At 39.5% G+C, this 72089-nt stretch overlaps 3 protein-coding genes across 3 annotated transcripts in view; 2 read left to right on the top strand and 1 right to left on the bottom strand.

Moving 5' to 3' along the window:
• The window catches only part of gpr142 (G protein-coupled receptor 142), a 10431-nt gene extending 5012 nt beyond the window's left edge, over positions 1-5419 (bottom strand). Inside the window, exon 1 of the mRNA XM_034120000.1 lies at positions 5366-5419. The gene's annotated coding sequence lies outside the window, so the exon portion shown is untranslated. The remainder of the gene's footprint in view (positions 1-5365) is intronic.
• Positions 5420-13237: 7818 nt separating this feature from the next.
• On the top strand, positions 13238-18042 carry LOC117474006 (BTB/POZ domain-containing protein 17). The gene is made up of 3 exons (XM_034119998.1): positions 13238-13325; positions 15436-15730; positions 16898-18042. The coding sequence occupies exons 1-3, from the start codon at positions 13247-13249 to the stop codon at positions 17970-17972; spliced, it is 1449 nt and encodes a 482-aa protein (XP_033975889.1). The 5' UTR covers positions 13238-13246; the 3' UTR covers positions 17973-18042.
• Positions 18043-20407: 2365 nt separating this feature from the next.
• Positions 20408-51960, top strand: map2k6 (mitogen-activated protein kinase kinase 6). Its single transcript, XM_034119786.1, has 12 exons — positions 20408-20776; positions 37947-38010; positions 39247-39295; positions 41615-41728; positions 42446-42565; positions 43662-43778; positions 43907-43958; positions 45779-45906; positions 46963-47040; positions 50015-50154; positions 50842-50887; positions 51289-51960. The coding sequence occupies exons 1-12, from the start codon at positions 20686-20688 to the stop codon at positions 51364-51366; spliced, it is 1077 nt and encodes a 358-aa protein (XP_033975677.1). The 5' UTR covers positions 20408-20685; the 3' UTR covers positions 51367-51960.
• Positions 51961-72089: the final 20129 nt, after the last annotated feature.

The following is a 72089-nucleotide window of genomic DNA, read 5'->3' as shown; positions in this document are numbered from 1 at the left end:
TTCATTAGGAAAGCAGGAAACAAGGGAAAGCTGACGAATAATTGTGATCTTCTGTAGTTTTCCTATTCTCAATAAATCCCATGATAGCCTAAACTACCTATGAAATGTTTATACGTTTTGTGTCACATCAATGAGACACACTGGATGACGTTGTTATATGAATACCATGAACACACACTGTTTATTTTTATTTCAATCCCATATACACCTGCTGCTTTCACCAATACTAACTAAAGCACTAATTGTGGAAAATTCCGCTGCTGAAAATAGTCCCCAGCAAATAAATGATAAAAACACAACTGTTTTAGTAAATTACTGAGCCTTTATCAAAAGTGAAACAATATACTGTATGTGACATTTGTGTTTTACATTTTTTTTCATCTGAAGTTAGCACAAATGGGTTTGTCAGAAGGAAAAGAAAGACACAATTGCTTTGTAATACTAAAATGGATTTAAATTAGGATTTGGGTAGAGCAAATACAGATTTTGAAGCTTGAAAATAGAATATTTTGAGTTCAAAGGAAATATATTTTTATTTAAAATGCTTTCATGCCTTAGAAATCAAGTCTCAACAAAAGACAGAATAGGATATTTTCATCTGAAATATTTCTAATGATCTTATGACTAAACGGTTAATATTTGTGTACAAATCAGAAAAATAAGAAGAAACTTCAGTTTCACAGAGCCTCTTGTTGTCCTCACTTTTTGTTTTTTTCTCTAAACCCCAAATAATATGTTTTGTGTATAACATTAAGATAATCATCATTCTCATTTGAGAAGCTGCAACCAAGAAATGGTTTAACATTTGTGCTTGAGAAATTATCCAAACAATTAATTGATTATCAAAATAATTGATGATGAATTATTTGTTGAGGGATTAATTGACTTATTGTTGCAGCTCTAATTTGCAGTCCCATAAATCAAGTGAAATAAAGTGGCTAAAAATACACTACAATACTCTCTAAAATACACCTTGTCTTTAGATAAAGTTTCATTTACGTAAATACAATTCAATATCAATTCATCATTGACAATAGGTCAGACTTGTATAAGAAAACTATCAATATATAGACAACCTTGTATATACTGTGTGAAATATGTAATTCAATGTAATGAATGTAGGGCCTAATCATAACAGAAGCTGGTTTTTAATCTTCATAATACTATTTACAGAAACCCAACAATATCAAGTGTCAAACCTTTGCAGATGATGACCTGCTTTTTATTTCTGCATCTTGCATTTTACTATAAGTGGCGTGATTCATGTTTGCTTTACGGAGCTGTTGCTGTTTTTCTGACACAAACTGTGGAAAACAAAAAGTGGGTACATTTGGACTCAGTCAATTAAACTGCAGGTGCACAACAGCAGATGGGCTGACAGCGATGACCCTGTCCCCCTCCATCCTTACAGGAGTCATTATCGTCCCGTCTCCCTGTCTAACCTTTTCACCCGCTAGCCATCCATCCTGTTTTTCTCTGTCTGTCTCTCCTCTGCCTACTCTCCTAATTTACTTCACTCATCCATGAAGCTGTATTTGGACTGTGTTATCTCTTAAGCTTTCACTGGCAAACCATTTGTGGATGCTTAACCAACGTCAACATCATCGTGGAGCCATGAAACACCCAATAGGTGAAGCTGAGCTCATTATGTGAGCGGGGCAATCACTACTTCTAACAGTTGGTCATATTTAATCACCGTGATAGTAAAGGCTATTTGTGCAAAATCCCTGCATGTGATTATATGACCTGAGCATTTTCCGACTTTTAGCTGGAATGTGATCATAAAATTGAAAAAATATCCTAGTGTTTGGCTGATTTCATTTCACAATAAAATAGCAGGAAGTCATGTAGTGAAAGCAATCAGTTCAACAGAAACGGCTAAATTAAGTAGCCTATATGCTGTTTTGTTGAAATGAAAAAGGTCTGTAAAGTATACTCAGGCCATTAGTTAGCGAACAGCCACCTGAAAATGGTTAAAGTTATATTTTTGAATGATGGGGAAGTGAGATCAGGAAGAATGATGCATTGTTGTCTTCACATGTCAGAGTTGGCCTACAGGAGTGGGAGATTTGTCACAGGAGACATCACATCTCATCTAACAACTGATAAATCTGGCTCCTTGATTGACGTCACCAGACAAAGGCACATGAAGGTCTTAGCTGTTCTATCTGAAATGTGTGAAATTCAGTCTTGTTTGTTCAATTTTTTTAAATAATGCTAATGTTAACCGTGGAATTGAATTGTTTTATCTGATATGCGTGTTATTGTAAAACCATGTGTAAAGAAACTGGATAAAAATGGGAATGTTATGGAAATTATTTGACTGGATGTTTGACTTTAGACATATGTCATGGAATTGCAGGTGTACAAACATTTAGGAACTTCTTTTACTTGTTGGATGAAAAGGTCAGTTTGACAGATCATTCTTAACCTCTTTTTTTTTTTTTTTAACCCCAGTCACAGTTATCTACATTAAAAGTCAGAGCGTTTCCTTCAGCACAAAGTATTACAATAAGTCCATCAAAAGTATACTTCTTCAGAATTTGCAAAAAGATGTAAGCCTAGATTTCGCAGCATCTGTTTCCAAATTGTTATTATTGTGCTTTTTGCTGCCTTGTTTACCTGTAAGACGTTCTCCTATTTCACTCTTGGTTACGTAACAACATCACATGTGCTGAGATACGATATCCTATTCAGTATTAATAGGAGTACTATTCCCATAGGAGGTTTAGAGCAGACATACAGTACATACAATGTTTGACCTTAGAGACGTACTTATGTGGCAGCTTGATAAAAGTAGTAAAACAAGTGAAAGTAGTCAAAGTGTCAGTGGTTTAAAGTGTCAGAAAAGAGTAAAAGAAAATAATTCAGTTTCATTTTCAACAGTAAAATGTTCTTTTTTTATGTTCTAGCATGTTAGCATTATTAGCTGCTAAATCGCTACTCCATGGAGTAAATAAGCAGTTGTGTAAGGATTAAATAGGAAATAATTCTAAAAGCCTAGTCTGAATAAACTAAAATGACCTTCTAACACAAATGCCGCTTAGATTTACTTTAAAAAATGGGGAAAATGGCTAGCAGACCAGAAAGGGAGTATAGCGCGGCCTCTTTCAGAAACAGGACATGCTTCTTCACAGGCCTCATCTCTGGTCCAGGGGTAAGAAAGATGATCATTATAAATGAGAAGGTTGTGAAGTTGCCAGCGAAAACACAGCAGAAGGGAGCACTAATTACACTGAACAATCAATATTCCTGCAGCCACTTCTATAATACCGGCAGAGATCCTCCTTAATCCTGAAAGTGCAAATGAAATCTTGAAGCTGGGAGAGTTATCTCTCTCCTCTATTTACTCTTCATCACACTTTATTCTCGGGGAAGTTTCCTGCGTCTAATCGCCATTTTCAGTCCCCTGGGTGCTATAGATTTTAAGTGGGAAAGGAGCATTAGAGGTGTTTGATTAAGTCCACTAAAGTCTTCTTTCTCAAGGGAAGTTAGGGGTCTTGACATGGCAATCGTATCGCACTGCTCCAGTCAAGTGTCAACAGGCGGAATCCTCTGGAGACTCCCTCCTAAAAGAACATACAGTAAGTCGACTCTAAAAGGATAGGAAATGATCCATATTCAGTTTATTACCAACAGTACTTGCAGAATACAGGAGTTGCTGTTCTACTGTTGACTCAACTGTTTGCAGTTTTTATGTGTTATGCGTGACTTTGGTAATCCTGCTAACCAAATTTGAATAAAAACATACACCTACTTAGCGATGTAATCGACACTGATATTGATTTATTTGAGGTTGCTCACATATGTTTTGCCACTGCCCATTTGCTCAGCAGCATTGCTTGGCTGATTGAATTTTATTATGGATTATCCCAAGGAAAACTAGCAAAAACGACAAATTCTTTGTTAAGTGACAACACTTAACAAAGAATGTTCCCAATTGTTACAGTACCAAGAAAACACAACCAAGCACTAGACATCCAACATGAAAACAACTAAAAACAATCTATAAATTCCAAGAAAAATACAATTTACTCCTATAAAAAAATAAGGCAGCTAAAATAATAAAAATATCATTGGACATTTTACTATAAAACTGTTACCCTGGTCCAAAAATAAACCCTAACCTAATTTCTTTAGACAATCTTTTTTGATGAAAGACTAAAAACTACATAAAATACTTCTGACTAAAATGTTTACTGGAGGCAGTTAAGAAAACACACACTGGTCCTTGTCCTGGTATACTTAGGTTTTACCATTGTTATGTGAGAAGCTAAAAAGTACTGAGGAGCATAGTGATAATATCTTTCATATGATGCCACTTCTGTTGTTGTAGTCTGAGCTGTCCTGGCAGCAGTCCTACCTTCTTCAACACGTCAAAATGAGTTTGAATGGGTTGCTCAAATATCAAATAATATTATTTTGCTTATCTTCAATGGGGTAACTCCTGCCTGTTTCTCCAAACGTAGGCTGTTCCAACCTCCATCTACTGTAGGCAATACACTGACAATGGATAAGTCCTCATACAAAACATGAGAACTGTCCCTTTAACCAGGACAGCTGATCCACCGCTCTGCAGATCAGAGGCCGAGGCATGTTTCTGATTAAGATTCTTCCCAGGGTTTAGACGCAGCCGGAGGCTATGGGACGGGGCTCTGCAGGGGTTCAGTGCCCAGGAAGCTGGACTGAACTTTATCTATGCTCCACTGTGTCCTCTTAATAATTCATCAAGGGACCGTGCACCTGAAACAACAGCGCTGGGGAGATAAAGGGTGCTGCAAGCGTGGCCATACAGCAAACATATCAGTGTTTCACATGGGAACAAGGAGGGATGCATTCTTGTTGTTTACCAAGAAAGTAGGAGTTACTTTTGTTTTTATTTTGGAAGCTGGACTACAGGTTTTTGATGTATCTTAATGTAGCAACTTCAAATAAATGTCTTCATCATGATGCTGTTAAAAGATCATCCATAAGGCCAAGATCCTCGTTAGGAAGACATAATCCAGAAGTGCATTTGGCAGAAATGACAGGCTAATATGATGACAAATGTGACTTTCACTGGGTGTCATATAACAAGAAAACACTTGAGATAAATAAATGTTCTCAATATAAAAGACAGAGTTCAAGGCAATGCCCATTATTAAACAATTGGAAGTGAGTATGTCCAGACACCCTGCTTCCCTGAATAACTTTATAACAAGACTGTACCTTGTACCATTCTTGAAGTAAATGATGTGTAACAGCGCTGATTGCACAAGAAACAGAAACATGTCATCTTTTACAACAGAGTAGATCAGACATTTGTGCATAAACAATGAATGGAAATAGTTTATTTGGCTTTGTATGGTCACTCTCACAGTCTTACCTTCACATCCAGTTCTCTCTGCGACTTTCCACCTGGTTTACAGCCCGAGCGGTCCTCTGCTCTGTCCTTCCCCCCAATGCTGCTACAGAGTCCCCGACATCGCTGCTGGACACCCGCTGAGGAGACGTGGAGGAGGACGGAGAAGGGGAGGAGGAGGAGGAGGAGAAGTGGAGTCCAAGCAGCTGGTTCATCACTGCAACGAGTGAGCGGAGGGAGAGGGGAGAAAGGAGGTAGAGGGGAGTGACACTGTGGAGAGGGCGAGGAGCGGGAGAGAGGGAGGGGCTGATCTGTGGAGGTGATGACTTGAGGAAGAATATGAAAAAGAGGAGAGTACCAAGAGGAGACAGGAAATACTGATGGAAAACAATATAAAGTCAGATAAGGGTTACAAAATGTCGGGCTGTGTTCCAATACATATTCTGGAAAAGAGTCAAAATACATAAACACAAAGCTGTCAGAATGCAGATCAATGTTTCCAAATTCCATACTATGTATTCACTTTAACTATATGTACTAAGTACTAAATGTCAAATTGTAGCATTTGTATTCCACTTAGAATACAATGTATCCATGCACCTTACTGAATTGTAAGAAGTATTAATATAACTTCACCCAAACTCACTGTAAGTAACAGTTGACCTCAGTAACAGATATACACATTTTTCTTCTACTTTTTTGGTGATATACTTCTCTTTTTATATGCGTGGGCCAAAACTCTATAGAGAGCCGAAGTCCCTCCCTTTCCGGTGGAACTCCATGGGACCTTATTTCGGAAAGATTATGTATTGAAGTCAATGGCGAGAGAAAAGTTATCTTTCGATCCCGTTTGAATTGTGCCATGAATTACACATATGATGTTTGTCAATTTGAAAGATAATTTTGCAAGTCAAGAAAAAAAAAGTTTGTCGTAAAACTGTGAAGTAACACTTATTTTTGTGTGAAACCGCTCAATGAACTACATCTCTGGTCTCGCACAATACACGTCACCTTGGCACAGTTCACCTCTTTCTTTCAGAATGAGGCGAAAAGTATTAAACGTCTGGGCATGTTGAGAGCTGCAAATACACAAAAGGGGAGTTAGTCGGTTCCGTAAGAGCCAGCATGCGGGACCGGCTGTACAAGGTTTCGGTGAGTGTTAAACGAGTGCAATGTGTAACGTTAATGTCAGCTAGCTAACATTAGCTAACAAGGTACACTCCCGTGTTTTCTTTTAGCAACTAGTTTTCTCGTTAAGAACTGCGTGATCGCTGTGTATGCTGTGGATAACATTGATATTGGCAAGGACAAGGTACACAGAAAACTAGTTGCTAAAACAAAACGCGGGAGTGTAACTTGTTAGCTAATGTTAGCTAGCTGACATTAACGTTACACATTACACTCGTTTAACACTCACCGAAACATTGTACAGCCGTTCCCGCATGCTGGCTCTTACGGAACCGACTAACTCCCCTTTTGTGTAATAGCAGCTCTCAACATGCCCAGACGTGTAATGATTTTCACCTGGTTCAATGCTTTTCACCTCATTCTGGTGTTGGTGACGTGTATTGTGTGAGACCAGAGATGTATTTTGTGTTGTGCAGGGGCGGACTGGGACTAAAAAGCCCGGCCCAACTCGGTACCGCTAGTCAATTGTCAACATACTATGCATCCACTAGGAGGACCATACATTTGTCTGTACTACATTACATTATGTTTCATTTAGCTGACGCTTTTATCCAAAGCGACTTACAATTACCAATTATAGGGACATTCTCCCTGGAGTAACTGAGGGCTAAGTGCCTTACTCAAGGGCACACTAGTGGTGATGTTCCAGGCGGGATTTGAACTCACAACCTTCCAATCTTCAGCCTACCTCACTATCCATTAGACCACCACTACCCTAAATTAAGAGGTAATATTTTATTCCAGACAACAGTGGTGGACAGACTGACAGACCCACACTGTCGTCCCAAGAGTCAATATAATGTAAGTTAGTGCCATAAACAGTCAACATGCAAATTAAAAATAAATTGCTTGATTGTATTAGCCCAGTGATTGTCACATAATATTGTCCCACAAAGCAATGCACAAAGAAATGGAGAAAATACATTCCATAAGAAACACTGTTAAAGTCTAGGAACCTATCAAACGAAATGAAGTTTGCATCTGCTTGTCACTGTTGCTGTTTGATACACATTTGATTTCACACAACTTGTACTGTACAGTATCAATTTTGAACATATGGTACGTACATAACATGGAATTGAGACACAGTGTTGGTGTGCACTGAGGTCGGCATGAGCCTCATTAAGGTCTCACTGGGATTATACTAACACACACACACACACACACACACACACACACACACACACACACCACACACACACACACACACACACACACACACACACCACACACACACACACACACACACACACACACACACACACACACACACACACACACACACACACACACACATACACATCCCATTAGGATCATTAACAAAAACAGTTACCTGACCACTTTTTGTCCCCAAATCGTAGGTGGGCCCCAGGATGTGACCAAAACAAACTCAGAAACACACCAAACACAAGCAGGGAACTAATAATAAGGGCACCCAGCAGCAGCAACTTTCCAATGTCCTGCCTGTTTTCTAAACAGCAGTTTAACATAACACTATCACAAGCAGGAGAAATGCTGAGATCAGTTGATCTTGTACAGGTACACTGTAGCACAAGACAAATGTGTCCTAAATGTAGCTAAACCCTTCGAGAGACCACATTACATGATTTCAAATTGTTGAGATAGCCGAGTTGCAAAGCAAACAGTGCATTAAAGGAGCAGATTTGAAGAACTAATTCATCCATCTGTTGACAAACCGAACATGGGGCCAGCGTGCGCTCGCTACGATCCAATTGGCTTCCTGCGGCTGCATACCATTTTAAGTGTTTATTTGACATGCAGCATAAATCCTCTGACTTTACACTGCAGCAGGGGTCAGGCAAATACAAATCCTTGGTGCAACGATCATGCAAAGACATGACTCGCGATCAATCAGAGCTGTTAGATTAGAGGTGGATGACGCAGGGGGAATGAATCAGGCTGGATATGAGGGGATAAACTTAATTGATCCTGCATCAAGAATTTAATGCCGGAGTTAATATTCATCACCATGATCAACACCAATCAAACGTCCTTTGACAGACGGAAGTCACCTTATAAACCCGAGCGTGTCACTGAGACGGTAGCTTGTACAGATAGAATACAATTTAAATAACTGATAGCATTTAAATATAATGATTATTAATGTAGAGAAGCAAGCTTTTTTGCAGGTTAATTAAAATGTCTAAAACTCCTGGGATTTTCCCTGAAGTCCGGGTTCATCTTCCCTTAAAACATTATTGCTTACACAAAATACTCTCATCTCAAAATATTCACTTGTGCAACAAACCACTGTTCCTTTTATTGCAGGTTAAGACAAAATGTTTAAATCTCCTGCGGTAGGTTGCACAAAACACATTAATTAAAAAATATCCCCTAAAGTTCAGTTGTTTTTATAATATCTGCAATACTTAAAGGGGACCTATCATGCAAAATGCACTTTTGTACGTCTTTTATACATGAATATGTGTCCCCGGTGTTCCAGGGAACTCACCAAGTGTCAGAAAACACAACCCTCTCTATTTTCCTCCATACCCAAATTTCTAAAAAAGGGGCTGCTGATAAAAACTGATCCAGATTTGAACACTTTACTGACGTCAGGAAAGTGGCGCTACGGCTATTGGGCCAACTCTCCACCTATCAGGGGAATGTGGGGTTGGGCCACGGCCGGCCATTGCCGCTCGAAAGCGCTGGAGACGCTGTAGTACATATGCCAGGCCTGTTCGTTCCGGGTACGGCATGATGTCAAGCGGTACCCGGAACGAAATGGACCAATCCCGAAGAGCCGTTACGTTACGTCCGCGGAGCCGTTACGTTAAGCCCCCGCTGATTGGTCCAAATTGACCGATCCACGGACTTCCTCACACACACATCTGTGTGCAGGGAGCAGGCAGCTCAGCTGATTTCTCCTCCCTGGCTGCAGGCTGATAACAGACAGTTGGGATCGCGGCAAAATTCTCTCTGCAGACCCATTCTCACAGCGTTTATCAACCTTTTTCTTACTCAATATCAAGCCACACTTATTGTTTTTACTTCGGATGTGAGTTTGTGTGTGCTCAGGATGAGTTTGGCTGTGTTTCGCTATGTATCCTAAACAAGGAAACAACACCTCCACGGAGCTCAGCGCGATTCACAACGTCCCGACCAATCAGAGCACACTGTGGTCACAGGGAGGGTGGGGGCTGGAGCTATTGGAGCTACAACGAGCCGTTAAAGGCAGATAGTGAAATTCAGTGAATACAAGTAGTTTACAGAGATGCTGTATGAGAAACCAATGTGAGTTTGGAAAAATGCACAATATAAATCTATTTTAGTAGACCTCAACAATGGAATTATGATCAGTGGAAATGGCCATGACACCTCTCCTTTAATTAAAAATCATTCATGCAAATCTATTTAATTAAAGGGTCTATTCCATTGTTTTTAAGGGGCCCTATTGTGCTTTTTGGGGGTTTTCACTTTCTGTATTGTGTGATAGAGGTTTTTAAGCATGTAAATGGTCTGCAAAGGCTAAGTTTCTCTCTAAGGGACGGGACATTTTCGAAACATGCTAGCTAACCAATCAGAGCAGACTGGGCTCTGGTTTCAGACAGAGGGTGAAAAGAGGTGCTGCAGCACAGGCAGTATGAGATTTATAAAGAGTTTTTGAACATTAAAGCATGGTCACAGATGCACAAAATACAAATATGAACCTGAACATTTGCAATTGATGTCCTCTTTAATTGTTAACTTGGCACCTAGAAAGAAGGATTTTGAATGTTTATGAAAGTTAACATTTACATTTTCTTTCTCTTAGTACCATAAATGTTTTTAATTGTGTATTTTCTTCAATCTTCTCCCAGAGTTCACTGAATGTATACTGTGACTGACTGAGTCCTGCCATCATCTTCTGGTTGTCTTGTTGTCTTGATTGTTCTACAATTTGTTCAAATCTTACCAAAGCAGTGCCTGACTTATTTGAGTAAAACAAACAAGCGCTAATGTCTACATAATCACCTCAGTGGGTCAGCTCCGCCGCTGCTAAGTTAAAGAATGAACTCTCAGTATTCAATCCACCGTAACGACACAATCACACATTATGACTGCGGCTTAAGCTCATCACAGATACAGATAATAAAGTGTCAGGATGTGGGTGTGTCTGCAGATAACTTGCTTTGGGAAGAATGTGCTGGATTAAATGAATCACATAATGGGTAAAAGTGTCATTTTTAATACTAAACTCTGCAATGTAATGTTTTTTTTTAGATATTCATGGATATAAGAAATTAAATATATTTACTACATTGTTCTAGCAAAATGATGAGCTTGTTCATGGCAAACACTGAGGTATTCTCTTGCATATTATTTCTCATTACTGTTTGAAAAAATCACATCAAATAGGTCAAACTTGGCACAGTTTTCTGAAATGTGTAATGAGCACTTGCTTGAGGATAGCCAACAACTCTTTGACTGCTTCATGTGTGTTTTCATGTTTTTCATTTGCACATCCCAACCATTTTAACATGTTGATGTATATCAATATAACACCTGATTTAACCCAACAAAAACCCAACTTTAACGGTCATTTTCACATCCTTTAGTTGTCTTGTGGCGTCACCATTTCATGTAATGTCACTTTTGTAACTTTTGCAATTCAAAACATAAAATGACGATATTACTTGAAAAAGTTCAAAAGTATCATGTGACACATGTTCAGTGCTTGGTTCCTGACTGCTGCTGAGATGCAGCTTGTCTGCCCTTTAGTGGACATGACGTGTTAATACAACTAGTATCTCAGGCGGTAGATGAGTATTATTCTCTGTACATTATGCTGTCGTCATAAAAAACAAAGTTACACTGGTTCTTAGTGTCATTTTGGAATCCTGTTACAAACAATCCTGTTAGAAAAGTCAGTTTACCAAATCTCATAGGAAACATGGACACAAAAGACTACAACTATAATGACTTAATGAACACATAAAGAAAGTAGATGTCAAAGGTTCAAATAACCGATTATTTAATCCATAAATTAACTTTTACATTGTTTGTTTTTTTTCAAGCTAAATTTATAGTGTTGACTGCCTACAGAAATATAAAAAGGGGCATGTATGTTAAAAGTACACAGTGAACAGCCACTGCTGACCTGTTGGCTAGCATCCAGACACACACAGATCCTTTATGTCAGACGGGGATAGGAGAACTCATGCTGTGGGATCAACATCGACACATATACTGTATGATCCATACTCACAGGCGGGGGTCAACAACACTCACATGGCCCCACTGAAGCAGATCATGAACTTAAACAGCACAGATATCAACTTGAGGGTCATTATCGATGACACTTCTTCTAGAACAGGGCTTAATTCTGTGTTTGTGAGGCATATTTCCCTTAACACTCAGGAGGATTTAAGCCCAAATAAATTAGTGAGGAATATTGATCATATAACTAAGCCCCCCCTTAATGAAGCACGCTGTAGCCTGAAGCTGTGAATAAATTGCTTGTGTTGCTGTGTCACGCACATGTTCTGAACTGGGTGAACACACTGACACACATAACTGTCTGTAACTACAGCCTGGATTCTGAACAGTGGTAGTCCATAGAGGGGGAATAATTACTCATAATCTTTACTTAATCTGACTGGGTAGAAATACTCAAATGTTACAAGTCCAGCATTCAAAATTTGACTTCGAAAAGTACACAATAATTAGCATCAAAGTATATTTGAAGTACCAAAAGTAAGTACTCACACTGCATAATGGCCCAATTCAGGATTATATAAAGTATTATATTAACCTTTCTGTTGTCTTTAACTGAAATGTGACCCATTTCCAAATGTTTTTATGTCGGAATAAGGGTTCATTGTATCTAATTACCACACAAATATATCAGTACCTGATACCGTCAAGATATTTTCCTTTAATCTTAACCATATATAGTCAAAATATGACTTGCCTTTCTCCAAAATTGGTTGAATTTTTTGTAAATAAGTTAAAAACAATAAAAGTTAAACGTGAATATGAGTTGGAAATAAGTTTGCTAAACGGCGTTACACAGTTTTGGGTGATGATTTTTGGTATATGCTTTATAGTCAGTTATAAAAAAATATAGTATATTTTGAATAGAAACTGTATATAAAATAAATGTTTATTAATTGTTCTCCACATGAGCGTTTAAATACCACTCCCTCGTTGACAGTCAAGTGATCAAGGCTGTGATTGTATCAGCTGGTGATGTTTTTGTGTTTTTGGTTTGAAGACACGTTTTTTTTACCGCTGTGCTGCAAGGAGTAATAAGTACCTTTAAGTTGTTTGTTTTGTATTTGAGTACGTTTATTTAGTTACATTCCACCACTGGTTCCTGATCAAGCGTCAGTCCTGGCCACAGCTCACAGTGAGATGTGTACATCAAATAATGTTCTACTCAATCAAACTCTCAACATCAAACCGAGCCCCCCCGCCGCGGCCCCCTCATCAGATCAATGATATGCAGCAGGCATTAATACCCAAGGATAGGAAAGTCAGAATCAAAGTGGTAGCCATGGAAACAACCCAGGCCTGTTTCGATCGATGTGTGTGTGTGTGTGTGTGTGTGTGTGTGTGTGTGTGTGTGTGTGTGTGTGTGTGTGTGTGTGTGTGTGTGTGTGGCGGGCCGGATGTAGCGAGGAGAACCCCCTGTCCCACTTTCAGACCCCCTCACCCTCCACAGCAGAGTGGACAGGAATCCAGACGCACAGTGGGCACGGACGGAGGAAGACAATGGTGCAACAAGGCGTTCAGACCCAGGCTGGGATGCTGTTTGTGGCTCTCTGTCTGCACATGGGAGCAGCTACTGCAGGTGAGTTAGGGCCATAATGCTCCAACATCAATAACAGGAGGAATCATTTGCAGTCTGATCTAGTTATGCTTCATTTAATATGCTGCTACACAAAGACTTACTGTGTGTGGGCCACAGGCAGTATTGCAAATTAGTTTTTGATGAGTCATTTCAACTAATAATAGTAATAGTGGATGTACTCATGTCATGAAAATGAATGTATTTTATTTCAGTGGTGCATTTAAAGAGTTTTGTAAACTGTGACTTGTTTTTTGGTAATACTTTCTGCTAAAGGAAATCAAATGTAGGGCAGGTTCATTTATACACCACATCTATTTCAATTCAACACAACGAAAAGTAGCACTCAAGTTGAATTAATGAACCAGCACTTACAATGGTCTGGCTTTTTGAAGCTAATATATAAGCACGTTTCTTTTGAATCTTTATGGTTTATTGCACTTATTGTAAGTCACTTTGGATATAAGCGTCAGCTAAATGAATCAGGCAATTCAAAGTGCTTCACATTAAATCATCAACAGCAACAAGACAAACAAAGCGAAAAATACCACACACCACTGATGACCATTTGAATTCTAAATATTAAAATCAGCCATAAAAATCCAAGAGACTAGAATATGAAAACAAGCTAAAACATGAAGTTGTATAAGAAAGAAAAATTAAAATATCAGAATGACTTTATTCATCCTACAGTGGGAACATTTATGTTTCTGCAAAAGACCTGCAGAATATGGTGACAGAAATGGCAATATGAAAATTGAACTGGAAGGAAAGTAGGTCAGAAAGGACTGATTGTTTTTGGAAGAGCAGTGCAAGTTTTTGCCTAATTCTGCACAATCCCTAATAAGGTAACTTCAGTTTATGTACGTCTGTTAATTGACACGTAAAAGCTGACAGACTGTTATGAACTTTTTTACTTATGGCCCATAACTGAGTTTATGTAATGTTTTTATCAAAGTGAAAGGAAGAGATACAGAGGAATCACACTGTGCTAAAACAAACCAAGAATCTGATCCCAGCAGTAACAGTAACAGTGCAGTGTGCAGGGAAGAGGAGGTGCCCCCCCCCCCCCGGGCGCACAACCGCATCAGCTGCAACAAAGCTTTAATTAAACGTGACCCACAATGCCTCATTATCCAGACAGTGCAGCTGGACTGATCAATGGCATGGTATTGGGTGATGCTGCCCCACTATTTGCTCCAATTTATAACTGGCATGCAACTCCTGCACACTCCAATAAAAAAACGTTCAAGTTAAAGTTCTGCATTTGTCATATTCACAACAAATGCAAAATAAGTCGTTAGCAATAAGAATCTGAATGCTTAGGCTACCTTTAAAAATGCTAATTAAATATGTTTAATCATGAGAAGACTATAAAGAAAAGAGCAAGTAATAGTAAAGGGTCAATTAACAAAAATGTAAATTAATTAAAAAGTTATATAAGTCAGTTATTGTAAATAAATTGAAACTAAATGTAAACATGAATGTAGTTATTTTTTAAGCAAAAGTATATATATATATATTTATATAAAATGTGTAAACAGTTGCGAACTTGAACATTAAAGATGCCCAATGATTCAAATGTTTCACTGTGACATGTCTCCATGCTTTAATGTTCAAAAAGCTCTTTATTTTTCTCATACTGCCTGTGCTGCAGCACCTCTTTTCACCCTCTGTCTGAAACCAGAGCCCAGTCTGCTCTGACTGGTTAGCTGGCCTGCTCTGTTGTGATTGGTCATCCGCTTAGAGATGTCCGACCCTTTAGCCTATCACGTACAATGTGTTGGAGCGCTAGCCAATAGAAGCGTGAGTGTTACATAGTGATGTCGTTATGTTACAGAGGTAAACAAAGGAGTCCAATGGAGGTGTTTCAGGCAGGGGGCGAGTGTGTGGGAGAGAAACTCCCGCGAGAACTTTGGGATTTTAGCCTTTGCAGACCATTTACATGCACAAAAACCTAGATAACACACTAAAGGTAAAGGGAAAACCCCCAAAACATAATAGAAAAAATAAATGGTACATTTAAGTATTCTGTTTTGGAACCTTGCTTTAATCTAACTTGTTTTCCAATCTGATAACTCTATTTATTCCTCCTCCTTTCCCCCTCCACCAGGCATGCTGAAAGTTGACATGACCTCGGATGGCAATGGGGGGGGCGGGGACACCATCAGCCACTCCCTGACCCTGGTGCAGCGTCTGGAGGCGCTGCTGATTCAGGGGAACGGCAGTGACCTGTCTCTCCGGGTGGAGACCCCCAGCGCGGACGAGGTGAAGGTGATCCAGGCTCACTCTCTGGTGCTGTCCCTGCAGAGCCCCGTGTTCGAGGAGATCCTGCTGAGCCGCAACAGCAGCAAGCTGGTCCTGAAGGAGAGCTCCGACTGTGCAGCTGTGTTTGATAAGTTCATCAGGTGGGGACACATTTCATCTCAATATGTCAGACTGTGTGAGAGTCACTTCCACCCCCTGCTTCACCCAGTTTCATTGAGTCATTATGCCTAGAGGAATGAACTCTGCAACTGCAGCCCTACATTAACCGAGACAAACAATCAATGAGTCCAACATAAAACAAATTGACCAATCAGGGAACTGCTGGGTTGCTCAATAGCAGCTCCTGTGGTGTAGCAATAAGACATTGAGGAGCCTGTGCTGCAGGAGCAATCAATAAAACTATCTATTTTTATCTCAAATGCTAATGAGTTTGACTAAAACCTGTATTACAGTAGACATGATATCTGCCAGACTGAGACTGAGACTGAGACTGCATTCATTCATTGTAACAAAATAAAACTACACCTTTTCCCCGAATGCCATAAAGGGTCAACGGTAACTTTTTGAAGAGGAGGATGCTGTGAGATTACTTTGATGGAATTCAGTCTGACAGAAACACAATTCTGTAAAATTGCACTCTATCTATTTTCATAAAAACAATGAATCAAACAGAGAATTATGACCAAACTCTGCAGCTGTAGGTATATTTTCAGCAGTATTTAGCTCTTTGTTTTAGGTTTAATAGCACAAAAACAGTTTTGTTCTGTCTGCAGAACCAGCAAGCAGTTTGTTTTCAGCAAAGAAGCTATAATAAACCCACTGGACACTACCTACCGAGTACCAAATGCTAGACAAAGTTAGCATGTAGCAGCCATAACCACACCTAATTCTCAGGAGTTGGTTGAAACCAAAACAGAGCTAAAAGAGATTAAATGTTGAACTCTTATCACCATGTCTAGATCGTTTTAGGGTTGTACTCCATGTGTGGATGGCGCTTTACATTCATCAGGTAGAAACAACTGCATTTGGATGATTACGTTGCTTTACCTGCTGGATATGTAGATATGCAACTGTTTGCTAGCATATTAGCATGTGATAATGTGCTAGGTTGTGTTCTTTAGCTTGTTGTGGCGTTCTTTTGCCCCCAAATGGCAAAAATACTGTTGCAGTCCAAGAATAGTGGGTCTTGATGTTGGTAAAACATTTTCCAACTAGCTGTTTTAGGCTAAATGGTCTCATTCTGAATGTATGTATGTTGTTGATTCAAATGCTTCACCTTGAAACCCCTTCTTCCTCTTTCTGAGCAGGTATCTGTATTGCGGAGAGATTTCACTGCGTCTGGACCAGGCCACCCCTTTACACAAGCTGGCCACTAAGTACCAAGTGACAGGCCTCCAGCAGGGCATCACCCAGTACATGACCCAGAATCTGGCCCGGGAGTCCACCTCAGGCCACGTGGCGGGATGGTATGAGTACGCCGTGCAGGCCGGGGACGTGACTCTGAGGGACAGCTGCATTCAGTTTATGGCGTGGAACCTATCGTCGGTGTTGCAGAGCGGGGAGTGGGTGACCATCAGCAGCCAGCTGCTCATGTCCCTGCTTCAGCGGTCAGACCTGATCCTGCAGAGCGAGATGGAGCTCTTTGCCGGGCTAGAGGCCTGGATTATTCAGAATGAGCCGGACGGTCTGACAGCGGAGAACGCTTTGAGAGCGGTGCGTTACGCCATGATGCCGCCACGAGAGCTCTTCCGCCTGCAGACCCAGTCGGCCATCTTGGCTCGCTATCAAGAGTCGGTGCGCGACCTGCTCTACATGTCCTACCAGTTTCACTCTGCGTCACCAATGCAAATGGCCAAGTACTTTGATGTGAACTGTAGCCTCTTCATGCCTAGGAACTACCTGTCCCCAGTGTGGGGGTCTCCCTGGATCATCAACAACCCCTCACGAGACGATCGGAGCACCAGCTTCCAGACGCAGCTAGGGCCCAGCGGGCACGACTCCAGCAAGCGGGTGACCTGGAACGCCCTGTTCTCGCCGCGCTGGTTACCCCTCAGCATGAGGCCGATGTACACAGATTCGGGCGCCATGCAGCCGACACGTGTGGACGGAGGTCGCCCTCGCATCATTATCACGCCGGCCACGTCCAGCGCAGAATTCGCCGGAGTTAACTTCCAGAAGACGGTGATTGTGATGGCTCAGCAGCAGGGGAAGGTGGTGGTGAAACACGTCTACAACTTCCACCAGAGCACGGAAGAAAATGGGGATTTCTTGGCTGAAGCCGACCTGTACCGCCGGACGTCTGAATACCTCATCGACAGCTCCCTCTTCCTCCATATTGTGGTGAAACCTCTGTACCAAAGCCTCATAACCAGCAAGAACTGACCCTCTACCAAACACAATCCAACCATGTGAAGCAACATCTCATATCACATCGTGGGGATCTGAAACCTCTTTGAGCGTGATGTTTGGATCATTTGTCTTGTCTCATGTTATTGCTGTTTCATTGGGCAATTACCACACCAAAGCTTTATGTATTATTGCTTGAGAGCATTTTTAAATATTGGAACATGTTTCAAAGGATAAGTCTGGTGTTATTATATATTTTTTAAATCCCATTGATCAAAGTCTGATGTGCCCTAGAGCTCCATTGTTGTCCAAAAACTATTAAAAACACATCAAAGAGCCACACTCCCTTTAGTATTGTTGACTCAATCACACATCCACGTCCTGCTGCCCCAATCACTCACCAGAGCATCACATATGGATCAATCCGCCACTGAAAGGCTGGTTTTTTGCAAGTAATCTACAATGCCCAAATGTTTAAGAGCATTACAATGTCTTTCTATTTGTTTTTATTAGAGTCTTTATTTGTAAGCTGTCTGTAAGGCTTTCACTTAGAACTGATGTTCTTGGTGCTGTAAACCTAAAAAACACTGTCGGTTTTGGTCTTTTCATGGAATTTGTTGTCAAAAAGAAAAATATGTAATATCACCAGCTGCATCTTTAATGTTTGCGGTTCTGTTCCTGTTGCATTTTATTTGTATTTTTGTTTGTAATATTGGTGCTAATATCCCTAATTTGCAATTAAGGGGTCACAGTTGTCATTCATCACCCTGAAAGCACCAATTTGCTGATTTAAAAAAAAATCACTAAATCCGTGCTTTCTGGGCACCAAATGTGATCCTGTTGAACTTCAGGTGCTCCAACAGGCCCGTTTTTACTCTTTACTTTTAATGTATTTATAAAACTACTCGTATACTGTAAGCCTTCACACCAGAGTACTGTAGCTGTCAGAGTAACTTGTCATTCATTCATTCATTAAAGTCATTACTTAGTTTCACTTTTGCATTAATCAATGTTACCTGATAATAAAGATTTTTACTGAACTTTGAAAGTAAACTGAATATTTTCCCTGTGATTTCATGTAATCGTCACCTCAACACCAGACACAAAAATTATTCATTTCATTTAAGACAAGTCCATTTGAATTACAACCCGAAATTAGGCTCTTAGTAGGGTTTTATAATATGTCACCCTGTACTCTCGATCAGGTTAGGAAAAACTGCAGGAATGCAATAGATTTTAAATTGTATATACAATATGTTATGCATTGTAAGATTAAACCACCAAAAAGTACACAAACAGATAGACTAGTGGAAAAAAAAACTCCCAAATACACATTTAGTTGTTTATTTTACTAACTTATTATATTTGCTTATGTAGATGTACCATAAATTCACTGGATGTAAGTATTAGATTGACGACTAACTCTCAGCATCTAAAACATATTCTGGATGTTCTTACACATGGGTTTGTTTATTTATCATAGCCTGATTTCACATTTCATTCTTTATTGCATGAATATCTTTAAACTGATAAAATCCCAAATCTTCTGTCTCAAAATCCTAACATTTCAACAAAATACAATAAGATCTAGATGTTCAAATGTTTGTTTGGGAAATGCATGACACTTTGCTCATATTTAATCAAATTGTTCTTTATGTATCAATTTGGAAGGTTTCATGGTGACATGCAGAAGTGGGAGAGGTACACAGATCTTGTACTTGAGTAAAAGTAAAAATACCAGAGTGTATGAATACTCTACAAGTAAAAGTCCTGCAATCAAAAAGTTACGCAAGTGAAAGTACAAAAATATTATTTTCAAAATATACTTAAAGTACCAAAAGTAAAAGTAGTCATTGTGCAGATTGGTGCATTTCAGAATAATATATATGATATGTTTTATAATGATTGATCATTAAAGTGTTCTCAAAGCTGGTAAAGGTGCAGCTAGTTTGAATGACTTTGTATACTGCAGGGTAGCTTGTGAATTTACTCCAGGTGGAACTAAAGTCTGATTTAACAATTGATTATATTTCACATCATTCATCCAGATCTGTAAAGTAACTAAAGGTATTATACATTTAATGGAGTAAAAGTACACCACTTACCTCTGAATTGTAGTGGAGTAGAAGTTCAAAATAGCAAAAATATTTAAATACTCAAGTAAAGTATCGCAAAATTGTACTTAAGTACAGTACTTGAGTTCATCTATAGTTACTATACACCACTGGTGACATACATTATAAATGTCACCTTTATGTATTGAATTAGTTAAAACAATTCACTAAATACACTAACATTTTTAATTAAGTGTATTACTTTAGTTAATTGTACTATCAACCACTGCACAACACACTACTTCTCCTTACACTCGTTACACTCTTCACACAAATCCAGCACAGAAATGTAAATACAACCGCTCTCTAAACGCTCTGGACTCCATTTCCCATTATCCTTTGCGCTCCAAGCAGGAAGAACGTTCTCTCGCAGGGGCTCGCACTGATCCAAGTTAGGAGCTTTCAGCTGCCAGCCTTGGCCCATCATGTAAGTGCTGCGGAGAATTCTTTGCAGTGCAATTGCAGAAATTACCTGTTTTCCTGACGCCTGCGGGGGCCGTGCAATCACACCGGCGCTCTGTGCACGGACACGCACGCTCCGGACGCAAAAAGGCTCCAAGTGCATGAAGATCGAGGCTTGTATTTTGCATCTTTGTTGCAAAAAAGCAAGCCGCTGAAGCTCCATTGCGAGGGCGATGGAGGGAGGGAGTGAGAAAGAAGGCAAAGTCTTTTGTGCTTCCCCTCCCCCTCATCAAAGCAAAGGGGAAATGTCTCAGCCAAAGGGAGGTAAGAATATGAAACCGATCTGTGCAATACTGTGCGACATCATGCAATCACGGCTGCACGGTTTGCAACATGCAGCCGCTGCAGCTCGGCCGGTGCATTTTAAAGTTACATGGCTTTAGAAAAGGGTCAGTTGCATTTCCTGTTTAAAGATCTTCCCCTTTGCACAGTTCCTGGTAAGACGATGCTGTGTGTGTGCTCACTCAAATTGACGCTGTTCGCAGGGATGTTGTGCACAGGGCGCCTTTTAACAGTCACGAGATAGACAAGGACAGTGCAACTCTTTATAATGAAACTCTGCACGACTTGATGCATGGCTTGTGACCATTGCTCAAGGTAAATACTGGAAGCAGAGTCGCGTGCAGGGCTGCAAATATGCGTGGTTCTGTGCAGTGACGTGACAACCTGCAGCTGTCAGTGGTCAAGTTTGTTTATTAGGTGTTGATTTGTTCCTGCTTATGGGACAGAAAATTACAATCTAAGAATAGAATCTGTTGTCAGGGTTGGAAGGGTAACTTTAACAATGTAATCTGTAACAATTACTAGTTAATATGAAAAATAAAAAATGTAATTTAATCTGAGTATCTAATTTAGAGTAAGTAATCATTACTTTCCCTTACTTTTGGATTACTTCAATATCAAATGCAATGCAAATAAATACAAGAGAAAAAAATTACAGTAACATGATTTTTACTTAAGTATATTATGTAAGACAACAGAACAATGTGACTTTTGGAAAATAATATATTAAGATGTGTCCTCTTATAGGATAGGCCTATAGTATAGTAAACAATGCTGATTTAGTTTAATATATTAATTAAACATGGTATTTTTGCTAACTAATCAGGTGTTCACTAACTGCATTTGAAAAAAGACTTGAAAGTAGCCTAAATGTAAACCAAAAAGAAAACAAGCAGTACATCCACCTATAATATAATTTTTTTTGTAATCCTGCTTGTAATACCGTTTAAAAATAAAATGTAACAGTAATCTGATTACTTCTTTTTTTAATGTAACTGTAAGGGAATACAGTACAATGTGTTGTATCCTGATTATGTAATCCTGTTACATGTAATCCCCAAGCCTGTCTGTTGTGAGCATTGAGGTGGTGTTGAGTTCAAGAGCAGGGGGCTTCTTCAGGGTATTATAAAACAAGTCTCCAAACATTCTGTCCTGGCAACTGGATATTAGTCCAACCCCTGTGTGCGTGATGTTTCCTTTAGCATGCATATGGAAGCATGCATGCTACACTTTGACCCCGACTTTATCAACAGCTGTGGAGTACCTGCAGCCTGAGAGCTCTCACAGAACATCAGTGACTGCAGAGAGAAAAACAGCTGCAGTGAAACAGCTCAGGCGTTTTTCTCCTCCCTGTACCGTGTTTTCCAAGAAGTCCAAAGTGAGGCTGGTTCATTGCACAACATGTAGCACACACACACAAACACACACACACACACACACACACACACACACACACACACACACACACACACACACACACACACACACACACACACACACACACACACACACAGTCACACAGTCACACAGTCAGAGGGCTGTACAGGATGTGAACAGGTAGCAGAGAGAGCCCCCGACGGTCAGAGACTCGCAGTGTTTATCTGGTACAGTCAATTGTTCACCCACCTACACACAGGAACACACACATGATGATGAATATTGCACAGACATGGGTTTTATTTTTTGTACATGAATGAGTTGGTTTGGGACTTTCCTGAGAGCAGAAGTAGGCTTCTGTTCAGTGATGTTGTACGGTGCAGAAAATGCCACGCACAGAGATAAAGATCTGAAAGGAGTATTGGTTAAACGTATGGCCGATTTTGTACTACATTAAGTTTGATCTTGACTTTTTGTTGTATGAAAAACAAAATGGCACTGGAAATGAAATTACTTTTGTCAACTCCAGGCACATTAATGGTTCTGTTGCGGCCGTTTGAAATCATGGATCCTTAGTAATAATGAAGGAAATACCTAATTAGAGCTGCAATGATAAGTTAATTATAGAAAAGCAATTTCCTCAACTGTTTTGATAATGGATAATTGTTTATTCCTAAGTTTCAGCTTGTCATTTGTGAGAGTTTTCTTCAGTTCTGCTGCTTCTGTGATGATAAATGAAATCATTTATTTATTTTGGTTTAACAAAACAGGCAATCTGATGGCAATGCTTTGGGCTTAAAAGTATTTATATTAAACAAATATGCCAAACATTTGGCGTTCCAGCTTCTACATTGTGAGGATTCACTGCTTATTCAGTTTTAGATGGTTGTGAATGAAGACACATTGGAAATTGGACTGTTGCTCTGAGAAAACATTTTTGAAGATGGAAAGTTTTCCTCGTTGTGAATGTTTAAATCAGCATATTAATCCTAGTTAAATAATTATTAGTTGCAGCTCTAACAGATTTAACAAATTACAAGTAACGTATATCTGAAGTGCTCAAAGAAAGTCACAGTAACCCGTTTTGTTGTTGAAAAAACGTAACTATCGGAACGAACACGTTTGTAATTCGTTAAAACTCAAACTCAACCCATGTATCCTCGTGATAACCAACACTGTAGAATTTACCTTGGTTTTAGTTCTTTCATGGTACCTTTGCCCCAGGGAGTGACATGCTAACGTGACAGTAAGGTAGCAAACAGCCCTGCCCCCATGCATGATTCCTATAGAGTTATATCCAAAATGCGGCCACATTTTACTTGATGCTAGATGCCTTGTTGTTGTGCTTATCTGACCAGGATGGCTTGCTTGATTCCTCCATGCATTAGCAAAGAGAACAACAACATGGCCGCTTTATTCACATTTAAACTTCAAATCAATTTATTAGCATGTTTAAATATTGTTCTTACAGATTGTTAGCAAGAAACAGTTAATGCAGATATTAGTTCAAGTTATAAGAATGTATTTTATTAAAAAGAAAAATAGACACATAAGATTGACCTTTATTGATCCCCGTAGGGAAATTCAGAATTCAAGCAATGGTACAAGAACTCCAATAAGATGGTTGGCAATTGGCAAACTTATCCGAACAATCTTTAAATGATCTGATCAAAGAATATTTAAACTTGATTATCAACCTTACACAGATTATACATCTCAGTAAAGTGAACACAGGTTGGTTTGTACTGAAAATAGAACTGTTACTCGCAGCCCTTCACAGACTGTACATTAGTGTTGTATAACTGAGGAAAGGAAATGAGTACAAATCTGCAAAGCTAAAATAAGCACCATGTCCTTGCGTTTTATTGACGCCAGACGGAGCAAAAATCCCATGGCCCTACTGCTGGTTTCCTTCAATTCTCATATCATTTGGCTTAGAAATGTATGTAAAGTCTTGCATCTCGAACTCTGCCCTGTGGGGGCCGCAGCGTTTTGTCCCCTACCATTGTGCAGTGTGCTGTTCTGGCCGGTGGCAGGGTGACAGCCCCCCCCCCCCAGCTCGTGTCCCCCTGCAGCCTCACTGGCCCTCCAGCCCGTGCACAAATGTCCCGTTTGTCATGCTAATGGAGGCAGCGTTTTCAGCTGCACAGATACTAAATTTGCTGTTTCAACCGGCCAGTTGTTGGACCGGTTCCAGGCCTGAAGTGGCTTTTTTTTTGCTTCAATAACAGTCGAATTGTTCAGAGCATTGTTCACATGATCCACTAACTGTACTTCTCTTTTCCACTGAGTAAGCCTGCATGCATTCAGACTGCAGCAACTTCTCTGAACAACATTATTTAGGATATTTTAAACAATTCCTGTTTATTTCAGCTTTGCATGCAAGCAGAGTTGTGAGATGTTACTGTGACTTCCTTTTTTTCAGTAAAGCTGATAATAACAGACACACAAATCCAGGTCTCTGTTCGACCTGGAGTAACCTCTTTTTGGATTGTGATGTTAGCTGGTTTCTATACTTCACTGTTGACCCTGGATAGGGGAGGGAGGGAGGGGTTGTTGCACAGTAGCATCGCCTAGCACTGCAAAATAATGCATGCAAATCATGTAATTTATTAAAGGGGGATGAAGACATTGATTTAAGGCGTTTAATTACTTGATGCATGCACATATTTTCTCACTAGTGTAACTCCATCCTGCAAACATGTTCTCTTTCTCCCAGTTCTGGCTTAGAGAAAGATTTTCTGGAGGAAAAAATATATTTGTACTACAGTACAGTGAAGTTGCATGCATTCTTCCCCAACTTTTCTCTCTACACGTGGATAGTTATACTAGTGGCTGCACCAGCTGCTCTTTCCTTTGGGTTGAGTTTGCTGTAATTATGTGAGAGCAACCTCCATTCTGACTTTACCCACAGTCAGCAGTTTTTACACCTGTGTCCTTTTATGTTTTTTTCTGGTGTTAAATAAAACAACTTACTAAGAGCCGTGATAGGAAAGGAAATAATAACATTGAATCGGCGTGTGGGTTGATACCTTTTTGATCAACAATTGATTCAATTTATTAAAAAGTCAGAAAAAGTATGATTTATTTTGCATTCACCTAATAAAGGACTCCTATTGTGCTTTTAGGGGTTTACCCATTCCTATAGTGTGTTATATAGGTTGTTGTGCATGTAAATGGTCTGCAAAGCTCAAAATCCCTGTGTTCCCTCCAGAGAGAGTTTCTCTCCCACACACTCCCCCCTGCCTGAAACACCTTGTTTACTTATGTAACATAGTGGCATCACTATGTAACACTCGCGCCTCTATTGGCTAGCGCTCCAACACATTGTACGTGATAGGCTAGGGGCCGGGACATCTCGTAGCGGTTGACCAATCACAACAGAGCTGGCCAGCTAACCAATCAGAGCAGACTGGGCTCTGGTTTCAGACAGATGGTGAAAAGAGGTGCTGCAGCACAGGCAGTATGAGAAAAATAAAGAGCTTGTTGAACATTAAAGCATGGAGACATGTCACAGTAGAGGCACAATACAAATATGAACCTGAAAATGAGCATCATAGGGCCCCTTTAACATTTGTTTTTCTACAAACAGCTAATCTCACAATCTTCATCTATATCAGTTTGTGCTACATTGTCTCCCCTGAGGCCTGTACTACGAAGCTGGTTCAACCTAACCTGGATATGTTTGAGTTAGCCGGTTGGCCTAATCCAAAACATACGCGCTCTCGCTAAGCGGTACTACGACGCGTGTTATCAAGTGGATCGCTCAAGCCAGCCGTGTCCTATCTAGTTAGGTGCGCGTTCACATGAAAGGGGTGGTATTTGGAGCATTCGACCAATCACAAACATGGACAAGCGTACTGACAGCGCAGCGCGTCATACTTCCTGAATGAAAAGTCAACTATAATATTAGACATATGAAGAAGTTAAACGTTAAACATCCATGACTTAAACACTTTATCCAGGATAAAAGCCACATAGCTGCACCTGCAAGGTGAATACAGCTGGTAAAAGAAAAAGTGTTTGAATGCGTACATTAACAGGTTTATGATATCACTGCCCCGTCTAAGACACGAGTGGATCTGACTTTAATTACATTTGACTCGAGTGTTTCGTCAACTTAATGTGTTGCTTAAAATAATACTTCTGCATACAGTATGTGACACTGTGAGTGTTGCACGGCCAGATACGGCTCAAGAAGCTGACTCAGATAAGGAAATATATGATACATTATGATGTGATATGATGTGATATGAATGATAATGACGTCTGCACTCACAGTGCACTGTAGACTGTGACAGTGGACTGTACGTAATGTTACTTTGATCCGGTTACTTATGTTGTGGCAGATATTTAATTAAGCTTTCTTAACGCTAATGTTATAATAGTCAGATTGCTCACAGTCAGGTGATTTTTGCCGGCCGTCTTTCCTGCAACGGCAGTTTAAACTGTATTTCCTTTCTCCTGTAATATGACTTGATCGCTTTAAACTCCGCACACTGATCTCTGATTGGTCAGCAGGCAGTGCTTTCACTAAGTTGATCTCTTAGCCTGCAACCTAACCTGCTCCAGAGCAGGTTAGCCGCTCAGCATAAGTTACCATGGAGATCTAGCCCGCTAAAAAGAGAACCAGCGTCGTAGGACCGGAAACCCCGAGTTTTCCCTGAAGTTAGCCCGCTAAGCGAAAATCCGGCTTCGTCGTACAGACCTCTCGTGTCTGTGCGTACACAAGAAGATGACGATATATACCTTACATAGACCTTCGCGTAGCTACAGAATGTATCATTTGTGCTAATGTCTGTGTTCTCAGGCTGCATCAGTGACTCACTGTTTGCAGTTGAAGGCCTTTTTGTTGACAGTCATGAGTGCAAAGAGACACTCAACTCAACACTTTCTCACTGGTAGAAACTCTAATATATGAACCTTTTACATTATGTAGCCTGTCTATTAATGGGACAGTGTTTTTATGGGGCTTCTGCTTTATTGCCAGTGTTACAGAACCCTTAAGAGTTCTGCAGAAAAGTGACTTGGGTGCTGTCAACAATGTCTAAATGTTGTTTTTACTTGGCAGTAAATCAGTTGAGCGGTACAATATCTTCAGTGTTTTCATTATGCTGAACATGGTCTCATTTACACCGTTTGGTTTCAGAATCCCCTTTATTGACAAAGCATGTTGACATATAAAGGGAATTTGACTCCAGTTCACATTGGCTCTCATTAGACGTGAAGACAGTGTAGACATCCAGCCAAAAAAACCATGACAAGCTATTATTTACAGGCGAGAGCTGGATAAACAATCTATATTCAGCTCAGATTGCTGCTGTCTGCTCAGGGTTGTGGTACAGGTGGTGCAAGATTCTGAGGTCTTGTGCAGCTAGGGTTGACAACCGTAAGAAAATATTGTGACATGTTTGGTTGTCAGTCTGACAAATGCTCCTAGAAAGCTCTCTGACCTTGGTCGTATACTGTTTTGAAGCCTTGAGTTTTGTATATAGGCCTTGGCCTTGTTCAAATGACACAAGAGGGTGGTGCTAAGTACAGCCAAACACAGAACAAGACATTCTTAGGCAACAGAAATGTTACTTTTAAACTGGGAAAGGGTCCGAACTCCAAGACAATAGCAAAGAGAATTTATAAACCAATAATGGCCCAGCAATCACAAGGTACATGCCCTAAAGCATATCCTTTTTTATTGTTAGGACCATTCAGCTTTATTGAAGAAAAGCTTAAAAATAGCGAATAAATGTATTTGAAACTATTTTACTCAGGTAATTAATTAAGTGAGTGTCATTTTCTCATAGACTTCTATATAATTGTGGAGTTGCCCCTTGCTGGCCTTTTGAACAAATGCAGTTCTAAGGCAGTACCCAATCCAATTCACTTTTCAGATCTGGATGCTGGCCCTTGATTCTGAAAAATGGCAGCCACTTATGGCGCGTTTCCACTACAGCGCGGAGCCCCGTTTAAGAGAGCTGTGACGTCAGCGGCCCGTCTTTGGTTGCGTTTCCACTTGGCCTAGTACCGGCTAGCGGGTCCTAATTCACAGTTTTTCTGGCCCCATAAAATCGTGGTTCTAGGGCCAGGAACAACGAGGCTGAGTCGGGCTGAGTATGCTAAACTAGAGAGAGAATCGCTGGCAAGGGGGCTACAACTACAACAAGATGAACATATTTGACCGTGATTTAATTGTAATACACGTTTCAAAATGATGCCGCAGTAACAACATACTGATACCGGTTAGTAAAAACCATGAATTAATGCTTTGACAAGTCTGCAGACAGACGGCAGGCGAAAAACCTTTTAAAATGCGTGTTTTCTAAATGGAGATTGGCTAAGCTAACGCAATATATGCTCCGACCGTCCACACTCACAACAACGGCCTATACAGACATAAATAAACCAGCGACTGTATTCGCCATGACCAGAGATGGGGTCGTTACTAAAAAAAAGTAATATATTACACTACTTCGTTACTCTCTACATAAAGTAACTCGTTACTTTACTCGTTACTTTACTCGTTACTTTACTCGCAGGGCCGGCCCGCCCCTCCCTACAGGCAGATCACGCAGACTGCTAAAGTTTCAAATGTTCTCTTTAGTTCAGTTTCCATTGTCGCATAAGACTGATCCAGATAGCTCTGACTATGGCGGTCCTCTGTCTCCTGCTATCTGTATTTTGCGCAGTATATCTCTGAACGATGGTGATTCCACTGTGCAAATGGGCAACATTACCTCTACTATGAAGGATGCTACAAGCCTGTCCATCTCTGCTTTGGTTACCGGTCCTCCAAATTCTAATTTGTGCCGCTTCAGAGTCGGCGGCGGCGCACTCACAACATCCTCACTCTGGGTTCGGGGGTCCTTAGCTATTAGCTTCACCTTAGCATGTGTTCTTTGCAGGTGTTTGTTGAGGTTTGACGTGGTGTTTGCAGCAGTGGATAACAGCTTCTGGCCTGGACACAGTTTGCACCTCACCGTCACATTCCTGTCTATTCTTCGGACGAACTCAAAATAATGGGCATACCTCCACCCCTCGAAAGTTATCGCTGACTCTGCCATGTTTATGCAGCACTGCACGTGGAAATGTGGACGCGCAAGTCGCGCAGATTACGTACATATAAACCTGCGGCGGAAACCCCTCTTGTCTGTCAGTGTGATTATGACTGATTTTATAAAAGTAACGAAGTAACGCGTGTCGGGGCAATGTTAGTAACTGTAGTGTGATTACTGAATTATAAAAGTAACGCGTTACACTACTCCGTTACCGACAAAAGTAATATTATTACAGTAACGCGTTACACCCAACTCTGGCCATGACACAGACAGTCTGTGGTTTGTACTTGTTTAACTTTTGTCTAGTTTCTGAACAGATATGAGGAGCTGTGAGCTCTGAGGGCTAACAGCTAACGGCTGTGTTGTTTTTCTGGGGTTCTCATTGAAGATGACGTCACGGCTCCGCCTACACTGCGTTACTATAGATACTACCCCAGTTCCTAAACTGAAATGCGCCATAAAGTGAGCCAGTCCTAACGAGGCCTAGCCATACCGAGCGAGGCCGAGCGAGGCCGTGTAGTGGAAATGCGCCATAAGAGCCAGATCTACAAACCATGGCAAGATAAAATCAGAAGGATCTTTTCGTTTATTCCTCTCAGTATTTGTGCCACGGTGGTCTCTGGTAATATCTCTGGATTTGTTCAGTGAAAGCAGCGTTTCTTGCTCTGAGCCAACCTGTATGCTAATACAATCTCCGCTTTCTGCGACTCTCATTAAAGTTGAGCCGAGTGCGCAGGAAGTGTAGCATGAGCCGATGACCACATGATTCCCAAAGGAGCATCTGACAGCTGTAGCCTAAAGGAGATGCCATCTTTGGAAGTATAGAGTATCTAACAAACTGCTATAGCAGCTCCGGCTGGTGTTATTTTCAAATCTCTTTTTTCTGCTACCACCCCACCCCCCTCCTCCTGTCCTGTGTTGCTGTTTGTCCATGTCCTTCCCTGTGTCACTGCCCTCCCACCGTCTGCCATTGATCTGTCTTCCTCTAGCTCGGTGGAATTCCATTGAGGAACACTTGGCATTGTTGGAATTCCAGCCAGGGTGCATGAGTGGGACGTGATCCAAGGCTCATTACATCTGCCCTCACACTCTTTCTGCACACTGCCTTTCAAACCGTTCCTGTCAGCATTATATTTTTTCCCTTTCACTGATCACAAACATGACGAGGCTGAATGCATGCTCGTATCGGGTGTGGCAGAAACTGGGAACAGAGACAGACACCCATCTCCTGTGGCCTCACTCTGGCATTTCACCGCATACTCGAGCTCATGTGCTGCAAATCACTGGGACTGATATGTGCTGCTGCTTTTAATTAACCCACACCGCCTGCCTGCCTGCCACAGTATGCAAGTTAGATGCTGAGCTCAGCAAGAATAAAGGAAGGAATTGTGTATCTGAGTTATGCAACATAAGCTGGAGATCTTCTGAAATGGGATATTTTTAGATGGCTCACTTTGCTTCCTAGTCAGCTTGGTGGAAAGCAAATAGGAACATTTATTGTATCTTATTACAGCTTGAGTATTTAGTAGTAGTATTTACATTTTAAGCTACCTAATAGTGTTACTGCCCTCTGTCAGAAGGGAAACCCTGTACTTTTACACAAATAAATGAATGTGCAGTGGTACAGGTTAAGCCAACAAGTAGTTAAACACACAACATGTGATTATCTGCCACTAGGGATCTCTCAACTGCAGCTATAACAAAAGACAGTGACGTTGTGATGTAGCGTGGGATCATGGGAGGTGTTCTCTTCACCACCACTGTTGTCATCGCAGATAGCTGCCTTCCACTTAGGACTCCTTTAGTGTTCATCATTCAGGCGGTTTTAACCATGAGCCCAATGGTCCACGTAGGTCTTCTTCTCTCTAAAAGAAAGCGACCATGGCCGTTTACACAATCCACCAGGTTTCTACTTGGTCTGCAAGATTGTATCGCTACAAGTTTTTGACAATGTTGCAGTGTTTTAGCATATAATATTGAATCATCAAGTCAGTGATGGACCAAACGAGATGTAATATGGATGGAAATGTAATACAATTTCAACAAACCCTGAATCAAGTATCACCCCTCCAATGACTTTAATCCTTCATCCACGTAAAATAAGACTAAGCTCTAAAAAGCTGGAAACTGGATAAAAATGAATATCAAGTTCTGGCAAGCTGTGGTCACACTTGAACATAGAGCATATGAAACGGACCATTACATTGATACAATTACAAATCTCTCTGAGTCTTCTTTTATAATAACAATGTTTTTTTTATTAAGTAATAAATAATTTTTAATAATAATGTCAGATTTTTTTTTTTTTTAAATGTAACCAAATCTAAAATACAGAAGGAAAATAGCCTCTTGGTTAACTGTGGTGCGTTTGCAGAAATGTCTATTAATGTGCACCGCCCCTGTTAAATTAACTTATAACTAGATAAACAGATTCCATTTAATACTTCCAATTGAGAAGCTGAAACCATTTACAGTTTGGCTTTTTCTACTCAAATATTGACTCGAATGATTAAAGGTGGGGTATGTAATTTATTTCAGAAACACTTTTTGTTATATTACATGGAATGCTCTTAAAGGTGGGGTAGGTAAGTTTGAGAAACCGGCTCGAGATACACTTTTTGTTATATTCCATGGAATGCTCTTAACATCCCGATAGCAATGAATATCTTAAGTGCTTTGACAAAAAATCTATAACAAAATGTCATCTGTGGAAGCCGTAATACTGTAAAAAGTACGACCAATCATTTTAGCCGGCCCGGCTAAAATAACTGGATGGCCTACCTGCCTGTCAGCCTTCCATCGGGGCACAAACTTATCTCGTGCCCTCATTGGTCATGTGCGCGTTCGTGTGTGTTGGAGGAGGGGCTCTGTAAGGAAGTGGCAGATTTTCTCCGGTTGTGTATTTTCAAATTCTAGCGATCTCGAGCCGGTTTCTCAAACTTACCTACCCCACCTTTAACATCCCGATAGCAATGAATATATTAAATGCTTTGACAATAAATACATAAAAAAATGTCATCTGTGGAAGCCGTAGCGCTGTAAAAAGCACGACCAATCATTTTAGCCGGCCCGGCTAAAATAACTGGATGGCCTACCTGCCTGTCAGCCTTCCATCTGTGCACAAACCTATCTCGTGCCCTCATTGGTCATGTGCGCGTTCGTGTGTGTTGGAGGAGGGGCTCTGTAAGGAAGTCTGAAGGAAGAGGCAGATTTCTTCCGGTTGTGTACTTTCAAATTCTAGCGCACTCGAGCTGGTTTCTCCAAAATTACATACCCCACCTTTAATTATCAAACTTGAAGAATACTGTAAACCCACATGACTGGACTATTGTTTCAGCTTAATTGCTGCTTTGACATTAGGTCAAGGAATTCACTTTCCATCATTGGGTTGCATTGTGCTAAATTTGCTACTGTACAAAGCAGAGCACATGCATGCAACCACATCGATTACATAATCCACTGCCCCCCCCCCCCACCCCTCTCTCATTCTTACACCTCTGTTCGCTCTTCTCCTTCTGTCCTGTTCTTTCCGTGGGTCAGGAGCAGTGGGTTTACCCGCACTGTGTCCTCCTTTAGCTGAGACATGTCACCGTACATGAGCTGCATGTCATCATGACTTTACATACAAATCTGTGACTGCAGCCCACATTATACACGTTGCGTCTCGCCTGTTTGTTGGCTTTTCATTTGGACTGAAAAGCATTGTGCATGTTAATGTGCATGCTTAGGTTGGAGAATAAATCTGTCAGGGGCACGCTGCATCTTGTCTCTGATATGAGCGGCTGTCAGGCAGGAGATTCTCCATTCAGTGCTGGAGGAGAAAGGAAGAAGGATGCTGTCGCTTCATTTGTAATCACACAATGGAGCTTCTGTTCCGGCATTGTTTGAGGTCAATCATCTGATAAAGTTCCCAGTCTGGTTAATGCAATGCAAAGTATTTATTGATCCATTCTCTGCATGTGGAAGCCGTAGTTACTTCTGCCAAAGAGGATGTGTTTGTGTTTTGTCATAAATCATAAATCAGATTCTAGGGAAAGTTAAACCATGAGCCAAGAGGAAGTGATACGATTTGGGCTGTGGATTTGTTTAATTAATGCTTGGACTGGAAATATTATGCTGTCAAATTCAGAATTTGAATAATATTGTGGACATTTTACGATACGTTTAGGGGAAGTTTATCCACGCTCCCTTCTCTTCCTGCTTTGAACCCTATAGGTTAATTTACACTGTACATTTTGCGTTCCATGTCTTTGAGTTACTGTCAGGAATCTTCCCAATTACTACTGTAAGCTAAGAAGCTGTTAGCAGCAGGCTAGCAGCTGTGTTTTGGTCTCACTCATACTGAGTTTCTTCATTCATGTTATCTCCTTCATTGTGTCTTCCTACTCTTAACACTCGTTTTTAAATATAATTAAGTAGTATTGTTATAGTTGCAATACTGATGTGAAAGTGACAGTTGTCAGGTCATGTACAATCCAATAGCAAGAGCCTTAAACCTGCTTTTTTTTAACAGACTATTAGGGGTTGAATGCTGATTACAAAAATAATCTGATTGTATGGAAGTCTATGAGAAAATTTAAAATGAGTAACTTCTTTCTTGATTTATAATCTTAGTTTTTCTTTTCCAAATAAGTATGTAGTCTCAATTGCTAGTTTAGTGTCTTCCTCAATACATGCAAGATGTTCAATTTGTTACCCTTAAAGTAATATTGACAGGTTTCAACCATGGTGAAGTCTGTCTTTTCGTCTTACATCTTTATCCCATTGGAGTGTCTTTGTTTTCCGTCTCATGAAAGTTAACCATAACATTCTAGGTGCTAAAAAATGTCTTGATCTATTCTGGTTCCTAAAAAAACACATAGTGCCTAAATTCAAAGCTTCAAAACCATAGCCAACAAACCAACATGTGATGTTAGGATGAATTCATGTGCGTCCACTTCCTGTCCACAGTCAACAGGACATACTGATCTAAATAATCCACTTGGTTTAATGCAGTTTGGTTTGGATTTTAAAGGAAGTAAATTACAGCTGGGCCTATGGAGGCAGATAATGGCAGATGTTAGCTTGTTGCACATGTGTCATTATTGGTGTATTAAGTATGTCAGCTGTGTAATCTTTGATCAGCCGCCAATCAGCATCATTCCAGTTCACTGATGCAGATGAAAAATAATGTTCTCTAAAGTAACACATTGAGAGGGTCGTGCAGGTGCTGTATCTCTCTCTGAGGTTTTTTTTTGCTTCTCATTGTTAGAACAGAGTCGGTTTCCAGTTACTATTGTTGTCTGTGTAAATGCATGTAGGAGGGGCTCACACTGACATTTTAGTGCAACAAAGCTGCTTTGGAAAGTGGAGACCAGGAGGCAGGCAGCAAGAGGCCCCCGGTGGAGGGCCGCATAGCACGGTGAGGCACACCCTGTACTGTTTGAACAAACCAGGACACTTTGGACGCACCGTGTGTGACACTTTGTTAAAGAGGCCCTATTATGCTTTATGGGGTTTTCCCTGCAGTGTGTTCTATACTGTAGGTTTGTTTGCATGTAAATGGTCTGCAAAGGCTAAAATCCCAAAGTTCCCTCCAGAAGGAGTTTCTCAAGCCCCAAGGAAGAGTGCCATCCGTTGAAGCAAATGTGCCTAGCTAGAAAAGGTTAAGTTGTAGTTCTTGATGCATTTGGGCCCAGAAAAACGTTTTCCCATTGACTAACATTGGGAAAGAGATATTTGTAAATCAGCGTATACAATTTCGCTAAATAAACTACCCAGTATGAATACACTTCAGCCCTTATTTTAATCATTAGGGTATAAAAGTTGTAAAAAGCGCTAAAAGCCATTTACTTCCACAAAATAGTGGCATCACTATTTAACTTGTTCACTTCTACTGGCTATCACTCGAACACAATGTCCATGATGTGCTACATCAGCCAGCTAACCAATCAGAGCAGACTGGGCTCTGGTTTCAGACAGAGGGTGAAAAGAGGTGCTGCAGCACAGGCAGTATGAGAGAAATAAAGAGCTTTTTGAACATTAAAGCATGGAGACGTGTCCCAGGAGAGGCACAGAATACAAATATGAACCTGAAAATAACTATAACATGTCCTCTATAACCGACAGTTTACAAGACAACAATGTGAGTAATTCTAGGTATTTATTTGAGGAGTTGTTCTTTTGAAAAAGACACACCTTTTAAATATGCACCTTATAACATCATAGGGCCGCACATAGTGGGGTGATTTTAAATGTCACCTTAAAGCTTTGTGCGTCAGACACCTGCTCACAAAAACACATCAGTGGCACCTTTTATCAGAACAAATCTGCAACAAACTCTGACAGGCTCGTAGCAGCTCAACCCGGTCTGAAGAGGTTTGAGCCAGATGCTGTGTGGAGACAAAGCAGCCACACACACACACACACACACACACACACACACACACACACACACACACACACACACACACACACACACACACACACACACACACACACACACACACACACACACACACACACACACACACGTCACACCCTAAGGAACCTGTGACGCCACGGTTAACAAGGCGCCCGGCTATTAAAATTAAACCAACAGTGCTGCAACTCCAGATGGAGCAAGCACATCCTAGCTGCCAGACCTCGTCACCATCATCCTCTTCTTCTTGCTTTCAGCGCCTTTCAGCGCCTGTTACATTCATTTAGGATCTGGAGTCACTTACTGCATCCAACCGTAAGTGTCAACGATGAGATAAAGCTTCTGTTGCAGTTGCAATACATATATGATACATATGATACATATGAAGCTTTCGGAGTGATAGCTGCAGGAAGTTTGAGTCATTTTGCATCAGTGGGAGTTTTTTAAAGTGCCGGATAGCTGCTGTTGGCTCCGGACAGAAGCAGCGTGTGTTTTGGCAGATACATGTCATCAGTTATTTAGCAGAATGACTTGCATTGACTCACTCTAAGGTTCCATTGAAGTTTCTTGAATCTAAAAATAGATTTAGTCCTCATTTCAGTCGTAGCAGCTTGTCTGGAAATTGATAGAAAATCCCATTAAGGGGTTTACAGACGGCTCTCTGCTGCTGGAGGGAGAACAAGAGTAATAGGTTGACCAGGATGAACTCTGATCAACTGATCTCTCCTCCAGAGCTATGTTAAGAAGCTAAGTATGCTTTCATCTTGTGGTATGCTCCGCTGACAGCGAGACCGTCCTGTCCTCTCCGGAGGCAGTCTGCTTTTTTCTGCTTTTACTTCCCTCTCAGACTATCACAGAAGTTAGTGCGAAGTGAGTGCTTTACACACAGATATGTCATGTAAAGGGATTTAACTAGAGCTGGGGTCGTACATTGATTGACAGGAAATGTATCTGCATCAATTTGGATAACATTTTTTCCAGGTTCAAGCTTCTTAAATATTATCGAAATTGAATTTGTTTGGTCTTTCATGATAGATAAGTTAAGATTTAGTTGTTTGGGAATGTTGGTAAGGAAAATAAAAATTAGATTCCAGCTCCTGAATTCTACTAGTCAATGTATCCTCGGGCAATATACCTAACCCCAAATCTCTGACTTGTATATATAAAGCACGACTGGAAAAGCGCTGTTTAAATGCAGCCCATTTACCTTTTACAATCGAAGACTGTATTATGATCAGTCTATAATACAATATAACAAAACATTTGGTAGTTATAGCCCTGATTCTTTTCATATTAGATTTTAGTTGCTTGAATATCAACTAATGCATCACTTTTGTTACTTAAAATGTTTACATTTTTGTGATTCAATATGGCAATTGAATGGATTCAGATTTGCAAAATTATTGTTTTGAGGATTCAGATGTAGTCAAACGCTTTTATTAACCCTGACCCGCATTAAGGGGAAACCAGTAGTCGATTTGTCAACATAAGATGAATTGGCAAAAATGTAAATGATCTAATAATTGTATTTAATCAGCAAGGCATACTGGCATCATGATGGATCAAATGTTACATTCATACTTAAAAAAACATGCATGTTAACAGGCAATATCAAGTTCATTACAAATGTTTGGTCATTTCCATATATGGTACGATATTTTGATCATGTAAAAATTATTCAGATTAATCGTACAATTGTGGAAAACGAACGATAAGTCGATGACACAATACATTTTAAGGTCATGTCAAAATATTGTACAATGAGTTGATAATGTAAAAATTATCGAGGTCATTTTGATATTTTGTATGTATTTTGCATGTCCATAATATGATGATAAGTTAATAACGTGAACATATTTAGCTCATGTCCATATTAATTGTACAATTAGTTTATAAAGTAAAAATATTGAGGTCATGTCCATAATACTTTACAATCAGTCCATTTAGTGATTATTCTGAGGCGTAACTCTCTGTTATTGTCATCAAACTGAATATCTATTGGTTTTTAGGATTTTCACTATTTTTCACATTTTACCAAATAAATGATCAATAAAACACAACAAGCTCTTGATTAATCTTTAATATGAATCATTAATAGTGCTTTATTGACATAAATAACGTTAAAACAAAGCTTTTTTTGCTAGCAAATCAGTTGAGGATGATTACATGTTCGACCAATCAATGAATAATTTAGAAGAACTACAAACCAGAGATATTATTTGGAATAAACAATAAAGTCTCTGTACATAGTCTCATGGTTTCAATCAAGTTGTATCTCTAACCATTGTTTTCTAATGATGTTTTTCTGTCTTGTGTGTTTCAGGTAAGAGGAAGACGCTGCTCAAGCTCCCCAAGGAGGTGTTTGAGCAGCCTCCTCCCACAGCAGTGTAAGACTTTTTCCTTATTGTTAACTGTCACGATTTATGATGTCCCCTATTTTCATCCATCACACACAAAAGTAAACCTAGACAGACTGCTGAATGTGGTAAATGGTTATCTGATGAACTGCAGTCAAAAGGAGAGGGAAGTTAAATGATGGCTTATATTATCATCAGTTTATTGTAATTGGAATACAAACGTGAGTGTTAGAGTATTAATATCTTCACATCACACCCCTGACATTTGTTATAACACAATAATGATTTGTACGTTCTGTTGCTCCTTCTTCATCATCCTCCTCTCCTCGCTCCTGTTAACATGAGGCTCAGACTGCAGCTGTTTGCAGAGCAACAGAAAAACCAAATGTCTGAAAGTGAATCATCTTCATTGAGAAACCTGCAGCAGCCGAGGCGTTTTGGTTTCAGGCGAAATTCATATGAAGAGTCAGACTTTCAGCTGTAGTACACTCTGTGTGAATCTGTGCTCCCATTGCATTCACATTTGTTATTATCATTTTTTATTTATCTTTTACATTTCATTGAATTTCTTAATATATTGTATAATTGGGTTATTTTTATTTATTGTATTTAAAGATTAAGTTCATTTTTGAGATTTTTTTTATTTTCAATATTATTATTTCTATTTATTTTTTTACAATTTTATTTGATTTAATATTTTAAATGCAAATACTTTTAACCCATACAACACCCTTTTAATGTGGTGATTAGATTTGTCCCAATTAATTAGTGTTTTTAATTTATATTATTTCTTTTATTTAAAACATGTATTTTATTTGTGATTTTGTATTATTTTGTTTATTTATTGATTTCTTTTATTTGTAACTTTTTTTGTTTTTGTTTTTTAATCCGATCATCAAAGTTATTATTTCAATTATTTGCTCTTTTTATGTAACTTTTAAATTATATTGCATTAATGCATTTTGTTGCATTTATTTGGCTTTATAAATCTGTTTATAACTTTGACTGGACGACAATTTAATTTATGATCCACATAAAATATTCTTCAACACCTCTATGAACAACATGAGCGATATACAGTATAGTTTGAATTCATCCACGCAGGCTGCTCATGCTTCCTCAGTAGGGTTGAGAACAAAGACATTTACATTTTCATCTGTGTTCAACATTTTCCTGACTTTTACTTCCTGCTTCACTTTGTTGTATCTTCCTCAGAAGTCAAATATAACCTGGTCATAATATAAGTCATATCTTTGTGTGTTTCAGACCCCCCAGAGATTTGGATTCGAAAGCTTGTGTAACTATCGGAGAGAAGGTAATTTCATTAGATAAGGACATAATTCATGTTTTCACCTTTCCTAATCCCGTTCCAGGTTTAGACATTTTCTCTCCTACCTTTATATCTTGCATAACTCGTCACTGTTTACTTTTCTTCCTCTCCCAGTGTATTAGTACTCCTCACAGGTCAGCTTAGCAGAGGGTCTGTTAGCCGTAAAGAACGCCCGGGTGAACATTACAGCCGAATTGAACACTTCTGATTGTGGGGAGACTGGAATGTCTTTTATTGCCCGTCGGGCAGTACAAATATTTATTTTAAACTCATCAAATAAGTGGAATTTTCCATTGGCAGAGGTGCCTGTTTTTCTGTGCTCGAGTTTGGCCAGAAGTCAAAGTGAAAGATTTCTGGTGTTTGCTTGAATAATGTAAAAGAGATGAAAGACTAGTCTTGCTACATGGACTTATTTAAGGATTCAGACTTCGAAGAATATTTACATAATGTAGGAAGCTGGTGGTTGAAAAAGTATTCCAATCATTTAACTTCAGTGAAATACCTTACACCACTGTCACAAGTCACATCTCTGCATTCAAAAACGTATTTAAAGAGGCCCTGTTATGTTTTTTGGGATTTCCCTTTCCTTAATATAGGTTGTTGTGGTTGTTAATGGTCTGCAAAGGCTAAAATCCAAAAGTTTGTTTACTTCTGTAACATAGTGACATCACAATGTCACACTCCCACTTCTATTGGCTGGAGCTCCAACACTTTGTACATGATAGTCTAAGTCAGGGGTGTCAAACTCAAATACACAGTGGGCCAACATTTAAAAATCGTTACTAGTCGAGGGCCGGGCTGGTTCAATGTTTATTGCAGAACTTATTGAAATGAACTTATTGCACATATTCAACCTGGAACCAACAAAGCTTAAATGATTGCCTATAAAAACAACATGAAACATTAAATAATCAGTTGCATTCATTTCTTATGGCTCTATCTGCAGCTTTTCCAGAGTCATTTCTTATGATTACATTTTCCCACAGGCCTTCAGCTTCAACAGCTTCAAAAAAACTATTTCCCTCAAAGAAAAACCAAACATGCTCTGTTGTCTCAAGATAAAAAGTGCAGAAGGAAACATCCATTGAAACTCAGTGTGCTGCTCTGTGATGCTAGTTCAGATACTTGGCATCTCATCTTGGGTGCAAGTTCATCAATGTTTGGGCTCAGGCTCTGAGCTGAGGAGACCCTCAGGATTCAGTGAAGGTGTACGTGCAATATACCAGCGGGCCAGATCTAATAGTAATTAGAAATGATCCTGCGGGCCGAAATTAAATCCACCAAGGGCCTGATTTGGCCCCCGGGCCTTGAGTTTGACACATGTGGTCTAAGTGGTAGGACATCTCCAAGCGGTTGACCAATCACAACAGAGCCAGCCAGCTAACCAATCAGAGCAGACTGGGCTCTGGTTTCAGACAGAGGGTGAAAAGAGGTGCTGCAGCACAGGCAGTATGAGACAAATAAAGAGCTTTTTGAACATTAAAGCATGGAGACATAACAGTAGAGACACTACATACAAATATGAACCAAAACATTTGCATAATATGTCCTCTCTAAGAAGTATGAAAGAAATATGAGCAACATATATTTTAAAAGTCAAATTGAATTGCAGTAAAATGCCACATTTCATAGTTTTACAATAAAAGTATATGATGTTTCTGGATTCCTATTACTGCTGCATCAGCATGTTTGATGCATGTTTCCACTCTATATGTGTAAGGTTGTGATTATTTAACTTCTTTATATACTGTTGAGTAGTTTAATCTACAGCCAATGCCATGCATCATATTCTATAAGTAATCACTTGATTGAGCTTTTTTGCTGTCCTGTGAGAACCATGTACATTTAAAAGAGTAAACTTCCGATGTTTTTTCCATCTATTCCAAGAGGCTTTTTGATATCTGGCTAAAGAAGTAGGACCATTTCCTCAACAAACACAGAAACACTTCATCATTCAGTTAATCGAAAACATTCAGAATGAACACATCTGGAGAGGTTTCCACTAGACACGAAGGGGATGAAAACTGTAACTAAAGCTTCAGGACAAAAAAAGTGTTTATCTCTGGTCCATAAAGTAGCATAAGATGAAAGTACTGAAGTGAAGTAGGTACCTTACATTTGTACTAAAGTTCAGAACTTATAGTTAACTTTCAACAACTACAGTAGATGAGGCATACCCACTCCTGTCCTCTCCTTCTGTGTTAACTCTCTTTAATCAAAGCCTCATTCATTTTTTATATTTGATATTTCTTTAGTGTTTATATCCCCCTCTCACGCGGCCTTGTTCCTCTGTGGTGTCTGCAGAACTTCGAGGTGAAGGCCGATGACCTGGAGCAGATCTGCGAGCTGGGCCGGGGTGCGTACGGCGTGGTGGAGAAGATGAGGCACGTGCCCAGTGGCCTGATCATGGCTGTGAAGGTGAGGGTCCCTGCATTTCAACAAGCCCCCATGCTTTCACACTTAAGGTGGTATATCAATGAAAGAATATTTAAATCAAATTTGATTCATTTAGCCCAATATCAGTAAACACATTTGTCTCAGGGGGCTTTCACCAACAAACATGGAGGAACTACATTTATAATGTGTACCTTTCCGCATACAAATGTCTGAAAAGGACTTGACCTAGTTATATATTTTGTTAACTTGTGTACCTATATTATCTCTAATAATCTTATACAAAAATTATTATTTTATTCAAAGTCCCCTGTCAGCATTATGGTTGTCTGCCAGAAACGGTCATTTATTGACCTTTTTACAACATATACTTTATAAATTCATGGTTGTTTAACTAAATATCTAACTGTTAAAGGGATGTTAGTCTTGGCACATCTGGATTTTTGGTTATCAGACAAATAAGCTGTTAGCGTTGAATGACCAACCCTGTTTGGCACAAAATCGCATTTCACATCAAATCACATTGTGCATATTCAAATTAACTTACATCAGAATTACAGCCTCTGCATTCTGGTAAATTAACAAACATGCAAAAGAAACAGGAACGTGTATATATATATATATATATATATATATATATAGGAAGATATATGTTGTAAAATGAAGAACAAACAAAGCAAGCATTGACACACAGTAGATGAGGCCCTTGTGGTTCTGAGCCGTTGTACTTCCTGTCCTCAGCGGATCCGGGCCACCGTGAACACTCAGGAGCAGAAGAGGCTGCTCATGGATCTGGACATCTCCATGAGGACCGTGGACTGTTACTACACCGTCACCTTCTACGGAGCGCTCTTCAGAGAGGTAACCTGCTGTAGAGATGGAAACATTTAGAAGGTTTCACCTGTAGACAACTCGTCTGATTAGAGGAATGGTAAATGGACTGTACTTATATAGCGCTTTATCTAGTCTTTAAGACCCCTCAAAGCACTTTACATACTACATGTCATTCACCCATTCATACAGAGCGTACCTTAGGTCCTAGAGTACCTTACTCTAGGACACACATTCACACACCGTTGACATGCCATCGGGAGCAACTCAGGGTTAAGTACAGTATCTTGCCCAAGGATACTTCGACATGTTGACTGCATGGGCTGGGATCGAACCCACAACCTTCTGGTTGAAAGACGACCGCACTCCCTCGCAGCCACAGTCGCCCTGAGGACACACCATAGGGCTGTATTCCAAACCTCAATACATCTGACCTTTAACCTTAGCTGCACACGTTCATATATTTTTTCTCTGTTAGGTTCTGATTTGAATCATTTATTTATTTATTTGTATTTAAGTATGCATTTAGACAAGGAGTCTGACCTCTCTTGTTAGCAGACAATTTAGTTTCGTAGGAAAAAAAAATCATATTTGTTAAGGAACGTTTAAATAATTATTTATCTAGCAACCAGAAAGTGTTTTATTCTGTTTTTCCTCACATTATGTTATGTTATTTTAAGTGCACAGCATTTTTTTGTAAACTGATGAAAAAAATAATATATATGTATATGTTTTATTCTTTTTATAATTCTATTTTTTGGTTTTAGCTTTAAAAAAGACAAACATGTTAGATAATTAAAAGAAAGAAAACAAGAATAAAAAATACAACAAGATTCTAAAAGTAAAATAAATAAATAATAATATATTGAAAGAAAACCTTAAAAATAAATATATATAAATGATGAAGAAACTGTAAAATATTCAAATATTTAAATTAAAAAAGGTGTCTTTAGTCCAGATCTCTGAACACCTGTGAAGGATGCAGACTACTTCCTGCAGCAGTGAGGATGTTCAGGATTTCCTCGCCGTGACTGGAAACACTGGAAACTCGGTGTCTTCCTGTCCGTCTGTCTGGAACGCGTCCTGGTGTTGTGTTTTCCTCATCTCTGTCCTCGTGTGTCGGCAGGGCGATGTCTGGATCTGCATGGAGCTGATGGACACCTCCCTGGACAAGTTCTACAAGCAGGTGATCGAGAAGGGAATGAGCATCCCCGAGGACATCCTGGGAAAGATCGCCGTCTCCGTGGGTTCCACTCAAATCACTCTGAGCAGCACAATTCAAAATGACTGACTTCCTGTGAATGCTCAGCTTAATGACACATAATTGTTGTCTAACTCTCATTTGCTTATTAATGAGCTTTGTTATTACAGATAGTAAAAGCTTTGGAGCATCTGCACAGCAATCTGCAAGTCATACACAGAGGTAAGAGCCGAGTGGAGAGCCATTAAAGCTCTTAGTGTCCATATCCACTTCTGATATGCATCAACACGCCGCTGCATGAGAGGCTTTCTTCCCTTTCGTTACTCCATCCAGCTCTCATTAAAGGATCTCGTCAGTCATGTTTTATTCCATTAGCATAAAGTCACATATGCTGCTGCGTTATATAATTATAAAAGTCTTTGATCTGATCTTTCAGGCAGCCATTGCTTTCCATTCTTTTTCACATGATGCTAAAATTAGCAGCCTCTTTGCATGAGTCATTTCACCCATTACCATGGACATCAAAGCCTGCATTATTTACATTATCATTTTGACTTTCAGTACTACAGACTTCAAATTAATTTCCATTAAAAGCTGCATTTATCAATATATTTGTATAAAAAGTGGATTGAATGTAGTATGACTGACGTCAATCACAGACAGAAGTGGGAGAAGTACTCAGATCTTGTACTTAAGTCAAAGTAGAAGTACCAGAGTGTAGGAATACTCTGTTACAAGTAAAAGTCCTGCATTCAAAATGTTACTCGCGTATAATCAGAATATACCTAAAGTACCAAAAGTAAAAGTAGTCATTGTGCAGATTGGTCCATTTCAGAATAATATATATGATATGTTTTATAATGATTGATCATGAAAGTGTTCTCAAAGCTGGTAAAGGTGCAGCTAGTTTGAATGACTTTGTATACTGCAGGGTAGCTTGTGGATTTACTCCAAGTGGAACTAAAGTCTGATTTAACACTTGATTATATTTCACATCATTCATCCACATCTGGAAAGAAACTAAAGGCAATAAATAAATGTAGTGGAGTAAAAGTAGCAAACATTTGAAATACTCAAGTAAAGTACAATTCCCTTAAAATTGTACTTAAATACTTTACACCTCTGCTCATACCTTTTCCTTTTAAACTTTATAATCCTCCAACACTAAGGTAACATTACTTTGAAGGCAGAGTTTATTTTGTTTCTCATAAAAGGTAAATAAATGCACAGGTACAGTTCACAATGCATATAAAAGAGGTCAGACAAAAATAAGGCATCTTGAAACATTTATAACAATCCCATTTTTCCGGAGCCTAACGTATCGTCCACACGGTTCCGTCGCGTTGAAGCTTGCCGGTGGGCGTGTCTGGTGTGCGACCAACAACCAATCACATTAATCTCCCGCCCCGGACACACAAGCCCGCGGTTTGATTGGCTAGCGCTTGTACTGGTATATGATTTGATTGGCTGGCGCTTCCTTTCGTCACTTGAAAAGTTGAACTTTTCTCAACTTTCGAAGCGAGCAACGCAGGCAAAGCGACGCAACGGAACCACAATGCAGTTCGGCAAAGCTTGACGTCACCCCATTCAAAGTGAATGGGAAGCGTCTCCGTTGAAGCACGCAACGGAACCGCGTGGACGTACCATTAATGTATGAAGGGACGGTTCCTCTGTAGCCAGAATGTTGTAATAGTTTTTGTTGTTGTTTGTGGTCATAATAAACAGTGAGGGTTCACTCTTACGCCTGGTGGACATTATATATATGGCTACCTGGAACGATAAACTGTACAGCATCATTTAAACATGTTCAGCAAAGACCAAAAACACATTAATTGAAGCCAAGTCATTCAAGAAGACAGTTATATTTTAAGTTAAAATGATGCTTCTTCAAAGGTTAATGCTTCCTGTTTCACACCTCTGTGCCCCGCCATTACCGCTTCATGTGATGCAACTAAGTGACAAAAATAACACAACCACAAAGAGAGACTTCTTTAAAAGTGGCAGCACACAAACTAAGTGTTCTGTTTGCCGTGTTGTTGCAGACGTGAAGCCCTCCAACGTGCTGATCAACACGCAGGGCCAGGTGAAGATGTGCGACTTTGGCATCAGCGGCTACCTGGTGGACTCCGTGGCCAAAACCATGGACGCCGGCTGCAAACCCTACATGGCAGTAAGTACAGAGAGAGAGAAACATGTTTTACAGCTGAAAATCTGAAGCTTCATTTTACCGACACAAAATCAGCAGCTGAATCTGCAGCGCTTCCTGGAGTGGATTTCAGCTGATTTCATATTAAGTCAAAGTAATAATTATTCAGTGTAAAAATACTCTGATACATGTAAAAGTCATGCATTGCAAATGTTACTTAAGTAAAAATACATAAGTATTAGCAGCAAAATATACTGGATCTACTGGATATACTGGATATTGGATCATAAGTACTCATGATCCAAAGGGGCCATTCTGGGAATAATACATACTATATAACTAGTTTATAGTTTGTCATGCATTAATGTGTTCATCATTCTAGTTTTGAAGCTGGTAAAGGATGAGATAACTCATTCAATAACAGATCAATGACTTTTGATTCAGTCTTTATAAAAGTACATCATAATGAATTAGTTGATTCAATGTTCATTTAAAAAAACCATGACTTGTTGTAAAGAAAATTAACAACAAAAGTAAAAAGTGCTAAGCCAGGCCAAATTATCTATTAGCTTCAGCAGGAAAAAAATGCTTTTTAATTTTAAAAGTATTTTTTACAGATAATATATGAAATGAGAGTAAGTTGTAGTGCAGAAAATGAGAAATAAAATACCTAATTTGCATATCAGCATCAGAAATCCTTTATTTGTCCCACAGCAGGGAAATGTACAATGTCCTAGCTTTGGCGGGATTTAGTAGGATTTGATTTCATAACAGTGGTGGGATTTGACCATGAGGACAAACTCCATAAGTTCACAAACACCTTTCAATAATGAGACCAGCCTCATGAGTAGGCCGTCCCTCTCTCAGTCTCTCATTATTACCCGCACACTTATTGAGCCGGGTTACATTTTAACCCGCTCTGCCGCTGGTTGGCTGAGTGGTTTTTAGGGCAGGTTAGCGCTGAGGGAACATCGCCGTCTGTGTGTGTACAAGAAGGTTAGGATGGCAGGGAAGCGTGCAGGTCGTCCCTGACAACCGCTGCCATACGTGACATCATCCTTCCTCCCCTCTGTCCCGCAGCCAGAGAGGATCAACCCCGAGACCAACCAGAAGGGCTACAGCGTTAAATCTGACATCTGGAGTCTGGGAATCACCATGGTAAATCAGCTTTAATGACTTGTAACTTCTCTTTTCTGATCTCTTCCTCCATCTTAGTTTTTCTAAATGTATAAAAGTCTGTGAAGGGTGGGAATTATTCATAATAATAGATAAATCTCGTTCTATGAGGCATGGCTCCAGGAGTGTCTAGACGTTTTATAACGAGTTGTTAAATTATAGCTTCTCATTTGCACATTTCAAACGCAGAACCGAGAATATTTTGGATTCAGCAATCTATTCCCCATCATTTAACCTCCTCTCTGCTCCTCAGAGCGATTATTAGCAGAGAATGTTCCAGCACAAGTCTCATTTGAATGGCATTACGAGCGCTAAGTGTTTGGTGGGCAGAGGAGAAGGGCTTTTAAATGAAAGAGGTTAAAGAAGAGTTCAGATTTCAGGGTGAACAGTGTTATTATGAGTAATTTGAAGATTTGTATGTCTTAATTTCAAGAAATCTTCCAAACTGGGCTAGACAGAAACAAGTGTGTTGAATAAAATATACTTAAAGGTGGGGTAGGTAAGTTTGAGAAACCGGCTCGAGATACACTTTTTGTTATATTCCATGGAATGCTCTTAACATCCCGATAGCAATGAATATCTTAAGTGCTTTGACAAAAAATCCATAAAAAAATTTCATCTGTGGAAGCCGTAGTACTGTAAAAAGCACGACCAATCATTTTAGCCGGCCCGGCTAAAATAACTGGATGGCCTACCTGCCTGTCAGCCTTCCATCTGTGCACAAACTTATCTCGTGCCCTCATTGGTCATGTGCGCGTTCGTGTGTTTTGGAGGAGGGGCTCTATAAGGAAGTGGCAGATTTTTTCCGGCTGTGTATTTTCAAATTCTAGCGATCTCGAGCCGGTTTCTCAACGAGCAACTGTTACTCCTTGAGAAGAGACGCTTGACAGTTTATAGTGAAATAACTATTATAGGAATTTGGAATTATTATTAAGGTCTCTGGTAAAACAGTAAGATATATTGTGAGTCCCTGAGTGGTTTCACATGCTGACTGATTTTAGAAACCTGAATAATACGGCCGTCAAGAAATCAGCACATATGTGGCAAAAAATGATGAAATTAGTGGTATTTAAAATAACACAAACATCAATTCACCTTGCATATAGAAATATCCTGAAAATACAGGAATGCTGTGAGTCCACAGACACAAACACAACTAAATACCAACACATTGGATTTAGTTGATAGATTAATAACTGAGGGAAGCTTAAAACTGATTATAGTAATTAGTGTGTTCCTTTGTTGCAAGTCCAAACTAACATTCATGTCTCCAATTATATCTGAAATACACAACCAGAATCTAAACTCAAATAAACATATTTTTACTCATATTTTTAGAACACCATTATCTTGTCGTTTTTCTGAATACTACACGTGAAGATATTTAAATGTTTTATTCTAAGAGTATAGAATTTAATTAAAAATGATAAATGTCTCTAAACCAGGGGTAGCCAACACAGTGCCCGCGGGCACGCGGGGCATGTTCTAAAAATAGCTCGCCAAGCAAATCCAAAATGTAAAAAATACACAAAACAAAAAAGGAAATGTAATTAAAAGAATCTACCCTATGCATAAACGAAACCCCAATCATAGCGAACTCTATCTACTTACTACAACTCTATATCTATCTAACACTCCTCCTCCCCCCACCCCCACAATGAATATCGACCAATCACGTTCTTGCTTGATTTGCGGGACCAGCGTTGCAGTCGGGAAGAAAAGCAATGTGGCACCTCCCTGCTGATTTTCCTTCTGGCAGAATCTACACAACACATCAGCCCCATTGAACAGCCTAGTCATGCCAGCCTATACAACACATGGGGGGCAGAGTTTTACTCTGTGTGTTGCAACTTGCATATTCATTTATTGCACTTGACGCACACACACGCATGGCGTAATTTCCACTGGGGACAGGGGGGACATGTCCCCCCCACTTTTCGAAATCCCGTTTGTGTCCCCCCACTTTACAAATATGTTTATTATTTTTTAATGCAAGCCGTCATAGTTGTAAAAAATAAAGTAAGAAATCATTCCAATGTGTATAGGACAGTAAAAAAAAAAAAAAAAAACTGTTTAAAAGGGGAGTGATTAGTAAAATATGCATAAATAAAAAGAAAGAATGCTAACTAGGTAACATAAGATAAGAATAAACAAGTTTAAATGATTTGTTATTGGTTGTGATCATATTCTAAAGATGTTTGGATTATTGAAAAGTATACAGCTTTCTACAGTGTTGAGAGCTGTATCCATGAATTCATGAATTCATGTTGTGCTCAAGGTGCTCCAGATTGATGCATTTCACTTCAACATTTAAAAAAAAAAAATCTTCCTGGGGGTGCATGCCCCCGGACCCCCCTAGGGGATGTGAGGTCCACCCCCAAATAAAGCAGGTTAAAATAATTTAATTGCATACATTTTATTTTAGTAAACACTGAAAACGGGTCCCACAGACCCAAACAGCACACAAAAGTTAAAGGTGAGCATATAATAATGTTAAAATGTGCTAAATATATACACTGCAAAAAAAACCCTGCTCTAAACTATGGAATATATTTAATTCACAGTGAAATCCTCACGTAGAAGCTGGAACCAGAAAGTATTTATTTTTTGCCAGATAAATGACCTAATAAAGTTTAATGGATTATCAAAATTGTAATTAATTGGTATTGTACTCAATACAAAAATGTAAGAATTAATTCACCATTACACACTGTAATTTATTATTATAAATACATTTTAATAATTTATCTCCACTTTAATAATTTATTTGTTCATTTATTTATAGAGGTGGGGTCATTGGAGGGTTTGTCAGAATTAAAACATTTTTACTGACTAACTATGATGAATAGTAAGATCTCTCATGTTCCCTTCAAACCTGACATGCTCAGACCAAAAAACCTGAATACTGCTGTTCTTGCACGGCTCATGTTCTCAGTGAGAGTGATTTCTGTTTCAGATCGAGCTCGCCATCCTGCGCTTCCCGTACGACTCGTGGGGCACGCCCTTCCAGCAGCTGAAGCAGGTGGTGGAGGAACCCTCGCCCCAGCTTCCTGCAGAACAGTTCTCCCCCGACTTTGTGGACTTCTCCTCCCTGTGGTACAACCTTTTCTCTCAGTTTGTCTAGCCAGGAAACATTCAGTTTCATATCATTTTTCTTACACACAAGGCTGATCGGCAGAATCACTCTGCCGTACAACAAAGCCTCATTAAATCAGATATAAATGTGTGTAGAACGAAGCTGATTGGCCTTACATTTTTTACACAATTTCCATACTGTATTTAGTTTTTTTTAATTGAAGATAAGAACAGTGAGTTGAACAGGAATACAGAGCGAAACACAAATTACACATAATCATTAACGTTGATTTTGTTTGTTGCTGCCTCCCCTGGTGATTGTTTTTATTGAACTGTAATTCCTTGCTTTCCAATGCAGGTACTCATCTTGTGGCTTTACACACATTTCTTTTCCCCGACATCAACAGTGTTTTGAGCAAATTTGAACATCCTTTCTCCACAGGAGTATATCACCCCTAAATTATAGTTTTTTAAGTAATTACTTAACCGGTGTTACCTTGAAATACTGAATACAAGTCAGTTTTTCACATGCCTTTATGTAAAACAAAGAATCCAAAAACACTGATTTATTTTCTTTGAAATAGGGGCCGCATTAACAGTATTTTGTATAGTAGCTTATCCAAATGTTGAAAATGACTTTAATGCACGGATATGGTGTCGTTTATAATGTACATTTATTGTGTTAATGTTGCTTTTTTCCCTCCCCAGCTTAAAGAAAGTTTCAAAAGAGCGGCCGACTTACACAGAACTCATGGTGAGTGTTGTATTTTTTATATATTTGTTGTTGTATTTTCTTTATTCTGCTGTTTAGGCAGATGCATGCAACATGTAATACTGCTAATCAGACACTGGAGGGTGCACTAGGATCTATATTTCCTCCCTCACATAGTGAATGAGTTAATAAGCTGTGATGCCTCAGTACATACACACCAGTTCTCATATCACACTTATCTGATATACAATTGATTCTTAATTAGGGCTATGAAAACAAAAAGTATAATATTGCAACATTTAATGATTTAGGAATAGCAACATTCAGACAACTTATGTGTTAATACCACTTTGGTATCGAATCATTTCAGTTACAATATAAGTGGAAATAATTGCAAAAAGTATTTTTTTTTCAGACTGAATTCATGTAATTCTTCTCCTTAGCAACATCCCTTCTTCACCTCCCATGAGGCCAAAGAAACCGACGTGGCTAGCTTTGTGAAAATCATCTTGGGAGACTGAGTGGCCACAGAAGGAAGGGAGGATCTGTTAATAAGAAGAAATACAAACAAACAAAAAAGCACCAATCGCAGCCTCTGTTACCTGCAGCCTGCTCTCACCCCTCCCTCCAGAAAGGAGCATCAGAAGGAGACGCTGACTCGGCACAGAGAGGAGTTTGCCCCCATTATGTCCTCTCTTCATTATCTGACACGGGAAGGGTGGGGGAGACGGGTTCCTCACACATAATCTGGAATAATTTAAGATATCTGTATGCCCCTGTGCACCGCCTACTTCTCATACAGTCTGGAGTCACTTTGCTAGTGAAAAGAGGTGCAGATTATATAAAAAAAAAAGATGAATGATATAATGCTATCTATGTATAATCTAAATGTTTGTATACTCAAAGCAAGTGTTGCAACGGTTTATTCATTGACTGCATGTACAGAATATATCTCTGGGGGAAAAGAGGAGGAAGAGTCCGACAGTCGGATATATGCAGATTTGCGGCCTTCGCTTCAAGGCCCGAAATAGGTACTGCACACCAACTGCTTTCCCTAGATTACAAAGACTGTGTGTGTGTGTGTGTGTGTGTGTGTGTGTGTGTGTGTGTGTGTGTGTGTGTGTGTGTGTGTGTGTGTGTGTGTGTGTGTGTGTGTGTGTGTGTGTGTGTGTGTGTGTGTGGTGTGTGTGTGTGGTGTGTGTGTGTGTGTGTGTGTGTGTGTTGTGTGTGTGTGTGTGTGTGTGTGTGTGTGTGTGTGTGTGTGTGTGTTGTGTTGTGTGTGTGTGTGTGTGTGTGTGTGTGTGTGTGTTGTGTGTGTGTGTGTGTGTGTGTGTGTGTGTGTGTGTGTGTGTGTGTCTCCGTGTGTCCGTGTGTCCATACCTTATGCTCCTGATATTTATGATTTTGGGGCCAGGGGGCAGAATTATTGTGTCGTTTTCATACCAGGTACATTCATTTTGTCGTAGCGCTTTGATGCTAGCAAGGCATTAGCACCTGCTAATTGTGCCAATATCTGAAACACTCGGTTTTTCCAAGTATATGTAAAGAAGAAATGGTTTGAAACTTTGATTCAACACAGTAAATCCATTCATTCTAACACTTTACATGTTACAACATTTGTAAAACAGTCCCCAATGGAAATGAGTATAGGGAAAACTAGCAGCACTTAGCTTGTTGCAGCTAATGCCCCCGCTAATGCTAAGATACGAGTGAAATGAGATCCTGTACGTGGCGAAATTCTGGAAATCCGTTAAATCATGCTGCCCTACTTTGCTCACACATTTAAAAGTGATTTATATGTGAGGTGTGTGTTGACATTGTGGTCAGTTGTGGGAGAATATTGCCCATTTTCTCCTTGTTGTCTGTACTGAGCCAATCACAACCCTCTCCACTCCATGTTCAACATGAAAAGAACTGGACATTATTACTATTATTAATATTATATTAATTATTTTTATTATTTAGATCCAGGGTTTTGTCCCCAGATATATTTACTGCAGTTTCTCTTATTTATTACAACTGCTGTTTTCCCTCTGAAAACTTGAGCGATTCTTTGGAGACTTCTCTTGTGTGTTTGTTTTTGTCGTGTTCTTCTTGGCTCAAACACGTAAATGCTTTTAAACTTTAAATGTAACTTGCAATCCTTCTATGTGCCTCTCTTTAAAGAAAACAACAACTAGGAGAATAGGATGTTTTAATAGGGATGGTGCAGGGATCTCAGCCTCTCCCATCATATCCTCCCTCTTCACATGGCATCATAATTCCACTTCCTGTTTGCTTTTATTACTCTGCGTTTCTCGTCAGTATTTCTCTTTACTCTTCTCTGTTGTTGCCTTGGCTTTTTTCTCATGGTGGTGTGTGATGGCAGGAAGTGTCAGGCTGCATACACAAAGCTCAGCGTTTGGTTGTTGTAATGTGATGACAAAGTGGAACACTTTAAATACTGTATAGCGACAGGATGGCAGGGTATTGTCACAGTTGGATGTACATCATCTTCTTGCCTATAAATATTTTGTTACCGGGTTATCCCTTGGTGTTTTGTGCATTAGTGTTTTTATGTCTCCTGTCAATTTTTTGCTGAGTTTAGTTTAAAGTTGTGTGGTTAATTCTGAAAGGCTCGATTTGGGATTTAAAATAGGAAAAAGTTAATTGGAATTCAAAAACAAGTTCAGAATTGTTTTCTTAGTCGTTGTGGTAAGTTTCAGAGAAATCATAATTCAGGGACCTCGAAAACATGGCAGTCCAACAGTGTTCAAATAAACAGGGTTTTATGAAAACAACAATTTTTTCTTAAATGTAGACAGGACATCCCCAAATGGAAAGCAATTGTTCCAGTGGAAACATGACACTGAAACATGAGACAAGAGCTGTGCAAAGATATGTAAAGCTGCATTAATGTATGTCTTTATGGTCACTTTGACAGTAAAATAAGTTTCATTATTGACATTTTATCACCCTATAACATTTGGTTTGTTTTAAAGGTAAAGTTAAAAGGTTGTTTACTATGATACAATTATTTCCACAGCAGGAAATAGGCCTATTATTTAAAAATTAATCCTTTTCATTATCATAAAATCAACTACGTGTACATACTATTGGCATAATCTTCATACGCAGTAAATGCGATAAACAAAACTATTGCACATTAGGCCTTTAGCAAACTAAACAAAGTTGTACTCAAAGGTTCAGTTCCGTCTTTAGCACTTGTATGTCTTCAAAAATGCTATTCTGTTTTCTGTCGCCATTCAAATTTGTGTCCTCGTCGGCTTTGTCGTTTCAATGCGTTCACGTGGGAGTATCCTGTTTTGTATCAGACAAACTTTCCTTTCACCTCTCACACCAATATATGCTCCCTGCTTGACTCAGGTCCCTCACAAAGCTTTGCTGTTTGAGAAACTCACCCTCCTCCATAAGTTCCCCTATCTAGGTAACCAAACTTTTCATCACACCCTGCACATGACACACAGTGGATGTGGTTGAGCGCTTTGAACATTTTGTCCCTTTCCTTTCTAAAGAAAGCTTCATTACTAAAGTAATGAAGCTGAGTCAGAAGATAGGTGGCATTCTGTCAGATAGCTATTATGTTGAGAACATTACAGGCTCCTCATCAGTATGTTTTTATGCCAAAGATAGGAATATACTGTTGAGAATCTGTAATTGGCCTCTATTACATGATTAAATTAGACAAATTAAAGTCACAGTTTCCTCAGCGAGGACTGTCACAGGTTAGTCCTGATCAGTCATGTTTGATTTTCTCTGGAAAAGACCCTGTTGAACCCTTACGGATCTCATGATGAGCAGTGTCCTTTTTGTTCCAATTACAATTACAAAGCATGACCAAAGAGCCTAAATAGAAAAGCGATGGCTCACTTGGAGATGGGACATTTTTCGATGAGTGGGACAGTGTTTGAAGCTGCTAAATAAGCATCAAGAAGAAAACTAGTCCAGATTCCCTTGATATCCCACCTGTAAAATATCATCATCATCAAATATCATCACATGCATGGTCTTGTAGCGTTGATTTTGGTGTGTGTAGTATGTTTAGGTCTATTAAGTGCCTGACGATGGTTTAAACACTTTTTTCCGTCTTTGTGAGTGATGCTTAAACACTGTTTTGGTCTTTTATTTCCTCTCTGTGACACACCACATGTTGCTGTGATTGTTTGCACTGTACTGAGGAGCCATATCACAAAGTCACATTGCATGTTAGTTACTGTCATTTGGATCATAAAAGGTTGCAGTGTAGGTGGACATTGTTTCAGTTTCAGCAGGGTGTTTTAAAAAGATTGGAAGTAAAATCTTCTGATGGTTTTTTTATTGAATTTTTGCTTCTTTGTAAATTCTCAATTAGTGTTTTTTTTTCACACCTACACCTACACCTATGTTACTAGTTATTTCGAACCATATCTTCTTTGATTCACTAGCTGACATTCTCCTTCTTTACTGTTGTCTATTGCATGTTGCTGCAACAACTGTCGATCAGTGGAATAGTCATGTCTTTGTGCGAGTGCATACTAAATAAAAACATTGTCCAATAGTGCTACTATTGGACAAACACACTAGAGAGAAACTCTAAGGGCAGCACAGCTGGATCGATCAGCATGACAGAAATGAATAATCCATGCAGTTCTGTGTCTCAAATCTACTCCTGAAAATACCCACAAGTAAATATTACGAAGACATCAATATTATGGCCGAATGGGCTTTATTTGTGATTTTAGTTTTTTTAAAGAACACTATCGTTTCCCAAGGCACCATGCAAACATTTACTGATTTCTCAAAAACAAGAAAATATAAATACCACTCTTGGAATAAAATTATACTGTCTCTTTATAAATTAAATTATTTGGATTAGAAGCAAAATTCCAAAATTGATATTAGGGCTGGTCAATATATCAACCTCATATCGATATTGCAATATGAGACTAGATACCGTCTTATATTTTTCCTAATTTTGCACAAGAGTTGTTGTTTCCTGGTCTTAAACGTTACAAGACAGAAAAGTTAGTTATTTTCTCAACAATTCCAGCTGTTAATAGCTTTCAGTTGAAAGTCTACATTGTGCTAAGTTTACAAAGCTTTGGCCAGTACCAACTACAATTTGAAAATGCACAGTATCCACCTAATAATTATAGTATTAAATGATTACATTTTTAAGGTATATATTTTAAAAGGGGCATTTGTCCCATTTTGTACACTCGGTATCCCAAAGCTGCACTCAGAACCTTTTAACTCCACACTCAATGTTTATTTGTTCTGCTCAGCAAAAAGCACTTCTGGTCACAGTTGACTCATATTCATTGTAGAGTAATGAGGAAACTCCAATCACCTGTCGCATGGCATCTTCCTGTGTGTGTGTATTTTTCTGAGGGCAGCGCTATCTTTACCCTTCTGTTGCTCTCCGGGAAGATAATGAAGCGAATCACGTCATTCACACAGATAAAAAAAAGCATATCCCCCAACTTCTTCAAATCCTGCATTAGGAACAATTCTTTTTTTTGTCTCAGCCTCTTTTACATGTTCTGTGTGAGCATTCACATGTCTGCTTGCACGCGGGAATTCCCGCCTGCGAGTCTATTTGTGGCCAATGCTCACCTGCTGAGTCAACCTCTGTAGCTGGGGGTTAACAGGGGCAGGACGTCCGAGTGACAACTTTCCTTCGCGGGCGATTATTGTCACATCCCGCCATCATCCCCCTCTTAACCTCTGAGGTAAACAGGGTCCCAACAACGGGCACGTACTTCTGGATGATGCACTGGTAACATCCAGTTGGCGGGAGGCTTTTGACTGGAACACGACGCCTAATTTTACAAGTGGAAGTCCCAGACACATTTGAGACTTGGAGAGAATCAAAGGAAATGTAGCTTCTTCCTCATCCTCTAAATGTGTCACAGGATGAATTCAGAAATATCTAAAAAGTCCCACTTCCAGCCCTTTACAGATCCGGTTCTGCCAAGATATATTTAATGTAAATCTGTCGTTTGTGTGTGAACCGTGCTGAGGTTTTTGAACACTTTGTTTTACCCAACTATTCTTGCTTGGAGCGTTCTCGAATACTACGACTCGTAAGCCTTGGAGCTTCTGTCTCTCTGTCGCAGGTGGTAAACTGCTGGTATGTGACTTCTGATGTTGCGGTGTTGTGTTCTTTAACCGGGGTTATCCGGGCTAGTTCGCCACAGTAATCTGTTATCCAGAGATGCTACTGTACGTGGAAGAGGGTCTTTTGTTGCTGTCGGGTGGGGTTCGGGGAAGGGTAACTGTGGCTACAGCTCCTTGCCCCATGGAAAGTGAAGTTCTCAGTATATTTACACATCTCTAAAGCCTCTGCTAAAGACTGGTGACTGTTCATTAAGATGCTCAATTAATTTCTATAAATATTTTAGATTGCTCAAACTGATTATGTGCAATTGTAATGATGGAAATTCAATAAAAAAAGAGGTATTTTTACACAACAAGGTCCGTGTCTGCTCTGTTGTTGCAGTTTGAATTTGTTTGTGGAGCAAAATGTTCATTGTGCTTTCAGAGAACTGGGACGCAAAATGGCGTCCAACTACTTACTGTATCCAAATGACAGAACTCATAAGGTCAGTAGTGAGGTCAAGACATATTCTTGGAACACTAATTTACGTGGATCAAGTCTTGTGCTAATCCATAAAGTGCATGTCATAATATTTCAACAGAAGTAAAAAAACGCCAAACTAATCAGGGATAAGTCGTTACATATTTTTACTACATTTTGTGAGGTTTCATCCGACAACTGAAGAAAATAATGTCTGAACCAGTGATCAAATATGATGCCAAAAACCATATGGATTGAAGTTACTTTTTTAATTGATTTTTTAACTGACAATTTAATTGGCCAAAGTAGCAACGTTTTATCCTTGTTGTCCATTCAGTCAGTTTTTTTTTTTCTTTGTACTAAGTTGGCAATTATTCGTTGATTTGCAGCTCAAAAGAAGTGTAGAAAATCAGGCATTTAAGTGACTTGTTAACTGTATGAAACAGGTTCCATAAACATGTTGAAATGTAGTCATGTAAATGCTTTTCTTATGTAAATTATACTTTTCAAATTTGGCCTAATTTTTTCTTTGCGTTTAGATGTGTTCGGGTCTGCATATCACCAAATAGTTTGCTGGGTTTTCTTTCTGTCTTTTTATTGGGCAGGGACTGATGTGTTTGGGTCGTAAACCTCTCCTTCGAGGCCAGAGAAATGTCACGTAGCGCAGCAGCTCTGAAGCGGTGTTCTTCAGGGCTGGGAACTGGACCCGTTGAACTTCCGTGCACATACAGTGTGAGGATATTGCATGTAGAAAAATTGAAAATAAAAACACAGAATCTCCTGCGGGCTCTGACAAACACATGCAAGATGAGAGGGTGGGGGGGCTCGGAAAAGCAAAAATAAACCAAAGCAAAAATAAACAATGTGATTGGACCCCCCGACAAAGCAAACTACCTGTTATCCTTGGTTTCTCACACACCACCTGCTCTGACACACAGTGAGATTTGACGCACATCCCTCCTCCTCTGAAGTCAATTCTTAGACTCAGACTTTTATGTCTGGAGGGGGATATTCTTAGATCTATGCTGTACCACCCAACGTCTTCCTTCCTTTCAGGACCATCTCTCAGACTTCAGAGAGCAAAGGTAATCGTACAGTTTGGAAAATCCCTATCCTGCATTCTTAGAAGGTAAAATCAAATCTGTAGACTTTAAGCAAATCAGACCACCTCTCAAGTCAGGGATCAGGAGATGTTGTGTTTATTTAAAAAAGAAAATATTTTCTCCTTGATCCCTTTAACGTAATTTGAGCTTCCCCTTCTTTTACTGCCTCTGTGTTCACCATTGCCTTATTTTAAGTTGCACTTTAAAGGCTGTATCATTAATTGTGTAGTGCACCCAACTGCCTGTTGCAAATGTACTGTAAGATGTTTACTTTTTTCACCTTTCAGCTTTCTTAATTCACCGTATGATATTTTTCATCCATAAATGTTGTCCTGCTGTTTCTGTGTCTAAGACGTCATTTCCCAGTATTGCATTTATAATTGAACTTATTATGTTTATATAAATATGTATTTATTTATTAATTATCCACGTAATTAATTGAAAATCAGAATGTTGAGTTTATTAATTGATCTTTAGATTCTTCACAAACGTTATTTTGAATGTAAACAACCCTTTAATAACTGCATTAGTGATTGCATTAATTGGGGATTGTTGTTATTGTTTTTTTTTGTTATCATATGAACACTTACTGACCTTCATGTATTGCATCAGTCATAGGTATAATGGGAGTGAATAGGGGCTTAAGGTCTGCAATGCACCGGCTAACTTGACTGTACACAAACCCTCACATTTGCTCTATATTTCTCATCCTTGATCAAAAACCTTCAAGATACAGTTTGTGAGAAAGTCCTGACACAATCAGTTGAGGTATAAATACTGTTAACGGTGCTAACCACCCTTTTCATGATGACTTTGACTGTGCATTCAATCAAACTGTCCATGTGCTAACCAATGTCCAATTTCGTTCAAGTAAATGTATTTATTTATTGTCCACCACTGACCACTGCATCATTTGGATGTAGTTTATTTGAACTGAATCCACATACAGTACACCATCCCAACAAATACTTGGACATTGAAGGCCATCACCGGCACACCTTGGGCAACCATTTTACTCCTTTTCTTTTTGTTGCTTTTACACGCAAATGTGTCTAGATTTTTGGCAACGGTAAATATCACTATTGACCTTTGAACCACCACAAATTCCTGTTGACTTCCTTTAACAAGAACGTTTTTTATTATATTGCTCCCACTCACTTTTAGTGCTTTCAGTTCTCTGTATATCTGTTTTTGAGGTTGGGATTACAGGTTGCCTATATTAACTAACAGCAGCCACACCTGTTCAATCAATAAACATTTACTGTGGGATGTGTTGCTTTCCTGCTGCTGTGACTTCCTTTTAAAACATATTTCCCCCCCTACGCCTCTAGACTCGTTCCCAACTCAAACTTGAAATAGTTTTTCTTCGATGGAGCCTATTTATCAAGTCATATTGATATTTCACAAACTATTCATGTTGCCGGTTTGGGGGGTTTGTTCGTCTTTACCAGCGGGAGACTCCTCGCTGCACGCCAGCCATGCTGCTGCTGCTGCTGGTTTGAATTTCAGAATATAAGCTAAGACTGGCTCCCCATACTGACAGCTGATGATCTCATGGAAACTTTGCTCAGAAGCGCACTTAAAAACTGGAAAATGATTTATAATGAAATGCAGCCCCTGAGTTTTCTGGGGGGGAGGTGAGTTTCGGCAATGGATTCGGGGCACGAGCAGGGAGTTTTTTTATTCATTAGACCTTTGACATTTATGTTTCCAAGTAACCCAAAGCAGTAATTACATCCTGTCATGTCCAGCAGCAGAATGTCTTTTATGTTGTTATACTTGAGGTGGAAAAAAAGAGCTCCTGCAGACATGTGGGGCCTTAATGCATGCTTTACCTCTGGAGCTAGCAGTAAATATCAAGCAAGCTAACCCCCTCCTTTTTAGGACAGAGCGTTGGAAAAGAAAAGCCACACAGTGTCAAACTGTGGGACTGACAGGTCGATATAGGGGCCCTATTATGCTTTTGGTGTTTTCCCTTTCCTGTAGTGCTTGAAAATGTTCTGCAAATGCAAAAATCCCAAAGTTCCCTCCAGATACACACTCCCCCCCCCCTGCCTAATAATACATAAAGACATAACTATATTACACTCGCGCTTCTATTGGCTAGCTTTCCAACACATTGGACGTGATAGGCCAAGGGGCCGGACATTTCTAAGAGGTTGACCAATCACAACAGAGCCGGCCAGCTAACCAATCAGAGCAGACTGGGCTCTGGTTTCAGACAGAGGGTGAAAAGAGGTGCTGCAGCACAGGCAGTATGAGAAAAATAAAGAGCTTCTCGAACATTAAAACATGTCCCCTTTAAGAGAGGAAAAAGTGCTACACAAAACAAAAACAATTCCAAAAAATGTCTGATTCCTCCGTCCTCAGGAAAAAATGACAACAAAAAACTGGGGGAAGAGCTGTACTTATTTGGTCAAAAGGGGGGAGGGAGGTCGGGTGGGGCTTTGCAGTAAGGGGGCGGGCATGAAGGCGGAGGAGGTGAAGGTGGGGGGGCTGTTGGTGCACCTGCGTTAGAGTCGCTCCTTGGGAAACGGGATGAAAACAGGATCTGAAACTCAAACAACATCCTGTATAGCCCCCCTCCTCCTCCTCAATCCCCCCCCCCCCATCCCAGTAGTGTTTATGCTGTTTTTCCTGCTCCTCTCTGTAGAAAGTGGGGGCCTGTGTGAGGATGGGATGGAGGGGAGGGGGTTGCTTCCTTCTGACTGGCCCCTGCTCATCAGCATACACACCTCCCGTGCACACACACACACACACACATTTCCCATTCATTCATCTCTATCCAAATCGTAAAGCTGCTTTTTTATACTCTTCCATAATCTGAAAATATAACAATGACTGTCTGTGACTAAGGTTTGTGTCGAAATGCTTTTCTCGTTTGGGAAGTTTGATAGTGAGGGAATTCCCAGAATATTGTAGTTTTGGAGTCACGTACAGTAGCTCACATGCTTCCTGGCGCGCTTACCACTTCCTTTATGAATTATTTTTGTGCATATGGTGTAAATGTTATGAGTAGGCACGAGTGTAAAAAAAAATGCAATGATGTTTTGCAGCTCTCCAAACACAGTGTAACATGAACCCCAGGTTTTTTATTTAAACTATACACATAAAGACCATAATCCAACACAAGAGAACAGATTACTAATGAATAAATATTACACATAAATGAGATAAACCAATAAAACATAAAGTACGTATTCAACTCAACATAAAACTAAATAATGCATTATGTTGTTACTCATAAGTAAAGTAGGAATCCTACATTTCCTTTTTTCTTTATATACATTAAAACATTTTAAATAAACTTCATAAAACTCCCTTGATAATCATCATTGGCACAATAATAATAAGACACAAATAATAATAAAAATAATAATAATAATAATAATAATAATAATAATAATAACAATTATTTATTTATAAAGCATACATAATAAAAATACAAATCAAACACATAAAATATACAATAAACAGAAGAGGCCAACATGTATAATTGAAATGAAAAAAGGACAATAAAATAATTTCTAAATAAGACAATTAGTAAAAGAACATAATACAAATTACAATAAATATAAGCCAAAAAAAAGTGTAAATGTTTTATTGTCATTTAAATATGTTCAGAATCTAAATATTAGAGAAGGTTAAACAACATTTTGGAGCATAGTAAGAAAGAAAGAGTTGGGGGAAAATATGTGAAGGCAAGACCCTCCCAATGGTTATACATGCTTTGCACTAGTTCAATCAAATGAGAAAAGTCAAATAAAAACAGAACCAGTTGGTGTGTCTTGTCCCTGGGGAGATACAGTTTGCATAAGTAAGTATTGCTTTACACTACGAGTCTGACCACACACACACTGAGAACGTTGTACCTCCTCACCACACAGGAAGTGACCGACCAAAGAGGAAGTGAACACGTTTGTGTGCAAAGGGGAAGAAGAAGTGTTAAAGTTATTAGCCGAGTGGGAGCGGTGCGTTTAGGGGGCATCCTGTGCACAACAAATGTTTCCTGCTCATGCCTCCAACATCACAAAACAACCACAGAGGGGGGGGGCGTGGAGAGTGGAGGGAAACTCAGGAACCTTCCAACATGTGAACCTGCCCACCACCAGGTGGAAACTATACGGTGCCCTCAGGAAAATGCTCCCCAGAAAGCTGCCTCTCTATCTATACATGCAGCGAGCTCCTATAGAACGTCCTCCAACTCCTCAATGGAAAATTCATGTTTTTCATTTTAGCAGGCACATTCCTGCACACACACACGATGGGGCCCCTCCTGACGTGCAGCATGGATGGCTCGCAAAACTCAAAAGAACATCAGATTACTGCACATTATGAAATTATTGACTGAAATATGTGGCAGCGGGATTGATAAAGCCTCTTCCTGGCCCGAGCCTACAACATCCTGGCCGGACATACAAAGCTCGACGGGGATCTGATGAGGATCATAAAAAGCGGAATAATAAACAATTGCATGTTTCATCCCTCCTGTAATCTGGACAAATATACCTCTGTTATCCTTTCTGTGGCTGTGAATTGAAAGGGTTTTAATTGATGGACCTGTATTGTGCCAAAGAGCAGCAGTAACCTGATTGGTCTACAACAGTGACCATCAACTGGCGGCACGCGCGCCACATCCGGCCCGCCAGACATTCTCATCCGGCCTGAACGGCGGGGGTGACTGTGGCGTTGGCGGAGTGGTTAGTGCGGGACAGTAGCCTGCGTACTGCGTAGCCTTCCCTGCCCTGAAGAAGAAGTGATCCTTCGTTAGCGTGAAGAGTCTGCTAAGCTTTATGCGCTCCGCAGTACATGAGCGTGCTCCACTAGACCCCCCCCGGTCAACAACTTCAAAATTCTTGGCTATACATAAAAATCGCTGGCCCCCAAAAGTGTCTCTTGGATAAATGTTGGCCCTTGGACAAATGTAGTTGGTGATCCCTGGGGTGTTTCTCAATGTCGAGTACGCTTGCTTGGTAGCACATGTCTGCCCAGCATCTTGCTTCAGAAGCGAGTCAAGAATACTTCCTGGCATTCGGAAAAACGAAGTGTGGAACACGCTAGCAAGTGTGCAGGTGTGCGTCATATGAGAGGCCCCGCCTTACATCTTCCGCCACAGATTTGGGGAAATTGGTCCGTGCGCAAAGCATTGTGGGGATTTTAAGGCCGCGAAGTCTACTCATGTGCACACTCGATATTTCTCCAAACGGAGTACGCCGGGCTCGGTAGATTTCCAAGTATACTGGAGATTGGAACAGTACTTCGGCGGCACTCGATGACGTAGTATGCTTGAAATAGTGGCTCTGAAGCAGCTTTACTCGCGATTGAGAAACACCCCTGGTCTACAACCTCCCTAGGTTCTCCCACAATACACAATTCTCCTTCCCTTCACTGGCAACCCATACCTGCTTCAAGACTCTGGTTCTGGCCTACCTTGCTGAGAATGGATCAGGCCTTTCCTACATCCAGTTCAGGTCACTGCATGGATGTATAAAGGGAACTGGATAAAGGCGTTAAGCATGGACGCCCAGTCTTCCTTCTATGCGCTATGGAGATTAAGCAAAGCGTCACTCATTCATGTGTCTTTAGCCTTTATCTGGCATATTTATTTAAAGGACAGGAACATTATATATTCATCCTTCTCTCAACCGATCAACACACGTGGCTGAACAAGACAGACAGAATATACAGACAGAGAGCGTTTCACGTGCATAACATGATGACTTCACATCGGGACCTACCATTACACATGGAGTAGGGGTCCCATCACAATATAATATAAACAGTTGCTAAATAGAGCAAGAAGCAAAAATGGCCTGACTCTCAAAATCAAAAATACCCGTCCTTGGATCTACTGGTGGTCTTCCACATCCACTGCGACCAATTTCGTGACCTGAGTGACACAGAAGTTGTAGTCCCGCCGTTTGGCCACTACAGGAATGTGTTATTTGGCCAGACGATTGCAACTTTTGTCGTCTAGCAGTTTCCATAATTGGATCAAGCAACCTTGTTTGTGTCTGTATCTCCTGTTTGAACCCTTTGTATGGTGCATATTGCAAGGATCCTCCTGTTGCATCATTCCATAGGCATGTCCTGGTTTCACATCCGTAGAGTGCTTTGGATGTAATCAGTGAGTGCATCAGTGTTATTTTTGTGCGAAGGGAAATGTTCCTGCTACTTCATATGTTATTTAGTTTCCCAAGCTGACCGGTACTGATGGCCAATCTTTTCCTCAATACCAAGTCTGAGGTGCACTGCTTATTCAAAATAGACCTGAGTCATACAAAAGTATCTACTGTTTCCACCATCTTTACATTTGTGAAGTTCATCATTATTCACCTGAGATATGACTTACATCAGGACATGGTTAAACCATAAACTCAAGTATGTGCACTTCGCTCTGCTTCGCCCAATTAGGCTTGATGCTCCCTCACTGAGAGTGGGACCCTGGTACCCCTCAACAAAAACACGCCTGTTTGCTATCCTGGCTCAAAAATTGTGGAACAAGCTCCCCATTGATTTCAGGACTGCACAAAGTCTACACATCTTCTGTTGAAGACTGAAAACCCACCTGTGTCTACTACACTAAAAAAACAAAACAGAAATCCGAATTCTGTACATTGCACATAGAAAGGTCTGGCTTATTTGAAGCCAATGCAGTAGCACTTACAATTGTTGAAAACTTGCAGGATTGTTGCTGTTTTGAGATGTGTATCTTGATGGTTGAACTCTCTTCTTGTGATTCAATCATAAAAATGAAATGTATTTGATAAATGTTTGGAGGGCTGAGAATACAATGCAAGATGTTCCGTGCTGTTCAGTTGATCACATGACATCATACAGACCAATATAAAGCCAAGGCAACATTTCTTCAATAGCACCTTTTCACATCAAAATGATATCAATTAAAAATGAACAAAATGAGAGGAAGATGAGAACATTTCCAAGTAGCCACTTAACTCAATCATACACAATTGACTGAAAGAGAAACAAAACCAAACCAAACCAGTTTTCGTGTAACAAAGAGATTACCTGACAGGTAATCTGAATAATTTTGTTTCTTGGGTAGAGCAACTCAGTGAGGAAGAACAGACAGACAGTACTTCAAGATTAAATGATTAACATTAATTAATATCACTCATCTCTGTCTCTGTCTCTGTATCTCTATGTCTATGTTATTATTAACAAACAATTTACTGACCAGTAAAAGAACATGTTCTCACATTCATAAGAAATCAGCAAACACATAGGAATGGCAATAGTTTAGAATAAAAAAAAAAACTGTGACTTAGAAGAATAACAAGGACAAGAATAGCAGGACTATGCTAAAGTACAGCAGTATAATCTAACATGAAGATTGCTATTATAAATTGTAATATTGAAGTTAATTTAAAATAAAACAAATGTCATACAATCATGGTCTAGCGCAAATAAGCATGTGTCTTTGGCGCAGTCGACCACTCAAAAGTAGAATAGAAAGAGTAAATTCCCCCCAAAATGTTTTTAAATTATGCATAGCCTGCTTCATAAACGCTGGTGCCCTACTTTTTAAACCTCAATGTGCATAAAGCATAATATGTATTTAAAATATCTCCTGGACAAACATGAAATACTATGATTTCACTATGAAATCCTCCTAAATGTTTCAGGGTTGACAAATGTCCTATATCTCCGAAGACATTACGAAATGTTGTTAGAGAAGTATTCTTTATAAGGACTAAAATCATCATGTCCCTTTTATACATTATTTATTCAGTTTTACTGTAGTACAAATGTCACTTGTAGAAACTATTTTTAAATTGCGTTCGTAGTACTTTGTGTACAAGTACATATACAGTACGTATTATGCATATTAACAACTTTAAACATTTTGAGGATTAAAAACAAACAAAAACACATCTCACTGGTAGAAGGTCTGTGACACCTCAGCTATTTGATTCCTTAAGCCTTTACTTATTGTTCCTTATAGCTTTGTGAAGCACCTTGAGATGACGTTGTCTTTAAAGTGTGCTATATAAATGAAATGTATTATTATTATATTATTAAGCCATCCTCTAAGCTTGTCTATTCCTGAGGGTCTGCTCAGACATATGCAGCCTGTGGGGTCCAAAGTGGCCATAGGTGCCCCCGTATCTGCCTACGTGATGTGTTACTGTGCCCATCCTTGGAACCCCACACCTCTTTGTTTTGTGCAATTGGCAGTGACAGATTCAGCTGTTATGAACTTCTCCTGGCAGTCTCACCTCTGGCACAAGCCGCCCCACAAATAGTACCCAGTGTGTATCTGGATGCTGCAGCTGTCTGAAATCACAGGGGTGGCAACATGAACTCTGGATTTGCTAAACTAAAGATTGGGAAATAAAACTTTGTAATTGCTCTTAAATCGGTCTGTGTAATCTGTCCCTGAAAACGTTAGAATTACAAAAAACACTCATGTGAAAAAAGGGTTTTTTAATCTTAATGAGGTTTTAAAAAAGTAAAATATGGGTTTAATTGAATTCATTTTCTTAAAATCAGCCAAGATATAATAAGATATATAAACTTAAGAAATTCAAGCAATACTTTGATTGGAAGGATAACTATATAAGAGAAAAGAACACAAATGTACATGGAAGTTTCAACAAAAAAAAAGGCTATTATATTAATAGTATATATTTTGCATCTTATGAAAGCGACAGTAAGACTCCAATAACCATGATTGAGGAATATCCCTCTTGAAAGCAACCACTCCATTCATGCATTCTTCTTAAATTGGCTGTTGACGTTAAACTCCCACGCTGACATCTAGCTGTCCCTGCGGAGTAAATCAAACGCACCCTTACTTATAAAGCGGGATATTTAAACTGCTCGTGACCCGCAGGCCTGTCTGGTCCGCATACGTTCTGGTTCACGTGCGTCATTTTATAAAAAAGTCGTTATTAGTGTGACAATTTTACGGAGAAATCCCGTTTACACCCGCTGCAAGCCCGCTCCTCTGCCCGTCAACAGCACCTCTTCCTCGGCCGCTGCTCGCAGCACCTGTCGGCCTCTGATGTGGAGGTTTACCTGCTGGTGCTGTGGATGCATAACTCTTTCCAGACTTCAAGGTAAGATGCTAATATGTCTATGTTTATGTCTTGCCTCTTCAATGTTCAGTATGTGCATTTATGAATACTCTGTGAGTAAAATATGCATAAATAAAATATGCATAAATACAAAGAAAGAATGCTAACTAAACTATAGGTAACATAAGATAAGAATAAACAAGTATAAATGATTTGTTATTGGTTGTGATCATATTCTAAAGATTTTTGGATTATTGAAAAGTATACAGCTCCCTTTCATGAGTGTTGAGAGCTGTATCCATCAATTCATTTTGTGCTTAAAGTGCACCAGATTGATGCATTTAAAAAAAAGATACATGCCCCAGGAGCCCCCTAGAGGAGGAGAGGTCCACCCCCAAATAAAGCAAGTTAAAATAATTTAATTGCATACATTTTCTTTTAGTAAACACTGAAAACGGGTCCCACAGACCCAAACAGCACACAAAGGTTAAAGGTGAGCATATAATAATGTTAAAATGTGCTAAATATATACACTGCAAAATAAAAGAGGAGTAAAAGTAACTCACGACTTGTTTTATTTTTTGAAAGTAGCTCTCATCCTAAAAAAGGTTGGAGACCCCCTTAGAGCGTAAAAACTGTAACTATAAGTATCTGACATAAATATGTGTACTGAAACAAATACCAATAACTGTATTGCATTGTTTTCTTATGCTCAATGACTTCGTACTGTCTTTGTCTTTTTCGTCCTGCATTTATTGTGCCCCCTCAGAAAATAACTGGCCCCAGCCTGGCCCCCCCCAGTCAAATTGGTCTAGAACCGCCACTGATAGTGTGATAATACCTTTACAGTCTATGGATAATACCCGTCACCATGATACTTCTATGTCACTACATTTATACCAGCTCATGTAGGAGGGCCAAAGTGTAAGCATAGGCTGCTAAATATCAACTCTGCACTCTCTCGTTCCACACGTACTGTATAAGAATATAACAGATAAGTTAAAGCTCCTTTAATGCTGCTCGAGTCTCCATCAGTGTTGACCTTCACACAGATGATTTACAGACCAGTGAGTGTGACCAAGCTGATACTGTGTGAGAGGCTCACGGTGGCTGCTGTAGGAACTGAGGATTAGGACCCCTAGAAGTATTCGTCACACAATGCTGCTGCGCCTTGTTTTAAACCCTACCCGAGAACAACAAGGCTTCTTCGTGCTTACAGCGACAATGTGGAGGTCACTGAGGGACCCGGGGGAGGGTCCGCAGAGTCAGTGCAGGAAGAGGGTGAGAGGCCTCAGTAAAACTGCTCAGGGTTTAAAATGTAAACATGATTGGAGTGACACGCGTGAGGAGTTGTCGCGTGCCCACATCCCCTACACACGGGTGTTCTATAGGAGGCTTCTTATTATAGAAGCATGACGGCATGGAAGAACCACACAGGGAACTACCAGCCTGTGTTGATGTTGTGTTGTTTTGCACAATTTGAAATCAAACATCAGAATAAGGGTAAAGAATGGTGTAAAAAACAATATTGAAAAATTGGTTATTATTAAAAGTGGCCTATGCTTCGTGGACTTACAGATGATGGATTTTTAATGATGATAACAAAGTTGATATTTGACATTTTGAAAAACATATGCAAATAATATTTAGGATGATACTGTAGAATCTTCTTCTTGTAGAAACATAAAATCATCAAATATATTTAATAAGGAGCCCTTAAAGCCCCTATAATCAAAAGATGTATTGATTTGTAATGTGAAAACAATGGTAAATCATTAGATTTACGTACAGCTGAATCTGCAGCTCCCCCAGCTTTACAGAGCTTCTTATTGAATTTCAGCTCATTGTTGATCTGCACTACTTTACTGCATGGCTCTCAATGTATAGCAGCGTTTCAAACAGCAACAGGAAGGAGTTTTCAGAAAAAAAGCTCTCAAAACTATTAATAACATACATCAGGGTTGCGAATCAATATATTCTGATATTGCGGTATAGCAATTTTCTGAATGTATCTTAGGAAATAGGTCATAGAATTAAAGACAAACCGCCCTATGCTTTAAATCTGGGTACAAAAACGTGTTTTAGTGCAATCAGAACAGTGTCACCTTTATCACAGTCCCCGTAACATTTAACACAACTGATTTTGGGAAATTTGAGTTACTGTCTGTCATGATTCGTTGCATGAAAAATATACATTATAAGAAGCAGAACTGCTAAAATTCATCATAAATTGGAATCTTATTTTCACTCGTGAAAAGATCATGTGAACAAACAACATTCATCTTGGCTCCACCAACAGTGCAGCATACAATATAGGTAAGACATAAATAAATAAGGACATAAAACAGTGCAATCATCGTGCAAGTGATGCAAAACAGCAAGTCAAATGCAGAAGTAGGTAAGCTGTGAACATGTTGGACAGAATAAAATAAAACATAATGTACATTTAAATACTGTACAGTAGAATAAATACTGCAAACTGTGGAATACAAATATATACAGTTGTATTATTGACAGGCTGCTGGATAAAACTGCCTGGTCCTGGTGCTGCTGAGAAGGATTACATCCTAAAGTTTTTTGTGAATTGATGGGATCAGTGTTACTCCACAGACAGACCCAGACGAGTGTTTAAGAGTGGGAATGTTTGGGGTGAATGAAGGGGGGGGGGGGGGGGGGGGGGGGGGGGGAGCAGAGATGTTGGCTGCCTCTCTCAGTTTCTCCCCTTGTGGTTCCATTGTATCCAATGTCTCCTGCTCCTCTTCTTTCCACTTGCTTCCTCTGTGTAACTCAAGACCACACAACACAACTGGCTGTGTCTCGGGGTAAAATTGAAACATCAAAGGGGGTTTGGGGGTGGGGGTTTGGGGGCAGCTGAATGAATACAAAGAGACTGGACTATTTTTTCCCCTCCTGCTACTTTTACTCGGCACGTTTTTTCCGTCTGGAAACCCCGGGTGATCATGTTTCCTGATTGCGATTTGTTTCCCCTTGTTAAAGAGAAAATAGGAAAGTAGGGGTTACATTTAGATTTAGAGATTCTCTGCTTGGAAACCCTTCTACAGCTGTGGGGGTCAGTGCATCTGTCTGGCTTTATTTGTGTCCGTGCAAAAAGCAGCGAGGAGGGATGGATGGGTTGACCTTGATCGAAGACTAGATATCATTGAATTGTGTGAAAATAAACACTTCCAAATAAATATATCTTAAGGATTTAAGTAGTAGTATTTAGTGTCCTTGTTTCCGTTGTGTTTGAGCTTCTTGCGGCGTTTTTTATTTGCAGCATTTTGTATTTGCAGTGTTTTGTTTATGCAGCACTTTTAGTAAGTGCTGTGCATGTTTCGTCAAGTTGGCAAATGTTTTCTTAAAGCTGCGCATGTGTCGTCAAGTTGGTGACGATGTACATGCCCCTGTCGGCCACTGTGGAATACAACCCAAAAATTGCAAGAAATCTTAACCTTAACTCCTGATACGTTGTACTGCATTAGGCCAGTATTAAGCATTATGAAACCATTAGAGATACAATATCTATTATTTTTATGGGACAAGGTTAGTATATTTTCAACTTCTTTTAATTACATTTCATTTTAGTATGAATACATATATTATTTAACATTCAAAACTTTCTGTCACCAACCGAGAGTGACTCCCTTTGTGTTGTGGAAAGAAAACAGTGTTTGATGGCAGTGAAAAGTTGTTTATAAAAAGGCTATACGGCAAGAAATATTTATTGAACTGCAATATTCCTTTTGATAGAAACATGCAGTTAATTTTGGAAATAATTATTTATACATTTTATTTAAATAAATGTTATACATCTACGATTAATCGATTTTAAAACGAAATCGCGATTTTAAATGATGCAATTATCAAATCTCAAAGCCTGCGATTTATAAAAAAAAAATTTTGAAAGTTTTTTTTTTTGTTGATAGTAGGTGATAGACAGATTAATCCAATCACCTGCCAAGTATTTTTGAAATACTTTTCCAATTGGCTTCCAATGGAGCTTTCCGAGTCAGGTTAGTAAGGCTCCATCACATGTTTCTATTACAGGGTGAATCTTAAACTGAAGCTTGACTTTAAAGCAACCCAACGGAAGTTTCATGTAAGTTTAGTTCTTTCACTCGTAGCTCAGGCTGTGGGGGTGCTAGAGACGGGAGCACGTTGATACGACCTTCCTAGCCGGAGATATGGCCTCATTTTACAATAAACTTCCGCTGGGTCGCTTAAAAACAAATATCGCAAATCGAATCGCAATATCTGTCAGAAAAATCGCAATTCGATAATTTCCCCAAATCGTGCAGCCCTAATCCATATTGAGTTATTTGAGTTTAAAACAATCCTGCAAGTCATCATTGGAATCGCATATATATATATATACATGCAATTTTTTTTATAATACGTATCATTTAGGCTTATATTAATCAGCAGAAAAGCAGCTTTAAACAAAAAGAACAAACATGCAAAAAACGAAAAAACTACCCGGCATTCAAATGTTGATTTAGAATGTTAACGTCAATGTTATAAATAAAGTTTCTGAATTTGTG

The sequence above is a fragment of the Trematomus bernacchii genome, unplaced genomic scaffold (assembly GCF_902827165.1).
Source record: "Trematomus bernacchii unplaced genomic scaffold, fTreBer1.1, whole genome shotgun sequence".
Lineage (NCBI taxonomy): Eukaryota > Metazoa > Chordata > Actinopteri > Perciformes > Nototheniidae > Trematomus > Trematomus bernacchii.
The sequence above is the reverse complement of the archived record's forward strand: the minus strand, read 5'-3'. Positions and strand labels throughout refer to the sequence as shown.

Bases quoted from the DNA above. Each gene is read 5' to 3' on its own strand.
- LOC117474006 (XM_034119998.1), top strand. From the start codon at position 13,247: ATGGTGCAACAAGGCGTTCAGACCCAGGCTGGGATGCTGTTTGTGGCT. The intron at 13,326-15,435 runs GTGAGTTAGGGC...CCCCTCCACCAG, and splicing joins CATGGGAGCAGCTACTGCAG to GCATGCTGAAAGTTGACATG. The intron at 15,731-16,897 runs GTGGGGACACAT...CTTTCTGAGCAG, and splicing joins GTGTTTGATAAGTTCATCAG to GTATCTGTATTGCGGAGAGA.
- map2k6 (XM_034119786.1), top strand. From the start codon at position 20,686: ATGGAGGGAGGGAGTGAGAAAGAAGGCAAAGTCTTTTGTGCTTCCCCT. The intron at 45,907-46,962 runs GTAAGTACAGAG...TCTGTCCCGCAG, and splicing joins GCTGCAAACCCTACATGGCA to CCAGAGAGGATCAACCCCGA. The intron at 50,155-50,841 runs GTACAACCTTTT...TTCCCTCCCCAG, and splicing joins GTGGACTTCTCCTCCCTGTG to CTTAAAGAAAGTTTCAAAAG.